The sequence below is a fragment of the Ranitomeya imitator genome, chromosome 1 (assembly GCF_032444005.1).
Source record: "Ranitomeya imitator isolate aRanImi1 chromosome 1, aRanImi1.pri, whole genome shotgun sequence".
In the NCBI taxonomy this organism is placed as follows: Eukaryota; Metazoa; Chordata; class Amphibia; order Anura; family Dendrobatidae; genus Ranitomeya; species Ranitomeya imitator.
In genome coordinates this window covers 162254559-162326647 of record NC_091282.1, presented here as the reverse complement: position 1 = coordinate 162326647, position 72089 = coordinate 162254559, and the positions used below count along the sequence as shown (strand labels likewise).

The 72089-nt window shown below is 45.4% G+C and overlaps 1 long non-coding RNA gene across 1 annotated transcript; it reads right to left on the bottom strand.

The window, feature by feature from the left end:
- Nucleotides 1-39660: 39660 nt before the first annotated feature.
- Nucleotides 39661-50071, bottom strand: LOC138657662 (uncharacterized). The gene is made up of 3 exons (XR_011317118.1): nucleotides 49689-50071; nucleotides 44395-44480; nucleotides 39661-39837 (listed from the first exon to the last, which is right to left on the bottom strand). It is a non-coding gene; the product is annotated as an uncharacterized lncRNA (long non-coding RNA).
- Nucleotides 50072-72089: the final 22018 nt, after the last annotated feature.

Here is a 72089-nt window from a genome sequence, read left to right as displayed (position 1 = left end):
TCGCGGCTTCTGATTGGTCGCGTGGCGGTCACATGGGCGGCACGCGACCAATCAGAAGCCGGGACGTCATTCCACAGGTCCTGAAGGCGCGCATTTTGAAGAAAGAAGCCGTGCCGGACGCCGGATCCTCCCGCTGATGTCCAGGGGCCGCCGGAGAGGTGAATATAACAATATTTTTTATTTTAATTCTTTATTTTACACTTTAATATGGATCCCAGGGCCTGAAGGAGAGTTTCCTCTCCTTCAGACCCTGGGATCCATGAGGATACATTCCGATACTTGATGTCCCATTGACTTGTATTGGTATCGGATATCGGTATCGGCGATATCCGATATTTTTCGGGTATCGGCCGATACTATCCGATACCGATACTTTCAAGTATCGGACGGTATCGCTCAACACTAGTCGCGATACGTAGTTGGTGAAGGATTATTTTTCATCTGAGACTCTAAGGCTGACACCCTGCCCTCCAGTTCAGCTATCCTCGCGTTCCTGTCTTTTTTCTTGCGGGAGGCTGTTGTGAATTCTGTGGCTGAATTCACTCCTGTGGTCACAAGTGGTACTGCAGCTTCTGAGCTTCCTCCCTCAGGTGTTCTGGTGAGCTCGTTAACTGCTTCATTACTTAACTCCGCCTGATGCTGCTATCCTTGCTCCTTGTCAATGTTTCAGTGTTGGATCTGAGCTTCTCCTGATTGTTCCTGTGACCTGCTGCTCTGTATAGCTAAGTGCTTTTTGCTTTTTTGTTGCTTTTTTTCTGTCCAGCTTGTCTTTTGTTTTGCTGGAAGCTCTGAGACGCAAAGGGTGTACCGCCGTGCCGTTAGTTCGGCACGGTGGTTTTTTTTTGCCCCTTTGCGTGGTTTTGCTTTAGGGTTTTTTGTAGACTGCAAAGTTCGCTTTACTGTCCTCGCTCTGTCCTAGAATATCGGGCCCCACTTTGCTGAATCTATTTCATCCCTACGTTTTGTCTTTTCATCTTACTCACAGTCATTATATGTGGGGGGCTGCCTTTTCCTTTGGGGAATTTCTCTGGGGCAAGTCAGGCCTATTTTTCTATCTTCAGGCTAGCTAGTTTCTTAGGCTGTGCCGAGTTGCCTAGGTAGTTGTTAGGCGCAATCCACAGCCGCTTTTAGTTGTGTTTAGGATAGGATCAGGTGTGCAGTCTACAGAGTTTCCACGTCTCAGAGCTCGTTCTTGTATTTTTGGGTATTTGTCAGATCACTGTGTGCGCTCTGATCGCTAAGCACACTGTGTTTCTGGATTGCCTTCATAACACCTGTCATTAGCAAACATAACAGTACAAGGAGCCCAACTAATGATTCTCAATAGAGGGAAAGAAAAAGTTCTGACATCATTTTTTTTTTTTTTTTCCCTGCTCTGTGTTCACTTTTTTTTTTTTCCCCTAGACATTTGGGTGATTCTGGAAACAGGTGTGGACATGGATATTCAGGGTCTGTGCTCTTCAATGGATAATCTCGTTATAAATGTACAAAAAATTCAAGATACTATTGATCAGAAATCTATGTTAGAACCAAGAATTCCTATTCCTGATTTGTTTTTTGGAGATAGAACTAAGTTTCTAAGTTTCAAAAATAATTGTAAGCTATTTCTGGCCTTGAAACCTCATTCTTCTGGTAATCCTATTCAACAGGTTTTGATTATTATTTCTTTTTTGCGCGGCGACCCTCAAGACTGGGCATTTTCTCTCGCGCCAGGAGACCCTGCATTGAGTAGTGTCGATGCGTTTTTCCTGGCGCTCGGATTGCTGTACGATGAGCCTAATTCAGTGGATCAGGCTGAGAAAAATTTGCTGGCTTTGTGCCAGGGTCAGGATGATATAGAAGTATATTGTCAGAAATTTAGGAAATGGTCAGTACTCACTCAGTGGAATGAATCTGCGCTGGCAGCTTTGTTCAGAAAGGGTCTCTCTGAGGCTCTTAAGGATGTCATGGTGGGATTTCCTATGCCTGCTGGTTTGAATGAGTCTTTGTCTTTGGCCATTCAGATCGGTCGATGCTTGCGCGAGCGTAAATCTGTGCACCATTTGGCGGTACTGCCTGAGGTTAAACCTGAGCCTATGCAGTGCGATGGGACTATGACTAGAGTTGAACGGCAGGAATACAGACGTCTGAATGGTCTGTGTTTCTACTGTGGTGATTCCACTCATGCTATTTCTGATTGTCCTAAGCGCACTAAGCGGTCCGCTAGGTCTGCCGTCATTGGTACTGTACAGTCCAAATTCCTTCTGTCCATTACCTTGATATGCTCTTTGTTGTCGTTTTCTGTCATGGCGTTTGTGGATTCAGGCGCTGCCCTGAATCTGATGGATTTGGATTATGCTAAACGTTGTGGGTTTTTCTTGGAGCCTTTGCGGTGTCCTATTCCATTGAGAGGAATTGATGCTACACCTTTGGCCAAGAATAAACCTCAATACTGGGCCCAGCTGACCATGTGCATGGCTCCTGCACATCAGGAAGTTATTCGCTTTCTGGTGTTGCATAATCTGCATGATGTGGTCGTGTTGGGGTTGCCATGGCTACAAACCCATAATCCAGTATTGGATTGGAATTCCATGTCGGTATCCAGCTGGGGTTGTCAGGGGGTACATGGTGATGTTCCATTTTTGCCGATTTCGTCATCCACCCCTTCTGAGGTCCCAGAGTTCTTGTCTGATTATCAGGATGTATTTGAAGAGCCCAAGTCCGATGCTCTACCTCCGCATAGGGATTGTGATTGTGCTATCAATTTGATTCCTGGTAGTAAATTCCCTAAAGGTCGATTATTTAATTTATCCGTGCCCGAACACGCCGCTATGCGCAGTTATGTGAAGGAATCCCTGGAGAAGGGACATATTCGCCCATCGTCATCACCACTGGGAGCAGGGTTCTTCTTTGTAGCCAAGAAGGATGGTTCGCTGAGACCGTGTATTGATTACCGCCTTCTTAATAAGATCACTGTTAAATTTCAGTATCCCTTGCCATTGTTATCTGACTTGTTTGCTCGGATTAAGGGGGCTAGTTGGTTCACTAAGATAGATCTTCGTGGTGCGTATAATCTGGTGAGAATCAGGCAAGGAGATGAATGGAAAACTGCATTCAATACGCCCGAGGGTCATTTTGAGTATCCAGTGATGCCGTTCGGACTTGCCAATGCTCCATCTGTGTTTCAGTCTTTTATGCATGACATCTTCCGTGAGTATCTGGATAAATTCCTGATTGTTTACTTGGATGACATTTTGATCTTCTCAGATGATTGGGAGTCTCATGTGAAGCAGGTCAGAATGGTTTTTCAGGTCCTGCGTGCTAACTCTTTGTTTGTGAAGGGATCAAAGTGTCTCTTCGGTGTGCAGAAAGTTTCATTTTTGGGGTTCATCTTTACCCCTTCTACTATCGAGATGGATCCAGTTAAGGTCCAAGCCATCCAGGATTGGATTCAGCCGACATCTCTGAAAAGTCTGCAAAAGGTCCTGGGCTTTGCTAATTTTTATCGTCGCTTCATCTGTAATTTTTCTAGCATTGCCAAACCATTGACCGATTTGACCAAGAAGGGTGCTGATTTGGTTAATTGGTCTTCTGCTGCTGTGGAAGCTTTTCAGGAGTTGAAGCGTCGTTTTTGTTCTGCCCCTGTGTTGTGTCAGCCAGATGTTTCTCTTCCATTCCAGGTCGAGGTTGATGCTTCTGAGATTGGAGCAGGGGCGGTTTTGTCACAGAGAGGTTCTGATTGCTCAGTGATGAAACCATGTGCTTTCTTTTCCAGGAAGTTTTCGCCCGCTGAGCGTAATTATGATGTGGGCAATCGAGAGTTGCTGGCCATGAAGTGGGCATTCGAGGAGTGGCGTCATTGGCTTGAAGGAGCTAAGCATCGCGTGGTGGTATTGACTGATCATAAGAACTTGACTTATCTCGAGTCTGCCAAGCGCTTGAATCCTAGACAGGCCCGTTGGTCGTTATTTTTTGCCCGCTTCGACTTTGTGATTTCGTACCTTCCGGGCTCTAAAAATGTGAAGGCGGATGCTCTATCTAGGAGTTTTGTGCCCGACTCTCCGGGTTTATCTGAGCCAGCGGGTATCCTCAAGGAAGGAGTCATTGTGTCTGCCATCTCCCCTGATTTGCGGCGGGTGCTGCAAAAATTTCAGGCGAATAAACCTGATCGTTGTCCAGCAGAGAAACTGTTCGTCCCTGATAGGTGGACTAATAAACTTATCTCTGAACTTCATTGTTCGGTGTTGGCTGGTCATCCTGGAATCTTTGGTACCAGAGAGTTAGTGGCTAGATCCTTCTGGTGGCCATCTCTGTCACGGGATGTACGTACTTTTGTGCAGTCCTGTGGGATTTGTGCTAGGGCTAAGCCCTGCTGTTCTCGTGCCAGTGGGTTGCTTTTGCCCTTGCCGGTCCCAAAGAGGCCTTGGACACATATTTCGATGGATTTCATTTCTGACCTTCCCGTTTCTCAAAAGATGTCAGTCATTTGGGTGGTCTGTGATCGCTTTTCTAAAATGGTCCATCTGGTGCCCTTGGCTAAATTGCCTTCCTCCTCTGATTTGGTACCTTTGTTCTTTCAGCATGTGGTTCGGTTGCATGGCATTCCTGAGAATATTGTTTCTGACAGAGGTTCCCAGTTTGTTTCAAGGTTTTGGCGAGCCTTTTGTGGTAGGATGGGCATTGACCTATCCTTTTCCTCGGCTTTCCATCCTCAGACTAATGGCCAGACCGAACGAACCAATCAGACCTTGGACCAGGATGATTGGGTGTCCTTTTTGCCGTTGGCTGAGTTCGCCCTTAATAATCGGGCCAGCTCGGCTACCTTGGTTTCTCCATTTTTTTGCAATTCTGGGTTCCATCCTCGTTTCTCTTCAGGACAGGTTGAGTCTACGGACTGTCCTGGTGTGGATTCTGTGGTGGATAGGTTGCAGCAGATCTGGACTCAGGTAGTGGACAATTTGATCTTGTCCCAGGAGAAAGCTCAACTTTTCGCTAATCGCAGACGCCGTGTGGGTCCCCGACTTCGTGTTGGGGATCTGGTTTGGTTATCTTCTCGTCATATTCCTATGAAGGTTTCCTCTCCTAAATTTAAACCTCGTTTTATTGGTCCGTATAGGATTTCTGAGGTTCTCAATCCTGTGTCTTTTCGTTTGACCCTCCCAGACTCCTTTTCCATACATAATGTATTCCATAGGTCGTTGTTGCGGAGATACGTGGCAGTATCTGGTTAAATGGAAGGGTTATGCTCAGGAAGATAATTCCTGGGTTTTTGCCTCTGATGTTCATGCTTCCGATCTTGTTCGTGCCTTTCATGCGGCTCACCCTGGTCGGCCTGGGGGCTCTGGTGAGGGTTCGGTGACCCCTCCTCAAGGGGGGGGGGTACTGTTGTGAATTCTGTGGCTGAATTCACTCCTGTGGTCACAAGTGGTACTGCAGCTTCTGAGCTTCCTCCCTCAGGTGTTCTGGTGAGCTCGTTAACTGCTTCATTACTTAACTCCGCCTGATGCTGCTATCCTTGCTCCTTGTCAATGTTTCAGTGTTGGATCTGAGCTTCTCCTGATTGTTCCTGTGACCTGCTGCTCTGTATAGCTAAGTGCTTTTTGCTTTTTTGTTGCTTTTTTTCTGTCCAGCTTGTCTTTTGTTTTGCTGGAAGCTCTGAGACGCAAAGGGTGTACCGCCGTGCCGTTAGTTCGGCACGGTGGGTTTTTTTGCCCCCTTTGCGTGGTTTTGCTTTAGGGTTTTTTGTAGACTGCAAAGTTCGCTTTACTGTCCTCGCTCTGTCCTAGAATATCGGGCCCCACTTTGCTGAATCTATTTCATCCCTACGTTTTGTCTTTTCATCTTACTCACAGTCATTATATGTGGGGGGCTGCCTTTTCCTTTGGGGAATTTCTCTGGGGCAAGTCAGGCCTATTTTTCTATCTTCAGGCTAGCTAGTTTCTTAGGCTGTGCCGAGTTGCCTAGGTAGTTGTTAGGCGCAATCCACAGCCGCTTTTAGTTGTGTTTAGGATAGGATCAGGTGTGCAGTCTACAGAGTTTCCACGTCTCAGAGCTCGTTCTTGTATTTTTGGGTATTTGTCAGATCACTGTGTGCACTCTGATCGCTAAGCAAACTGTGTTTCTGGATTGCCTTCATAACACCTGTCATTAGCAAACATAACAGGAGGCCTCTTGAATGCAGAGACCTCTTAGCACAGCTTTATGTGCTTCCCAAAGGGAGATTGGCGATGAAGCTGAATGTTGATTCAAGAAGAAATAATCATCAATGTGATTTTTCAGCCTTTGAGAAATATCGGGATAAGAGAGCAGTGAGTCATTCAGAGCCCAGTTGAATGAACGGGGCCGTGGGTGGAGCGTCGAGCATGTGAGGAGATTTGGGGAGTGATCCGACCAGGGTGTAGAAAGAATGGATATGTTAGAGATGTTTGGGAGGAAGGATGGGTTAGCGAATATGTGGTCGATTCTAGTGTACACTAAGTGGCGTGCGGAGAAGTACGTGTAGTCTCTATTGGAGGGGTGGATCTCCCTCCATAAATCCACCCAGTGGTGTTGGGCGAGAAGCTTATTAGGAGCGGTTGAATCCGCAGAAGGGTAAGGCTGCGAGGGATTAGAGGAATGGGGGCTTGAGGATTTATCGAGGCTAGCTTTCATTATGCAATTGGAGTCTCCACATAGTATTGTGGTGCCTTGGGCATGTTCGGAGACTAATTCCAATAACTGTGAAAGGAAGGCAGCTTGGTGGGAGTTGGGAGCATAATAGGAGACAAAAGTGACCAGTTCATCTGATATCGAACCTGTCACCATGATATAGCGTCCTTCCTTGTCAGCCACTGATGACTTAAAAACGAAGGGGACGGATTTTTTAAAACAGACCGCGACTCCTTTGGTTTTATTTGGGGCGTTCGCCATGTAGAAAAGTGGATAACAAGTGGACATAAATTTGGGGCAGGAGTTAGTTGAGAAGTGCGTCTCTTGGAGGCAAACCACATCTGCCTGTTGGGATCTATAATAACGAAAGGCCTTAGTGCGTTTGTGGGGGGAATTTAGGCCCCTCACATTATGTGATAGGATCGTTAATGGCATGATATATGGTTGCTGAACTTGCTTATGTTGGCAGTAAGTTTTGGGTCGTTGGCGGAGTTAGAGGAATTATTGTTAGATGGACCAAATTGGTAGAGTGTACTCGGGCGAGTAGTAGGGATGGAAGGAAGGGTAGGTTGAACAATAACTATGATTAGGAGAGGGTTGAAAGAATTCGTTGGGGAGGGGGGGTGAGACTGTTGTTGACTAAGCACATAGTGCGAAGCATCAGTGTACGAGGACACTGTGGGGTCATGAGGGTCCGCTAGGGGGCGCAATGAAGCGTATTTAAATGTCGTGAAGAACGGGAGTGAGAACTAGATAGTGGGTTAAGTTAAACTGGAAATTCAATTTCACAGGCTAGGATTGGGCTTTTCATAGCGCCGGGGGAATTAGGGATAGAGGGCGTAGTAAGAGACCTGAAAATAATCATTATATTAAATATAGTTAATTAACGCCTTAATATGGTCTAGTGAAATATTTGAGACCTGGCTGCCCCTTTAAAGGCCTGACAAAATTCTATAACTTAACACTCTATAAAGAGGAGAAAAGAGAGAGAAAAAAAAAGAGAAAGAAAAAAAAACACTGTGAAAACTCGTGTAATAAACATAGTCACTTGTCTGAAGTGAAGAGCAAGTCAATTAGCGTTGTTGGTCTGGAAGTTCGGTTGAAGCGAAAGCTGTAACTGCTTTTGTAGGGTAGGAAGTGGAGCTGTACGCTCCAAGAACGCCTGTAACAATAAACTGAAAAAGAACACATATGAACTGTTTGTTCCATTGAACATTATAAGGTATAGGCTAGCGTGTTGTATCTGGAACTACGCTATGAGGTTGTCTTAAAGAGAAGCCTATGGAGTAGTATAGGCACGAACTAAAGTTAGTGGATATCCAGCACGTCATGGGGGAGCCGGAGGATCGCGTGGTCTGGGACGGAGGGTCGCAGGTTGGGGCCTCGAGGAAGAAGGTGGGGGGGATGATGGGAGGTCCATGAGTTGTAGTTTAGACAAGCAGCGGCTCGCTCCTTCAGGGGAGAGAACTGTATGGACCATATCGAGATGGGAGAAGATCAGTTTAAATGGGAAACCCCAGCGGTACTTGATGTTGTTGGAGCGTAGGACCTCCAGGTATGGTTTCATAGCATGCCTTTTGGCGATGGTAGTAGGGGCCAAGTCGGAGAACAGCTCGTATGAGTGGCCTTGGAATATCAGCGGTGACGAATTTCTTGCTGCCTGTAAGAGCTGTTCCTTGGTTTTGTAATAGTGTAATTTAAGGATGATATCCCTTGGCGGACCTCCCGGTTTGCGTTTGCTCAGGGCTCTATGGATTCGGTCCATATCTAGACGCTCTATAGAGATTCTTGGTATTAGTTCCTGAAAGAGAGCCGTCGCCGTGGACTGAAGATCGGTAATTGTTTCGGGAATGCCCCTGATTCTGATTCACGATTTTCGAAATCCTCCAGTCTGTTGTTAAGGGTGTAAATCTCGTCGTGTAGCATCTCGATGTCTTTCTCATGAGTGGCAAGGGTTGTGTGGGTAGCGTCAATTTTGTCCTCCAGGTCGGAGGTACGGGAACCAAGTTCTCTTATCTCCTTAGTTAAATCCTTGGTCAATTTTTCTGACATTTTGAGTAATTCTGAGTGTAAAATTGATTGAAACTGTGATAGTAAGGCAGATTGATCTGAGGTTGAGGTATTAGGGGTTTTGGTTGTTGAAGCTGGAATCATTTCAGAGTCTGCACCCTCAGGTATAGACGAGTTAGAGGATTCTGACTGGGAGAAGGGGCCAGAAGACATATCGCCGTCCAGATCCGTTAAAGCGGCAAATCTGTTGCTGGGTTGTTTTGAGCTAGCTCTGCGTGCTTTAGGCATGAGGGCGAGTTGAGTAGGAAAGGGGCTCCGTGGTGCTTATCCCGTTTAAGGAAAGAGGGTCAGTAGGAGGGCATATTGCAGAGCGACCCCTAGCGGATATAGGGGGGGCACTTTAAGGCATTACAACAGTCTTAAGATATATTATGAGCTGAGCCTATTTGGGGTGGAGACGTGGCGGAGGATTGTCAGAGATAAATACCAACTACGATGGGAGGGTTGGTATGATGGTAAATAGCCAGCCTAAGTCAGGAGAGCCTCAGCAGGGGCCGGTCGACCGCCTCGACCCAGGTCTCAAACAGCTCTGTAGCACCCAGTCAGGGAGAGCAATAGGCCTTAATGTCACTGTCGGGACCCCCTCACAGGTAGCCCAAGTGGTTGGGGGGTCGCTCACTCTTCTCTGTTCAGTTTGAGTCAGTTGTGCGGGGGGCCTCCGGGACCAACGCAAAGAGATCCAGGGGGCACGGGGGCCGCACGGCAGATAGTGCCCCACTTGGCGGCAGGAGCAGAGGACCAGAGTCTAGGGCCGGAATTCCCCCACTACCAGGCGTATCTGAGGCGCCGATCCCCAGTGGGACAGAACCCCTGAGCCTTCACTCACCGCAGCGACGGCAAGAACCTCCGCAGGATCTGGGGGCTCCGGGACTGTAGGCAGTTCGGGCGGGCCGGCCGCGTGACGCCGCTGCAGCGCCGGGGGAATCGGCGCGTGGATGGATGCAGGCCGAAGCTTGCAGCACAGACCAGTGGTCGTGGGGCCGGCGCGCTCCGCCGCCCTGGTGAGGCGAGGAGAGGGTCCGGCGGGAAGCGGCCCCCTGGCGTCCCGGTATGACTCACCGCGCGCCGAACTCTCCTGCTCCGCCCTTGGCGCAGGGACCACAGCGGCCGGGATCACGGCGGATGAACTCCTCAGCACAGGTGCGGCAGGATCGGCGTCCGGTTTGTTGCGGGCTGGCTTAGACACTTCTTGGAGGCGGGGAGGCAGGGGCCCTGCCGAGAATGGTGTTGAGTTGGCGTCCCTCAGGCTTCAGGCCTTGCTGTGGGCCCAGAGCAGGTGCCGCAGATTAGGGCCTAAAATCCCCGTGCTCTGGCCCGATGGCGCTTGTCGGGTGCAGGGGCAAGCTGGTAGTGCCTCTCATGTAAGTGGATGGGGCTAAATTAGGCTTAATTCTGGCCGATTAGCTCTGCGGCCTAGGGAGCCCAGGGAGGACACGTCCTGCTCGTTCGGCTGTCAGCCACGCCCCCATGAAGCCATCTTTTTTTATTTTAGGCCTCTGTCTGTCTGTCTGTCTGCTTGTCTGCGCAACACATTACAACTGTCCCCCGCTAACACAAGCTAGGCCACCTGGTTAGTCCTGCTAGCAGTTTTGAACTGCATGAAGCCACCTTTTTTTATTTTAGGCCTCTGTCTGTCTGTCTGTCTGTCTGCGCCACACATTATAACTGTCCCCCGCTGAAACAAGCTAGGCCGCCTGGTTAGTCCTGCTAGGAGTTTTGAACTGCCTGAAGCCACCTTTTTTTATTTTAGGCCTCTGTCTGTCTGTCTGTCTGCACCACACATTACAACTGTCCCCCGCTGAAACAAGCTAGGCCGCCTGGTTAGTCCTGCTAGCAGTTTTGAACTGCATGAAGCCACCTTTTTTTATTTTAGGCCTCTGTCTGTCTGTCTGTCTGTCTGCGCCACACATTACAACTGTCCCCCGCTGAAACAAGCTAGGCCGCTTGGTTAGTCCTGATAGGAGTTTTGAACTGCCTGAAGCCACCTTTTTTATTTTAGGCCTCTGTCTGTCTGTGCCACACATTACAACTGTCCCCCGCTGAAACAAGCTAGGCCGCCTGGTTAGTCCTGCTAGGAGTTTTGAACTGCCTGAAGCCACCTTTTTTTATATTAGGCCTCTGTCTGTCTGTCTGTCTGTCTGTCTGTGCCACACATTACAACTGTCCCCCGCTGAAACATACTAGGCCGCCTGGTTAGTCCTGCTAGCAGTTTTGAACTGCATTTAGCCACCTTTTTTTATGTTAGGCCTCTGTCTGTCTGTCTGTCTCTCTGTCTGCGCCACACATTATAACTGTCCCCCGCTGAACCAAGCTATGCCGCCTGTGTACTCCTCTTACCAATTTAGAACAGCATTTAGCCTACTAACTTATTTTGGCCTAGTAACTGTTTCAGACTCTCACAACAGTTGTCCTCCACCGCTGAACCCAGCTATGCCGCCTGTGTACTCCTCTTACCAATTGTGAACTGAATATAGCCGTCTTTTTTATTTTAGGTCTAGTCAGTGTGTCAGAGCCACTGATTACACTTGTTGTTCTGCCCATCTTAATGTGCATAGAGTTAATTATCATGTTATTCAAGTTGTGGCCACTGGAGGTCATCAGTTGCCTACTTTTCATGTTGTTTACCAACCTTTCCCTCCTAAGAGCAATGTCTTATGGGTTAGTTCCGCCCACATTCTTCTTGTGAAGACAAGCTTCAGTAGCCATTTTTCCTGAGATCTGCAGAGAGGCACACGTGCTCCTGTCTCGCTTACTTTCTTACCCCTGTCCTAACGGATCTCGGTACGTTTATAAAGGTTTAATGCATCTTATGTTTGTGTTAGTATTTAAGCCTTATGCAGCTCCTATAGTCAGATATAGTTAGGCAGATGTGCTTTGCAGCTTGCAGTTAGGTTCAGGTGTACTCTGCATGTAGATAGATGCATTCTTGTATAGAATAGGGCAGTGCTGTTAGAATTACTGTGTAATGCACTCTGTATAATTCTTGCTGTAATGTCCCAGTTATTTATGTGATTGCACCCTGTATGTGCATATACTGAAATGCTGTTATTCTTTACAGTTTTTCACCAGTCATCCACTATGATCAGTCATCCACTATGATCAGTCATCCACTATGATCAGTCATTCACTATGATTATTCACTGAACATCCACCTTGTACATCAACATCATTCACTATTTGATCATCTACTATGAATACTGTCCACCATTGTTGTTCAACGTTATAGTTTTGGTTATCATCACCCTAATAAATAAGACTTAAGCATCAACACAGTCTGTTTACTGGGATGTGGATGAAGGTTTAGCCGTATGTTGGAATCCACACAGCATCCTACGTGGAGGAAGACAGAACAGTGAAAAAACGAGACCGCCAGTCGCAGGCGGTGATTGTAAAGTAAGATCAGATTAGCTGCCTTCAGTGAAACTGATAGCCGGTCGCAGGCTGTAGTTGTTCAGACTGTACGGAACCGCTAACACCCACACTGCTCCGCATTCGGGTATCACAGCAGCCGCCATACAGCCGCGGGACTATACTGCAGCCCGCCAAGAGGAGCTACATCATTCCCGCCACGCGGAAGCTCACCGCACCTAGACTCAGTTTCCCGCCAAAACACTCAGCAGTACGCAGCTAAGCGCACAATGTCTCGAAACAGCACATCCTCACTCAAGACGAGGTCACGAGCAAGCTCGAGCAGGTCATCATTAGCAGAGCTGGCTGCTGTCGCTCGTGCTGAAGCTGAAGCAGCCAAAGCGAGGTCCTCTTTTGCCGAGAAAGAAATGCATCTAAAGCTGAGACAAGCAGAGCATGAGGCAGAAAAGGTGCGTTTGCAGGCAGAACAAACTGCACGCCTGCAAGCCGAAACCGCACGTTTGCGGGCAGAGCATGAAGCAGAAAATGCACGTTTGCGGGCAGAGCATGAAGCAGAAAATGCACGTTTGCAGGCTGAAACCGCACGTTTGCGGGCAGAGCAAGAAGCAGAAGGTGCGCGCCTGCAAGTGTCTCTAGAAAGACTTATGGTAGACAAAGAGGCAGCAGCTGCAATAGCTAAGGCAGAGTACTTGGAAGCCATGAAGGATCCTGATTATGAGAGACGCAGCAACGTTCTTGGAACAGATCTAGAGCAGCAAGATCCAGCTCAGCACGTCGCAGAGTACGTTCATCGACACTCCAGCATGGACAACACCCTCGACAGACTACAACGATCAGCCTACGCCGATTATCATCGATCCAACCCCGAACTTCACTACTACAAACAAGAAGACGTCCAAGACAGAGGAGTCGACCACAGCTACCGTTCCACTGAGAAGAAGGTACAGCTCCCACCTCACCTTAAAGAGACATCTTCTTCACCAGAAAGGTACTATGCAGACTGTCCGAAGCCAAGAGCGTCTCACAGGTATGGTGATGCACCACACACTAGACATGGCTATAACATACCGGCTCGTACCAACACTGATCAAGCCACCATAGACTTAGCAAAGTTCTTTGCCCGCCGAGAACTGGTAACAAAAGGACTTGTAAAGTTCACTGACAAAGCCGAAAACTACAGGTCGTGGCGAGCTTCGTTCCAGAACGCCATTCAGGGACTGGACCTTTCTAGTAGTGAGGAGTTAGATCTCCTGGTAAAGTGGCTTGGAACTGAATCGGTCGAGCATGCTAAAAGACTAAGAGACATTAACATAGAATACCCACACATAGGTTTACGTAAAGTGTGGGAAAGACTTGACGAATGCTATGGGTCCGTAGAAGTAATAGAGAATGCTTTATTCAAAAGAATTGATGATTTCCCTAAGATAGGGCCCAAGGGTTATCAAAGACTTAGAGAATTGAATGATTTATTGATAGAGTTACAGGTCGCCCAGAAGGAAGGTCACTTGGCTGGATTGGCATTCTTAGACACTGCTAGGGGTGTCAATCCAATAGTACAAAAACTTCCTTACAATCTTCAAGAAAGGTGGATTATACATGGTTCACGGTATAAACAAATTCATAACGTACCATTCCCTCCTTTTGCTGTATTTGTTGAGTTTGTCACCCAGCAAGCCAAGATCAGAAATGACCCTAGTTTTGATTTCACTCTGTCATGCTCCACTACCCCTGGTGTCAAACCCAGTAAGACACCCGTGGCAGTCCATAAAACTGATATTGATTCCACAGATCCTCCACACAAGACAACTAAGCCCCCTACGGAAGAGAGCAAACCTCAGGATGTCAGTAAGCAGTGTCCTCTACACAGGAAACCACATCCTCTACTAAAGTGCAGAGCCTTCAGGGAGAAGACTTTAGAGGATCGCAAAGGTTTCCTCAAGGAAAACAACATCTGCTTCAAATGCTGTTCTACGACCTCTCACTTCGCCAGGAACTGTGGAGCTAGCGTGAAATGTGCAGAATGCAGCAGCAAGGATCACAATACAGCCTTGCATCCTGGACCACCTCCAGGAGTGTTGTCACAAGCAGAGGAGCACGATGAGAAACAGAAGAACACCGATGAAGACACCCCTGCGGTCACCTCTCAATGTACGGAGATCTGTAAGGGACTCAAGGGAGGAAGATCCTGCTCAAAAATCTGCCTTGTCCGAGTCTATCCAACAGGCCACAGAGACAAAGCGCTCAAGATATATGCAATCCTAGATGACCAAAGTAATAGGTCTTTAGCCAGGTCCATCATCTTTGACAACTTCAGCATTGTAGGCCCCAGTTCTCCCTACTCCCTTAGGACATGTTCAGGTACCGTCGAGACGGCGGGGAGGAAAGCAACCGGATACAAAGTGGAGTCCATGGATGGCCAGACCTGTCTGTCACTACCGACCATCCTGGAGTGCAACCAGATTACTGACAACAGGTCTGAGATACCTTCACCAGAGGTGGCAACGTATCACCCCCACCTGAAGCGTATAGCCCACCTGATACCTAAGTTGGAACCAGAAGCGCCAATAGCTTTACTTCTGGGAAGAGATATACTACTAGTCCACAAGACTAGAGAATATATCAACGGCTCACTGAATGCTCCATACGTGCAGAGGCAAGACCTTGGATGGGTCATTGTAGGAGATGTCTGTCTAGGAGGAGCACACAAGCCGGTCTCAGTCAACAGTATGCTTACCAGCACACTAGAAAATGGACGTCCATCTCTCTTCCAGCCGTGTCACAATAGTCTGCTGGTAAAGGAACTACCGAGCAGCACTCCCCTACCTTGTCCTTTCTCAGTTCCTATCAACGAAGACCACGCCTGTGAAGGTGAACAAGACCACATAGGATGTACAGTCTTCCACAGGACGAAGGAAGACAACAAGGTAGCGATGTCTATAGAAGACAAGATATTCCTGGACATCATGGAAGAACAAATAGTCAAGGATTCGGCGAATAGTTGGGTCGCACCTCTACCATTTCGACCTCAGAGGAGACGCCTACCCAACAACAAGGAATTGGTCTACAGCAGATTCATCTCCCTAAGACACAAGCTTCAGAAGTCACCTGAGACGAAGGAACATTTCTTTACCTTCATGGGAAAGATATTCCAGAACAACCACGCAGAGATTGCACCTGCACTTCGACACGGAGAGGAGTGTTGGTACCTGCCCATCTTCGGAGTGTACCATCCTAAGAAGCCAGGTCAAATTAGAGTGGTATTCGACTCAAGTGCCAAATGCGAAGACGTGTCATTGAATGATGTCTTACTGTCGGGCCCAGACCTCAACAACAGACTTCTGGAAGTATTACTCTGTTTCCGTAGAGATTCAGTGGCATTTATGGCCGGCATACAACAGATGCTCCACTGTTTTCTCGTCAAAGAGGAACACAGAAACTACCTGAGATTCTTCTGGTACCGTGACAACAACCCAGACGAAGACATCGCAGAGTACCGGATGCGGGTACACATCTTTGGGAACAGTCCTTCCCCAGCGGTCGCAATCTACGGCCTCCGACATTCTGCCAAAAAGGGTGAAGAAGAGTATGGCTCGGACGTCAGGTCCTTTGTGGAAAAGGATTTTTACGTGGATGACTGTTTGAAGTCCACACCGACAAGTGAGGCCGCAATCAGTCTACTAAAGAGGACTCGTGACATGCTCGCTCAGTCTAACCTAAGGTTACACAAGATTTCTTCCAACAGCCGAGAGTTGATGGAAGCCTTTCCCTCTGAAGACTATTCCAGCGATCTAAAGGATTTAGACCTCAGCATCGACCCCCTTCCTATGCAGCGGAGCCTTGGATTGCTGTGGGACCTGAAGACAGATACCTTCACCTTTCAGATCAGCAAGGATGAGAAACCCTTCACGCGCAGAGGAGTTCTTTCCTTCGTGAATAGTTTATACGACCCCTTGGGGTTCGTAGCTCCAGTAACCATCCAAGGAAAGCTGATGCTCAGGGATTTCACCCAAGACACTACTGATTGGGATGATCCACTTCCAGCGGGAAAGGCTGACCTGTGGGCAGAGTGGAGGAAGTCTCTTGAAGCCCTGACCAACCTTCGTGTGAAACGACCGTATGCTCCTGTGCCATCCACAGAGGTCAAAACGCAAACACTTTGTATTTTCTGTGATGCATCAGTCAAAGCGGTTGCAGCAGTAGCGTACCTCAAATCCACAGACGTAAGCGGACAATGCCATATCGGGTTCGTTATGAGCCGGATGAAATTGGCGCCACTTCGTGAACACATGATACCCAGACTGGAACTCTGTGCTGCTGTCCTCGCAGTTGAGTTGGCCGAGCTGGTCTCGGATGCGATGGGCCTGAAGATCAGGGATGCAGAGTTCTACACCGATAGCAAGGTGGTACTGGGGTACATCTGTAACGAGACACGACGCTTCTACGTCTACGTCAGCAACCGGGTACTTCAGGTAAGAAGATCCACCGACCCTAATCAGTGGCACTACGTACCTACTCACCACAATCCTGCGGACCACGCGACTAGATCCGTTGCACCCAGTCATCTGAAGGACACTTCATGGTTCACAGGTCCTACCTCTTTGTACCGTTCGATGTCCCACATCAGCAGGCCTGAAACTTTTGAACTAGTGGGTCCAGACACAGATGAAGAGATCCGACCTCAAGTGTCTGCTCTACATACAGAGATTTCAAGCTGCCACCTCAAATCTCACCGGTTCAGCAGGTTCTCCACATGGAAGTCACTTGTTCGAGCTATAGCTTGTCCATTTCATGTAACCCAGTCCTACAAGACAGCACTTTCTAGTGATTCTGGAGATCCATCCATCCTTACTCCTGCAATGTTACTCACACAGAAAACCTGTGTCCCGAAAGCTCCACTCGGAGAATTCAATGACAAAGACCTCTACAGACGACAATGGAGGCGTGTCCAACGTCTTCTGGAATAGATGGAGGAAACAGTATCTCTCCACTCTGCAAACCAGGACAAAGTGGCAGAAAGACCGCCCAAACATTCAATCTGGCGATGTTGTACTCGTCAAAGACAGTCAGTCACATCGGAACGAGTGGCCACTCGGCCTAGTCATTAAGACCCTTCCCAGTAAAGATGGGAAAGTGCGGAAAGTAGAGGTCAGAGTGTGCAAGCTTGGAGAAAACAAACTGTTCCTCAGACCCGTTACTGAGCTTGTATTATTATTTTCCCCAAAAGAACCTAATTGTGGCATCTGTTGACGCCAAGCGGGGAGTGTTCTGCCCATCTTAATGTGCAGAGAGTTAATTATCATGTTATTCAAGTTGTGGCCACTGGAGGTCATCAGTTGCCTACTTTTCATGTTGTTTACCAACCTTTCCCTCCTAAGAGCAATGTCTTATGGGTTAGTTCCGCCCACATTCTTCTTGTGAAGACAAGCTTCAGTAGCCATTTTTCCTGAGATCTGCAGAGAGGCACACGTGCTCCTGTCTCGCTTACTTTCTTACTCCTGTCCTAACGGATCTCGGTACGTTTATAAAGGTTTAATGCATCTTATGTTTGTGTTAGTATTTAAGCCTTATGCAGCTCCTATAGTCAGATATAGTTAGGCAGATGTGCTTTGCAGCTTGCAGTTAGGTTCAGGTGTACTCTGCATGTAGATAGATGCATTCTTGTATAGAATAGGGCAGTGCTGTTAGAATTACTGTGTAATGCACTCTGTATAATTCTTGCTGTAATGTCCCAGTTATTTATGTGATTGCACCCTGTATGTGCATATACTGAAATGCTGTTATTCTTTACAGTTTTTCACCAGTCATCCACTATGATCAGTCATCCACTATGATCAGTCATCCACTATGATCAGTCATTCACTATGATTATTCACTGAACATCCACCTTGTACATCAACATCATTCACTATTTGATCATCTACTATGAATACTGTCCACCATTGTTGTTCAACGTTATAGTTTTGGTTATCATCACCCTAATAAATAAGACTTAAGCATCAACACAGTCTGTTTACTGGGATGTAGATGAAGGTTTAGCCGTATGTTGGAATCCACACAGCATCCTACGTGGAGGAAGACAGAACACTTGTCCTTCCCCGCTGAACCACACTATGCCATCTGTGTACTCCTCTTATAAATTTTGAACTGCAATTAGCCACCTTTTTATATTTTAGGCCTACTACCTGTGTCTGTCTGCGCCACTCAATACAGCTGTCCTCCACTGCACAAACCTGAGCTTTCAGCCTATATGAAATATTAAATTGCATTTGGCCTACTTGTTTGGTTGGGCCTACTAACGGTGTCTGCCACTCCCTGCTTGGTGTTCCCCTCCACTGCACAAAGCTGAGCTTCAATTTTCAGGATATATCAGATATTAAACTGCATTTGGCCTACTTGTTTGGTTGGGCCTACTATTGGTGTCTGCCGCTGCTTGGTGTTCTCCACTGCACAAAGCTGAGCTTCAATTTTCAGGATATATAAGATATTAAACTGCATTTGGCCTACTTGTTTGGTTGGGCCTACTAAGGGTGTCTGCCGCTGCTTGGTGTTCTCCTCCACTGCACAAAGCTAAGCTTCAATTTTCAGGCTTTCAGCCTATATGAAATATTAAACTGCATTTGGTCTACTTGTTTGGTTGGGCCTACTAACGGTGTCTGCCGCAACCTGCTTGGTGTTCTCCACTGCACAAAGCTTAGCTTCAATGTTCAGGCTTTCAGCCTATATGAAATATTAAACTGCATTTGGCCTACTTGTTTGTTTGGGCCTACTAACGGTGTCTGCCGCAACCTGCTTGGTGTTCTCCTCCACTGCACAAAGCTGAACTTCAATTTTAAGGATATATCAGATATTACAGTGCATTTGGCCTACTTGTTTGGTTGGGCCTACTAACGTTGTCTGCCGCTGCTTGGTGTTCTCCTCCACTGCACAAAGCTGAGCCTCAATTTCCAGGATATATCAGATGTTAAACTGCATTTGGCCTACTTGTTTGGTTGGGCTGACTAATGATGTCTGCCGCTGCTTCGTGTTCTCCTCCACTGCACAAAGCTGAGCTTCAATTTTCAGGCTTCCAGCCTATATGAAATATTAAATTGCATTTGGCCTACTTGTTTGGTTGGGCATACTAATGGTGTCTGCCGCTGCTGGGTGTTCTCCTCCACTGCACAATGCTGAGCTTCAATTTTCAGGCTTTCAGCCTTTATGAAATTTTAAACTGCATTTGGCCTACTTGTTTGGTTGGGCCTACTAACGGTGTCTGCTGCTCCTTGCTTGGTGTTCTCCTCCACTGAACTAAACAGTGCCACCTGTTTACTCCTGTTACCAATTTTGAACTTCATTTGGCCCACTTTTTTACTTGGGCCTACTAACTGTGTCTGCCACTCATTACAGTTTTCCTCCACTGAACAAAGCAATGCAGCCTGTTTAGTCCTGTTACCAATTCTGAAATGCATTTAGCCAATTTTATTCTTTGGGCCTATATCTGTGCTTCCTCCTCATCCTGCCCATTGCCCAGCCACTGCTAGATGAGTCTGCTGGTACATTGACCCAGACCACTACATTTCCCTTGCACTGTACACAGCCAGTATCTGACCCTGCTGAGTCTGGTTCCCTTTCCCGCATACTATACCACCTTACACGGGGACAAAGAGGAAGGTGCAGGTGAAAGTGCAGGTTCCTTCATCAGGTGGGGTGGGGCATACTCGTTGGCAACATCACTGGCACAGGGCCCCTCATAGTACGCAAAAGTGTCTGTCGGTGGGAGGCGCCCCCGCCTTCAAACCCAGCGCCATACTTTGAGAGGCCCTGTGCCAGTGCCAATGCGAATGAGTGGGCTCCCCCTACTTGCTGAGGATCACAGCACTTGCAAAGTTGAAATACTTACCTCTCCGTGCTCCACCGCCGTGACGTACTCTACGTTTCCTGGGCCCACGAAAAACTTGAGCCAGCCCTACCCCCCACAACTTTAGCCAAATGACCCCCAGTTTTCAATGGCTAACTATTATTATAAGGTATATTAAGATTGACAAGCTTAAGTAACACGAATTGATGTTTTTGGCATTAAAATGGGCACTATAGGTGTTTTCCTGTCCTCCACTCACTGCCGACTTTGCTTCCCCATTGACTTATAATGATAACAAAGCAAAATCTGTGTAATAAATACAATAAATAATCCTATAAATAATCCCAATACAGCAAAAAGGACTAATAAAACATAACTTTTAATACTCAAAAAGTAACCTAAAAAAAAACCACACAAATCACCCAAGTGAAAAATAAACCATAACAGGGGCTATGTCTCTACCATATAACGTGATGGTGCATAGAGACTAGTGAGCCCTCTATAGGATAAAACAGAACTCGACTGCAATAACAACAGCCAGAATCCTGATTGCTGAGGCAGTGAATATGACAAAGCTGTGCCACCAATGTTTATATGTGGACCCAGCAAATCTACTGCACTCACATAAGACCAGAAAAAACAGTCCTAGCATATATTGTACATAATACTTGCTGGTGTTTAATAAATATACAAATAAATAAGGAACGGTCTCACCAATTCCAAAGCGAGGGCAACGGAGCACCAGATAATCCCCTGTTAGGTAGACAGCATAGAGGGCGGCAGGACTTTATGTCCCTCTACTTTAATATTTAGGCACTCCTTCTCTACAAGCAAGCATGTCCCCTGAAGAGTTGTCTTGGACGAAACGCGTAGGGACGAATTTATAAGGCAGAGTGCAGGGCTTCCTATGTATAGGGGTAGTTGTGGACTGCCCTTGTAAGGGCAGGAGCTTTGGGGGATAGACTATTTATAGCCCCATATGGATTGATATAGGGACTGTCATCCCTTTGTATCCTGGATGTCTACCTAACAGGGGATTATCTGAACTTAAAAAATGTTTGCTTTGTGGTGCTATTTGCTGGACCTCATCTAATATATAATTGCCTAGAATATTACTTCCTGCAATTTGTGCCAACTTCCTGTCCGGAGCTAATGTCCGGAGCTAATGTCCGGAGCTAATGTCCGGAGATAAGTGACGTCAACAGTGTCCAGTGTCTGATTGGTTGCCGCCTGCTGCGAGCGACCAATCAGAAACGTGCCGTACTGTGACACACTCCGCCCGCCATTTTGGTGTGATTTTTGAATTTTTACCTCACAGCAAGTTTCTACTGCGTGGAGGCGGGCCCAGTGACGTTGCTCTTCAAGCTCCTGCCGAATTTCAAGTATATATGGATTCTAGACTCCCGATTCTTTAGAATCGGGCTGCCATCTAGTTTTTTAAATATATTTCTGCAGATAGACTTACAGTTGTGCTCAAAAGTTTACAGACCCCAGTAGAATTTTTGCTTTCTTGGCCTTTTTTTTTTAGAGAGAGAATATGAATGATAAGCTTCTAGTTCCTGTAAATTCCTAGGCTGTCTAGTATGAACTGTGCGCTTGAGATCTCCCCAGAGTGACTCAATGATATTGATGCCCGGAGACTGAGATGGCCACTCCAAAACCTTCACTGTGTTCTGTTGTAGCTAATGACAGGTTGACTTGGCCTTGTGTTTTGGATCATTGTCATGTTGGAACATCCAAGTACATCCCATGTGCAGCTTCCAAGCAGATGATTGCAAATTTGCCTCCAGTGTTTGCTGATTAAATGCTGCATTCATCTTCCCTTCAACTTTGACCAAGGTAATGACTATATTTATTATTATTATTATTATTATTTATTTATATAGCACCATTAATTCCATGGTGCCATATAAGTATAACTATACAAAGTAGTCAAGTGCTATGTATATTCTGCTGTATTGTAAAGATCCATAAAAAAGCTCAGATACAAATGATATACGCTGACTTCATTAATAACTTTATTGAAGTTGGATAATGTGGAAGTTTTCATTAAAAGTCAGGACAGTAGTCTTAAATGTGGCCCTGATGATGATGGGCCCTTGACTCAGAACGAGTCGACCTTTAACACTTAGGAGAGGAAAAACCCCCAATGGTGGAAACCTCTAAGGAACCATGGTTAAAGGAGTGCCCTTCCCTTGGGCTGTGAATAAGTGAGAGCAGAGACCGAGCCCGGAATCTGCCTCTTCTTACAGCCGGTACCTCACCTCTGTCGTGAGTACACTTGGCTGCTGAAAGTCTAGCAAATGCCATATGAATGGATGAGAGCAGTCCAAGCCTGGAATCTGCCTTTTAATGCAGCAGGTAAGTCACTTTATGTGAACATATCTGACTGCGGAAAGTCCAGTAAGTGTCATATCCATGGGTGAGAGCAGTCCAAGCCTGGAATCTGCCTCTTCATGCAGCAGGTAAGTCACTTGTCCGTGAAAACATCTGCCTGTGGAAAGTCCAGTAAGTGTCAAGTCTATAGATGAGAGCAGTCCAAGCCTGGATTCTGATTCTTCATGTAGCAGGTAAGTCACTTTTATGTGAACACGTCTGCCTGTGGAAAGTCCGGTAAGTGTCAAGTCTATAGATGAGAGCAGTCCAAGCCTGGATTCTGATTCTTCATGTAGCAGGTAAGTCACTTTTATGTGAACACGTCTGCCTGTGGAAAGTCCGGTAAGTGTCAATTCTATAGATGAGAGCAGTCCAAGCCTGGATTCTGCTTCTTCATGTAGCAGGTAAGTCACTTTTATGTGAACACGTCTGCCTGTGGAAAGTCCGGTAAGTGTCAAGTCTATAGATGAGAGCAGTCCAAGCCTGGATTCCGCTTCTTCATGTAGCAGGTAAGTCACTTTTATGTGAACACGTCTGCCTGTGGAAAGTCCGGTAAGTGTTAAGTCTATAGATGAGAGCAGTCCAAGCCTGGAATCTGCTTCTTCATGTAGCAGGTAAGTCACTTTTATGTGAATACGTCTGCCTGTGGAAAGTCCGGTAAGTGTCATATCCATAGGTGAGAGCAGAGACCTAGCCTGGAGTCTGTCTCTTTTTGCTTAATCACAGGTTGCCTAAACCTGTGTTAAGTTGGCACCCCATGTTCTCAAAAGATGAATAAAAATACACCATTCGTTTGTGCTGCGTTTGTGCTGGTTTGTGCCGCAAAAATGAACGTTTGTGCCGCTTTGGTTCCAGAGATATTGCGCGTTATATTTTTATGAAGCTCCACCCACTTTCCACCCCATGTTCTTAAATTTTAAAAATGAATACACCATTCGTTTGTGCTGCGTTTGTGCTGGTTTGTGCTGCAAAAATAAACGTTTGCACCGCTTTGGTTTCCGAGATATTGTGCGCTCAATTTGCTGAAACTCCGCCCACTTTCCACCCCATGTTCTTAAATTTTAAAAATGAATACACCATTCGTTTGTGCTGCGTTTGTGCTGGTTTGTGCTGCAAAAATAAACATTTGCACCGCTTTGGTTTCCGAGATATTGTGCGCTCAATTTGCTGAAACTCCGCCCACTTTCCACCCCATGTTCTTAAATTTTAAAAATGAATACACCATTCGTTTGTGCTGCGTTTGTGCTGGTTTGTGCTGCAAAAATAAACGTTTGCACCGCTTTGGTTTCCGAGATATTGTGCGCTCAATTTGCTGAAACTCCGCCCACTTTCCACCCCATGTTCTTAAATTTTAAAAATGAATACACCATTCGTTTGTGCTGCGTTTGTGCTGGTTTGTGCTGCAAAAATAAACGTTTGCACCGCTTTGGTGTCCGAGATATTGTGCGCTCAATTTGCTGAAACTCCACCCACTTTCCACCCCATGTTCTTAAATTTTAAAAATGAATACACCATTCGTTTGTGCTGTTTTGTGCCGCAAAAATCAATGTTTGTGTTGCTTTGGTTCCTGAGACATTGAGTGCTAGCTTTGCTAATGCCCCATTTTAGTTGCATCAAAAAACATAGTGGTCATCAGAGAAGTTAATTTAGCATTAAGGGATTACAGTAGCATACATGGTTTATTATGACATACACAGGGTTAATACTTCATACACCGTGACTGGTCAGTGATGGGAAGAGGTTATACCTGGCAGAGGAGGTAATGTCTGTATGTACATCTCTGCTACCCGAGTTGTAACTCCGCCTCCAGCGATGTCATAGTGATGTCATAAGCCAGGGGTCGGCATTCTGTGGGGGCTAATGTCTGTATATACATCTCTGCTACCTCCAGCGATGTCATAGTGATGTCATAAGCCAGGGGTCGGCATTCTGTGGGGGCTAATGTCTGTATATACATCTCTGCTACCTCCAGCGATGTCATAGTGATGTCATAAGCCAGGGGTCGGCATTCTGTGGGGGCTAATGTCTGTATATACATCTCTGCTATCTCCAGCGATGTCATAGTGATGTCATAAGCCAGGGGTCGGCATTCTGTGGGGGCTAATGTCTGTATATACATCTCTGCTACCTCCAGCGATGTCATAGTGATGTCATAAGCCAGGGGTCGGCATTCTGTGGGGGCTAATGTCTGTATATACATCTCTGCTACCTCCAGCGATGTCATAGTGATGTCATAAGCCAGGGGTCGGCATTCTGTGGGGGCTAATGTCTGTATATACATCTCTGCTACCTCCAGCGATGTCATAGTGATGTCATAAGCCAGGGGTCGGCATTCTGTGGGGGCTAATGTCTGTATATACATCTCTGCTACCTCCAGCGATGTCATAGTGATGTCATAAGCCAGGGGTCGGCATTCTGTGGGGGCTAATGTCTGTATATACATCTCTGCTACCTCCAGTGATGTCATAGTGATGCCATAAGCCAGGGGTCGGCATTCTGTGGGGGCTAATGTCTGTATATACATCTCTGCTATCTCCAGCGATGTCATAGTGATGTCATAAGCCAGGGGTCGGCATTCTGTGGGGGCTAATGTCTGTATATACATCTCTGCTACCTCCAGTGATGTCATAGTGATGCCATAAGCCAGGGGTCGGCATTCTGTGGGGGCTAATGTCTGTATATACATCTCTGCTATCTCCAGCGATGTCATAGTGATGTCATAAGCCAGGGGTCGGCATTCTGTGGGGGCTAATGTCTGTATATACATCTCTGCTACCTCCAGCGATGTCATAGTGATGTCATAAGCCAGGGGTCGGCATTCTGTGGGGGCTAATGTCTGTATATACATCTCTGCTGCCTCCAGCGATGTCATAGTGATGTCATAAGCCAGGGGTCGGCATTCTGTGGGGGCTAATGTCTGTATATACATCTCTGCTACACCCAGCGATGTCATAGTGATGTCATAAGCCAGGGGTCGGCATTCTGTGGGGACTAATGTCTGTATATACATCTCTGCTATCTCCAGCGATGTCATAGTGATGTCATAAGCCAGGGGTCGGCATTCTGTGGGGGCTAATGTCTGTATATACATCTCTGCTACCTCCAGCGATGTCATAGTGATGTCATAAGCCAGGGGTCGGCATTCTGTGGGGGCTAATGTCTGTATATACATCTCTGCTATCTCCAGCGATGTCATAGTGATGTCATAAGCCAGGGGTCGGCATTCTGTGGGGGCTAATGTCTGTATATACATCTCTGCTACCTCCAGCGATGTCATAGTGATGACATAAGCCAGGGGTCGGCATTCTGTGGGGGCTAATGTCTGTATATACATCTCTGCTACCTCCAGCGATGTCATAGTGATGTCATAAGCCAGGGGTCGGCATTCTGTGGGGGCTAATGTCTGTATATACATCTCTGCTATCTCCAGCGATGTCATAGTGATGTCATAAGCCAGGGGTCGGCATTCTGTGGGGGCTAATGTCTGTATATACATCTCTGCTACCTCCAGCGATGTCATAGTGATGTCATAAGCCAGGGGTCGGCATTCTGTGGGGGCTAATGTCTGTATATACATCTCTGCTATCTCCAGCGATGTCGTAGTGATGTCATAAGCCAGGGGTCGGCATTCTGTGGGGGCTAATGTCTGTATATACATCTCTGCTACCTCCAGCGATGTCATAGTGATGTCATAAGCCAGGGGTCGGCATTCTGTGGGGGCTAATGTCTGTATATACATCTCTGCTACCTCCAGTGATGTCATAGTGATGTCATAAGCCAGGGGTCGGCATTCTGTGGGGGCTAATGTCTGTATATACATCTCTGCTATCTCCAGCGATGTCATAGTGATGTCATAAGCCAGGGGTCGGCATTCTGTGGGGGCTAATGTCTGTATATACATCTCTGCTACCTCCAGCGATGTCATAGTGATGTCATAAGCCAGGGGTCGGCATTCTGTGGGGGCTAATGTCTGTATATACATCTCTGCTACCTCCAGTGATGTCATAGTGATGTCATAAGCCAGGGGTCGGCATTCTGTGGGGGCTAATGTCTGTATATACATCTCTGCTACCTCCAGCGATGTCATAGTGATGTCATAAGCCAGGGGTCGGCATTCTGTGGGGGCTAATGTCTGTATATACATCTCTGCTATCTCCAGCGATGTCATAGTGATGTCATAAGCCAGGGGTCGGCATTCTGTGGGGGCTAATGTCTGTATATACATCTCTGCTACCTCCAGCGATGTCATAGTGATGTCATAAGCCAGGGGTCGGCATTCTGTGGGGGCTAATGTCTGTATATACATCTCTGCTATCTCCAGCGATGTCATAGTGATGTCATAAGCCAGGGGTCGGCATTCTGTGGGGGCTAATGTCTGTATATACATCTCTGCTACCTCCAGCGATGTCATAGTGATGTCATAAGCCAGGGGTCGGCATTCTGTGGGGGCTAATGTCTGTATATACATCTCTGCTACCTCCAGTGATGTCATAGTGATGTCATAAGCCAGGGGTCGGCATTCTGTGGGGGCTAATGTCTGTATATACATCTCTGCTACCTCCAGTGATGTCATAGTGATGTCATAAGCCAGGGGTCGGCATTCTGTGGGGGCTAATGTCTGTATATACATCTCTGCTACCTCCAGCGATGTCATAGTGATGTCATAAGCCAGGGGTCGGCATTCTGTGGGGGCTAATGTCTGTTTACATTTCATTATGCAGAGTCGAGGTTACTGCCTGAGCAGCATTAGTTGACACTCTCACCTATTGAGTGGGGATAGTTTCGGCTTCCACTATATTCGTGACACCAGACCATTCACCCTGGAGGGAACTGCAGACTAGTAAAGAGTTTGCACCATCACTGAGGAACAAGGTCAGGTTACTCCTGGATTTATAACCTCTACAGCTAAGCACGAGTGCCATTGGTTGTAGTCATTCATTTATTTTCACCCCAGTAGTAAGGCAGGGCGTGTTAATGGGTGGAGCCAATGGGCGGGGTCAAGGGGGCAGCAAAATTAGCTTTCACCTAGGGTGGCAAAAACCCTTGCACCAGCCCTGAAGCCCATTATACCTAGCATAAAGTCAAAGTAATCACTGCACTCGTATATTATCGAATTAGCAAAAAGTTTATTAAATATAAATTCGTGAAAAAGAGGTATTTGGCGAATTGACGTTTCGGCCAAACCTTGGCCTTGTTCACAAAATCGCTGTAACAAGCAAAAGACAAAACAATATTATAAACAGACAAATATCTACAAATATACATATTTACATTACATAAAAGAATACATGTCAAAAGAGTTTAGCTGCCATGGTCAGACATACTCAAGAAGAAAAGACTATCTACTGCATCCTGAGGATAACGTAGCGGAGAGACGTTCAAAGGACAAGGTCATGTTGAATGCTAGAAATGGACATGGAAAGAAGACATACCCCGTTATAACTCTGTTGTTTTGTACAGAAAGGACCCTATTTGACCGGTGAGTCAGGTAAAGGAATAAAGTTGCATAACCTGGAAAAAGTAATACAGCGTGAGGATGTAATTTTGAGACTGAATATCTACACGCACCCGTACATATACACACTCCCCCATATACATATATATATATATATACCCCCTATGGGTAATCTAGACTGTATTACTAAGATTCTATAGCCACGCCATTCAGGGTGGACTGTAGGGTAGAGGGTAATCCAGATCTACTGGAATGGAAGCACCACATACATGATGTCAGATAAATCGACTGGTGATCCCCCTATATGTGTCCCATTGTGTGAGCATATGTCTCGATAATATACGAGTGCAGTGATTACTTTGACTTTATGATTTGTGGGATCGAGTATCCCGTTCACTGGCACCGTGAACTTTAGTTGATTGAGTGCTAGCTTTCAATTTTTTCTACAGTTATTAGCTTCGTAAGTTATAAGCACCAATCGAATCCATGTCAGCCGAGACATACGTCTATGATGAAACCACAGGTTCCACCATCTTGTCCAAGATAAAGACTAGAACTGACTTTCTCCATCTACCAAGCAAGGATGTAAAATTGAGGGATTGGGAGAAGGAGAAGAAGAAGCTCATCAGCTACGATCTACATTGTGCAACTTTGGGAGAGTACCATCGACAGGCCAGAATACCTCGAGGTTTACGCTGCAATTTACGTCCAACACTATTCTCGGACGATGCGAAGTACTGTGCAACATTTCAAAAAATTCTGAACAAGTGCTCTTTTGACATAATACTATTGACTATTGAACACCTACAAGAAGCTATAAAAAGTACCGAAGAAAAAATAGAGAGTATTGAGACTCAATTGACAGCCACTCTGAATACTACTGAACTCTCTACGCTCAAGAGTAAAATAGACTCAAACCTTGCCACTTACCAACGGTCCCTTGAAGAAAGGAAACAAACTAAATTCCAAAGGGACGCCGAGGACTATTTATCTAACAAAGTATACCGATGGGAGGATTCAGCCCCCCGCCGAACAAGACCAAGATATCGACGCACACCAGGAGGGAATTACCCCTCAGGGGGCTCCTCGCCGGCCGGGGGCTCATCTGCAGGATCTGGCAGCGAGACTGGTGGAGCAACAGGACCGCGTTTTTTAGGACAAGCCGCGCGCCCACAAGGAGGGGAAGGAAGAAGAAACATGGACCGCCACATGACATTGCGATCACAGGTAGGAGTCCAAACTCTGTAGTAAATATCTCTGACTACACCCTTTCTCCTCTAGAGCTTAAAGTCTTGAACATGGGCCTATCTTTTTGCCCCACTCCCAAATGGGACTCGTTCCAATTGGAAAGAGATCTCCAACGCTTTTATAGGAACATCAGGCTAAAGGTACACTTTGAAGAACCTCCCATTTCAGCAGTCAATAGATTAGGCACAACATCTAGTCAGAGAGAAGAGGCTAAAATCACCCTAGGATCACTAGGTCTGAGAAACCCGAGTACTTTTGTCCCGCCCAAGTCCAACCACGCGGTAGAAACTTTCATCAAGCTCCTTGATAGAGACATTAAGGGGACTATACACGAACAGCGCCTTGGTCTCCTCCCAGTCCGCCATAACCTCAACCCTCTAGAGAAACAAGCATTAGACACGTTGAGTGAGAATAGGAACATCGTAATCAAACCAGCGGATAAGGGGGGAGCCATCGTTATTATGAACAAACATCATTACGTTACCGAGGTGAGGAGACAATTATCTGATACTGGTACCTACAAAAAACTTCAAGGGGACCCCACATATTCCATACAGCGGAAAATTAATACTGTGATAGACAAATACATGAGCTTAGGAACCATAGACAGCAAAACTAAAACCTTCCTCATTAACCATCATCCGGTTACTCCAGTATTGTATATTCTCCCTAAAATACATAAAAATGTCCAGAATCCCCCCGGTCGTCCCATTGTAGCCTCAACTGACTCGGTACTTAACCCCCTCTCAAGATTTTTGGAGAAAATACTCACACCCTATACACGGATGACCAAGTCATTCATATTGGATACCAGTGACTTTTTAACTAAAATCCGAAACATTTCAAGCGTTCCTCCTGATAGTCTACTATGCACATTAGACGTCAACAGTCTGTATACCTCCATCGTTCACGACAGGGGGATTGCAGCTGTTTCACTCACGTTACAAGAAGCAGGAATCGACAACAATACACATGACCTATGTATAGATCTCTTGAATCTGGTGCTTAGAGAAAACTTCTTCCTCTTTGAGGATGACTTCTTTGTGCAGATATGTGGCACTGCTATGGGGTCCAATGTGGCCCCAGCATACGCTAACCTGTACATGGATCATTTCGAGAGAGAGCATGTATATGCCAACCCCATTTTTCAACAGCATGCACGAATTTGGTATAGATATATCGATGATATATTTTGCATATGGCAGGGGAACCACACCAGTCTTCAGGAATTCTATAATGACATCAATACCACCAGACCAGAACTCACCTTCACACTTGTACACCATCACAGTGAAGTCACCTTCCTGGACACTAAAGTCCTCAAAGACTCCGTGGGTATTTTGAGCACAGACTTATATTCTAAACCAACGGATTGTAACAGCCTTCTGCTTTACAACAGCTGTCACCCTAAGTCTACCAAAGACAGCCTTCCAAGATCCCAGTTCAAGAGAGTCTCTAGGATTGTTTCCGACCCTGAAGTGAAAGTGACCAGGGTACAAGAAATGTCGGAAAAATTTAGGGCCCGTAACTATCCCGCTGACCTCCTTAATACTGAGTCCATCAAGGTTCTTGATGAAACAGAGATCGGAGCAATAAAACCCCAAAAGAACCCTAGACTCCCATTTGTTCATAGTCATCATCCGACAATGCGGAGAATACATAACTTAATTCGGGCACATTGGCCACTTTTGAACAGGGCATACCCAACTATTCCCATATTCAAGGAACCCCCACTGATGTGCACCAGAAGGCCCAGGAACATAAGAGATAAGGTCGTCAAAGCAGATTTAGGCACACAGAAAACATTAACTATGAGAACACTCTCAGGGCACAAACGAACAGGGACCTTTCCATGTTTGGGCTGTATGAGCTGCTCGAACGTGATTAAGGGAAGCGAAATAGTGCACCCACGAACTGGCAAGTCATACAAAATCAAGGACTACTACACTTGTGAAACAAATTTCGTTGTCTACATTATAAAATGCCCATGTGGGCTATTATATGTAGGGGAGACAACTCAAGCGGTTAGGGATCGGATATCTAACCATAAGTCCACAATCCGTTGTGGGAAGCTATGGCTTCCTCTCCCCCTACACTTTAAAGAAGCCAACCACAATGTAGCACAACTAAGGTTCCAGATTATAGAAAAGGTCTCCCGCCCCAGGAGAGGAGGTGATCATGTGAAACTTCTGAAACAGCGAGAGACCTTCTGGATATATACGCTTGATACACTGCATCCACGTGGCTTGAACCGTGAGATAGACTGGCTAACTTAATTTTATTTTCCATATAGAACCAGTGACCACTTGCACTAACAACCTCTGTGAGATACGCGCTCGACTTGGTAAGACACATACCCCACTAGTCTTTTTTATAAGTTTCATTTTTTAGTCTTTCCCCTTTTTATTTTTTATTTTTTACTTTTTACATTTTTTTCTTCATTTATATTACTATATTTTTTCATTTTTTCATTATTTTCACTTTTTTCATGATTTTGTCATTCTTTTGTTTCATTCAATTTTGCTTATTTATTTCTTTCATTTTTTTCATTTTTTTCAGTTTTTTCAGTTTTTTCATTTTTTTCATTTTTTTCATTTTTTTCCTTTTTTTCATTTTTTTCATTTTTTTTCATTTTTTTTCTTTTTTTTTTTTTCATTTTTTTCATTTTTTTCATTTTTCTCATTTTTTTCATCCTGTTTCTTTACATTTATTTCATTCGTTTCAGTATTCTTTTTCTTTTAGTTTGGACTCCTACCATTTAATATGTTCTTGTGATATGATGTGATTTGGTTTATTTACAGTGATCTGTCTTGTATGTCACCCCATAGACAGTCTACATCTAGGTTCAGTGCCTGCATCATTGTACACATACAGCTTGCCTGCAGACAGCCAGGCCTTTCCCTCTTTTTTCCCCCCTCCCCCTCGGCTATGACCCGGCCAGGACTACATAGTGGGAGGCTCTTTTGGAGCCCGAACACAGAGCGCAGGCGCTGGCAACGTCTCTATAGGCTAGCTAAGACGCACGCGCAGGTGTCATCACATTGGCGCTCAGGGCGGCCCCTAGTGCGCAGGTGCGGGGACTTTGGCACACTAGTACCAGGGATACACTTGTGCGCAGGCGCTAGCGTTCCCCTGCACTTCCGGTCACATGATCGGCCGGGGATCTTCTTATACACCAGACGCCATGGCTCACATTAAGCTGATTCACCGCCGTGACACAGGATTGTGTCGGCTTCCTCCACTACGCCACCAACGCTTGCCCCCTGCTGCCAAGGGATACAGAGACGTGAGACTCCGGCACAACATTAAGATAAGTGTATCACCACCCAGGATAGCTATCGTTTAGCCTGTACCTTCCTCCTTTTACAGGGATATCATCCCCAGTTCTGCCTTTAATAGACCACACTATACAGGGAGTCCACTTCCGCTATTACACCCCTGAATACATCTATGCTTCTGCATGCATAAGCGATACAGGTACCCATATGATCCAGTAAATATGAATGCATTGTCCTTTTCCCCTATGAGTCCTAGCCATAATACTCTTTTTGCCCGCAGCATTATATGGTCTCATTCTCTCTGGGGCTTTCCAATTAACGCAGGAGGAACACAGCCCAAGCTGTATCCCTGATATTACACACAGGGCAGGTATTCCATTGACTATATATATATATACTTTTTTCAGTCTGGCTAGTCTATATATTCCCCCCTTGATCTTTACATATATGTCAACATGTATTTCAGCTATAGGTGTCTTTCCAGCCGGAATTGCGGCTACAGTGCACTGGCAAGCGCTCTTTATGATTTCAGTATGGTTAGTACGTTTATGGCATGCTTTCATCTTTGTGGTAATAGAGACATATGCTCACACAATGGGACACATATAGGGGGATCATCAGTCGATTTATCTGACATCATGTATGTGGTGCTTCCATTCCAGTAGATCTGGATTACCCTCTACCCTACAGTCCACCCTGAATGGCGTGGCTATAGAATCTTAGTAATACAGTCTAGATTACCCATAGGGGGTATATATATATATATATATGTATATGGGGGAGTGTGTATATGTACGGGTGCGTGTAGATATTCAGTCTCAAAATTACATCCTCACGCTGTATTACTTTTTCCAGGTTATGCAACTTTATTCCTTTACCTGACTCACCGGTCAAATAGGGTCCTTTCTGTACAAAACAACAGAGTTATAACGGGGTATGTCTTCTTTCCATGTCCATTTCTAGCATTCAACATGACCTTGTCCTTTGAACGTCTCTCCGCTACGTTATCCTCAGGATGCAGTAGATAGTCTTTTCTTCTTGAGTATGTCTGACCATGGCAGCTAAACTCTTTTGACATGTATTCTTTTATGTAATGTAAATATGTATATTTGTAGATATTTGTCTGTTTATAATATTGTTTTGTCTTTTGCTTGTTACAGCGATTTTGTGAACAAGGCCAAGGTTTGGCCGAAACGTCAATTCGCCAAATACCTCTTTTTCACGAATTTATATTTAATAAACTTTTTGCTAATTCGATAATATACGAGTGCAGTGATTACTTTGACTTTATGACTTGTGGGATCGAGTATCCCGTTCACTGGCACCGTGAACTTTAGTTGATTGAGTGCTAGCTTTCAATTTTTTCTACATTATACCTAGCAAACATTGTTTAGCCAAATTACGTTGCACTATAAAAAGAATTCCAGGGAAAAAAAAAGATTGTGATTACTTTTGACGTTGGCCAGTTTATGTAAAGTGACTGTCATCTTCTATGAAAATCTTTGCATAAATATGCAATGACCGTAGACATCACCACTTTGTGTGTGATGGCTTTGGATTGCAGTGTGAATATGGCTGGGTTAACATTACATTTGGGCATACTGGGCATACGCTCCATTCATTTCTATGATCTGGCGGGGGTCCGCAAGTGACTCTAGTTGGCTCATTTTTGCTCCATATGCGGTTTTCTTGCTGGACTCAAAACCGTGGTAGACCATGATTTTGTGTCTGGCTCAAAACAAAAGTATTGTTATTTTAATATAGCTGTCCAACTAAACAGGACCTTCAGAGCTTAATAAATCTTTGCAAATCAAACAGATAAAAATGGAATTACCAATAACAGATGAAACTTTGTAGACAGCAGAACTGTTTAAAGAACCATGAAACGGTTTAATCATAATGGGAAATCCACATTAACAAAATGTTAACAGAATAAAAAAATATTGGTAAGGCATATTTTAGGTTATTTTAAACATACACTTTAAGCACCAAAACAACCTTAGAGGAAAGCACTACTAACACTTTGGTGCCAGGATACTTTTAAACTTTCCACAACAATCTTGCAGCCTGTGACTTGCCACGGGACTCATGATGAGACAGATTCTCCACATATTCACTCCTCCTTTGTAAATATCACAACATGGGGTTGTATCTTGGTCTTTGCAGAGGCTGTTGTAATAAAGTCACACAGGTCATCATATTTCTCCCAGCCATTAAATTTTCTTCTACAATAGGCAACATAATGACCAAGAGACATATTGCCAGTTCCTGGAATGAAGGCAACAACCCCTCGTAGCACAAATGAATGACTGTCCAGATGTATGTTCACAGGTATTTCGGACAGTGTATACTGTGTTTCTGCACTTATTTCAATACAAAGTACTGGTCCAGTGGTGCAGCTGTGCGTGACCGAACCACTGCAAAGGAATTTCAATGAAGATGCATCCTGAATTTTCAAGCCATCTGGACACTCTTGAGGTGACTTTAATGGCTTTAGACATTTTGAAACATTTAGGTGTAGCCCATCTTCCAATGCTAGCTGAAGTTTACTAAGTCCATTAGTTTCTAAAATATGATATTGATTGGCAGAAGAGGGATTGCTCTTGAATTAGCTATATTTCTATTGCAGTACACAGAAGAACACTGTGTTTTAATTATTACGCTTGGTACCTGTCTCATTGTCATTGAGATTATGTGTGCAACATTACATTCAGCATTGACCTGCCTCACACCTGACTTCAGCTGAACATATTCAAATATTCCAGACAGTATTTTAGCCCTCATTGTATAAACTTCCTTTCCAACTCCCTTTGTCACAATTGTCTGCACCAATTCAAAAATTTCAATGGTGTTCTCTTTGTTGACATAATTGCAAAATAATCCACTGTCCCAGAATGCACAACAAAGACACTGGCAAAATGAATCAAATGCACAGGTATTAATGATACTTATAAGCTTTTTGTTTACTTGTATTGGTTTTTTAGCTAGATGGTTACCATTTTTCAAAATGCTCACCTTTTTTTTTCGGTTAAATTTTGTGTCCATGTGCAGCAACTCGGAACATGGGGTTAGGTAGGACAATCTCTTTTTTGGAGGACTACTGAGACCTTTCCAATTTTCAACAGGCTGCTCCTGCAAGCTACTTTCATCACCCAATTTTATGTGAACTTGTGAATCCTCCTCACAGTTGCTGTTTTTTTGCCCATTGTCTTGGCTCATATTTTCACTGCTTTCGGTTTTCTTTATGGGAACTGAGGAAAGTCTCATTTTGCCTTCCATAAATTCAAGGTGACGAATTACAAATCGGTCGGTTCTAATAGGGAGACATTCATGTTTAAAGAGTCCATTTTTTTATGTTCTTAAATTCAGCCTCAACATTTGCAGAACTTGCTGTCATGTTCACACTTTTAAAGTGTGGAACCATTATGGCTGTCCAAAGTGGAAGGTAACATGCCATTCTTAAAAGATTTGGAACAAGTTCTGGAAGGAAATGTAAATTGTCTCGGTCACCATGATTTGCTGCAAGCATCTTACTCCTTTCACAAATTTCTGTTGCCCATATTTTCAGGTCTGTTTGGCATGGTTGAATTGGCTCATCCTCTTGTTCTTTCATCTCTACTCCATAGTCATCTTCAATGACAGTGGGTAAAACACGTCCCTCTGCAATCCGTCTCTTCAGTTGAACTTTGCTAGTCTCTGATAAAACTGGTGTGCCTCTGTCATCATTCCCTTCTGATTCACTAAAAGCAACAACTGAAATTGAATGAATGAGTTCTCTCGTATCATCAAGTGATGTAGACTGTAGAAGTTGTGCCATTGCTCTGAGATAGAATTCCCTTACTCTGTTTCCAGCTTGCCTCAGACATTCCCATCGGCTAATAAGCTTGATACAGTGCGCAACATCAATTCTAATAAAGCATGGTGGTAGTTTTGATGCAACATTCCTGGTCAACACTCCAAAGCACTGATTTATATATGTCTTCAAGTCGGGGTAAGGAGTGAAAGCCTTAACTAGAGCTCCAAGCAAAGCGAGGGAGAAATCACAAACTGCTTCCTTTGGAACAGTAGCACCTGCTTGTTTCCATTCTGTCAGCCATTGCGCTATAGAATTAATAGTATGGCTCTCAGAAAGCATCTGCACTACTGGGATATGATCTCCACTCGAACACAAAACCCCTTGGCACAAAAAGATGTGTCCAGAAATGCCAACAGGTCTTTTTAGTTTTCTCACTACTGAACCTGTTGCATCAAAACTTACATAGGAACCCAAGTTCTTTGACTTTATTTGGTACACTTGCATCTGAGACGGGGTCCAGTAATGGCAAAAAAATGTATCTAGACCAATGTTGTGTATGCTTCCAGTCTGAGGAACACTGTATTTCAGGAGATGTAATGAAAGAATTGGGTCCTTGTGCATTAACTCTCTTTCGCCAATCTCTTGCTTGGCTTTTCTTAACGTTGCTAGATTTGGTAGATGGCTAGGCTCAGGGTCACCAACATCCATAACTTTATAAGCCTCAGCTGCTCGCCATACATGTGCTTGTTTTCGTCCTTCCCAGAGTTCTTTTGACAACCTTTTTCTTAAATCTCCTGATAATTTACGTTTTGATTTTCCTGTGTGGAGACTGTCATCAATATTGCAGATCATACACTTAAGCACTACTGGCTTAGCAATCTCTGGTATTTCTTCAACTTTTATGGATAGTTGTGCATCACACTCTGTGCAGCACCCTGTTATATCTATGTAGTTAGATACAACATTTGGATAAACCTTTGCCCTCCTGAATTTAAGTGTGCACGATGACTTGATATTTTTCCAGATCTCCTCATTCAATATGTGAGTCCATGTACCAGGTTTTAAGATTGTGTATTCTCTTTTATCAGCATACATAGATTTGTCATTGTAAATTACTTTTTCAGGCCAAATTTTGATCCAGCTCTGAAAAGAAAGACTGAACTCAAACTGAATGTCATAGCACTGAACTGATGAATGACTCTCTGTTCCTTCTGAGCTCTCACTGTTGGAAGGTTGTTTTGGGATATTTGTAACATCTTTGTACAGACCAAGGGCTTCCCATACATTGTGCCGATTTGTCTTTACAAACGTGTAAAGGTTTTTTGGTGAAATTTTGTTATTTAATTTTTGACACAAGTCTACCCATACTTTTTCTGAGGGGAATGCTATTGCCTGTCCTGTAATAATTTTTTCATGTGAAGAACAGATGACATTTATAATGTCATCATAGTCACAGGCTGGCTTCCTGGGCATCTGATCAAAACAAAAAATGTTTTTTTTAGTTTTACATGCAGTGTATTATATGGAAAATAATTGATTACATAATTTTTAATAGTTGAGATACAGTGGTCCCTCAACATACAATGGTAATTAGTTCCAGGTGAATCATCGTATGTTAAAACCATACTGGAGCAGCAGGTGATGCTGCATTCAACAGAGTCCTTCATATGTTGAAATGATCGTATGTTGGGGCCATTGTATGTGTTGAGGGATCACTGTACTGAGATTAAATAATCCTATTCTTAGCACGCTCACTTCTCTCTACTTTTACAGATGAAAAGTGTATTGTGTATCTCTGCCTCTCCCATAGTAATAAATGGTGGGGGCGCGCCTGCCACAGCAAAGCCCTGTGGTTGGCAGTCACTCTGCACAGGGCGGTGATTGCTCCATGCAGGGGAGCACTGAGATTGCAGGGAGCAGGAGATTGCAGGGGGCCCAGTGGTCAGTACCAAACCCAACCCCTCCCCCCCCCGGGGGTGGGATAGGGGATAAGTTTTGCAGCAGAGTACTCTTTTAATGGGCTAAAGCATTAGGGTACCGTCACACAGTGCAATTTTGATCGCTACGACGGCACGATTCGTGACGTTCGAGCGATATAGGTACGATATCGCAGTGTCTGACACGCTCCTGCGATCAGGGACCCTGCTGAGAATCGTACGTCGTAGCAGATCGTTTGAAACTTTCTTTCGTCGTCTAGTGTCCCGCTGTGGCGGCATGATCGCATGGTGTAACATATATCGTATACGATGTGCGCATAGTAACCAACGGCTTCTACATCGCACATACGTCATGAAATTATCGCTCCAGCGTCGTACATTGCAAAGTGTGACAGCAGTCTACGACGCTGGAGCGATATTGTTACGATGCTGGAGCGTCACGAATCGTGCCGTCGTAGCGATCAAAATTGCACTGTGTGACGGTACCCTTACTGTAATTACAAACAACTTGATGTGTTGGAGAACTACAACCCCCAGCATACCCGGACAGCCTTTGACTGTCCGGTCATGCTGGGAGTTGTAGTTTTGCAACACCTGCAGGCACCCTGCTTGGGAAATACTGTTGTAGACAGATAAAAGTACAACTCCATGATTGAACTAAAGTTTCTTTGCTCAGGTAATAGCTTTGCAGAAATCTACCAAGACAGTTTAGCACATTTTCAGTTCAAATAAGTAAGATTTACCCTGGGAGTCTCTCAGCTAGTAGTCAAATTGTTAGGCATACATTTGCTTAGGCCTTTCCCCAAGTTACAGTGTGTGGGGGAGGGGCATCACAAGCAGGAAATCAAAATGAAGTATGGGGTCTAGTAAGGAACAATTTATACATTTTTTTTTATTATAAAATTGCTATGGCTAGCCGGTGTTTTTCATTTCTTTTTATCTCCCTTTATCCATATATCAGTTACAGTGATTTGAGGCACAAACTCAGTGCGAGATTTCAAAAACCAAAGCAGCACAAACCAGCACAAACGCAGCACAAACGAATGGTGTATTCATTTTTAAAATTTAAGAACATGGGGTGGAAAGTGGGCGGAGTTTCAGCAAATTGAGCGCACAATATCTCGGAAACCAAAGCGGTGCAAACGTTTATTTTTGCAGCACAAACCAGCACAAACGCAGCACAAACGAATGGTGTATTCATTTTTAAAATTTAAGAACATGGGGTGGAAAGTGGGCGGAGTTTCAGCAAATTGAGCGCACAATATCTCGGAAACCAAAGCGGTGCAAACGTTTATTTTTGCAGCACAAACCAGCACAAACGCAGCACAAACGAATGGTGTATTCATTTTTAAAATTTAAGAACATGGGGTGGAAAGTGGGCGGAGTTTCAGCAAATTGAGCGCACAATATCTCGGAAACCAAAGCGGTGCAAACGTTAATTTTTGCAGCACAAACCAGCACAAACGCAGCACAAACGAATGGTGTATTCATTTTTAAAATTTAAGAACATGGGGTGGAAAGTGGGTGGAGCTTCATAAAAATATAACGCGCAATATCTCTGGAACCAAAGCGGCACAAACGTTCATTTTTGCGGCACAAACCAGCACAAACGCAGCACAAACAAATGGTGTATTTTTATTCATCTTTTGAGAACATGGGGTGCCAACTTCACACAGGTGTTGCCTAATCGTCAGGGGAGGAGACCTCATCCTCATCTGACCTGATGATTATTACTTTAGGGTATCCAGGCACTGAGATCTTGTAGCCTGTGACGTCGCTCTGTTCATTCCCGGGTCCATGAGGAGAATCATCAATTCTGATTGCTATGTCATCCTCATGTTTTCCTGTAACACAAAACATTGAAATTAATATATCTAAAATAAAAGCTTCCATCATGATTCTGTCGTATGTTTAGGAATCTTATTCTAACAAGATCCTTTAAGAGACAATTTTTTTCTTTATTGTTGTTTTTCTATTAACTTCTATTAACCCCTTAGTAATGGAGCCAATTTGCAGCTTAATGACCAAGCCAATTTTTAAAGTTCTGACCACTGTCACTTTATGAGGTTATAACTCTGAAATGCTTTAATGGATCCCACTGATTCTGAGACTGTTTTTTCGTGAAATATTGTACTTCATACTAGTGGTAACATTACTTGCGTTTATTTATGAACAAAATGGAAATATGGCGAAAAGTTTTAAAATTTTGCAATTTTCAAATTTTGAATTTTTATGCCCTTAAATCAGAGAGATATGTCAGACAAAATAGTTAATAAATAACATTTCCTACATGTCTACTTTACATCAGCACAGTTTTGGAACCACATTTTTTTTTGTTAGAAAGTTATATGGGTTAAAAGTTGACCAGCGATTTCTCATTTTTACAACAAAATTTACAAAACCTTTTTTTTAGGGACATCTCACATTTAAAATCACTTTGAGGAGTGTACATGACAGAAAATACCCAAAAGTGACACCATTCTAAAAACTACACCCCTCAAGGTTCTCAAAACCACATTCAAGAAGTGTATTAACCCTTTAAGTGCTTCACAGGAACTGAACCAATGTGGAAGGAAAAATTTTTACTTCAGAAACAATTTTTTTAATTTTCACAAGTGTAAGAAGAGAAAATGAACCAGAAGTTTTGTTGTACAATTTCTCCTGAATACGCCGATACTGATACCCCATATGTGGGGGTAAACCACTGTTGGGGCGCATGGCAGAGCTTGGAAGAGAAGGAGTGCCATTTGACTTTTTCAATGCAGAATTGACTGGAATTGAGATCTGAACCCATGTCGCGTTTGGAGAGCCCCTGATGTGCCTAAATAGTAGAAACCCCCACAAGTGACACCATTTTGGAAACTAGACCTCTTAAGGAACTTATGTAGATGTGTGGTGAGCACTTTGAACCCCCAAGTGATTCACAGTAGTTTATATTGTAGAGCCGTGAAAATAAAAAATCATATTTTTTCCACAGAAATGATCTTTTCGCCCCCAAATTTTTATTTTCACAAGGGTAACAGGAGAAATTAGACCACGAAAGTTGTCCAGTTTATCCTGAGTACGCCGATACCCCATATGTGTCGGTGGACCACTGTTTGGGTGCACATCGCAGCTCAGAGGGAAAGTAGTGACGTTTCAAAATGCAGACTTTGATGGAATGGTCTGCGGTCGTCATGTTGCATTTGCAGAGCCCCTGGTGTACCTAAACAGTAGAAACCCCGCACAAGTGACACCATTTTGGAAACTAGACCCCTTAAGGAACTTCATTATCATAGTCCTAATTAGTATTTGTGGCTCGAAAGTCACTCCAAAGTATGCATAACAACCATAATCCTCTATGAGGTATACCAAGCAGAGGATAAGAAGTGAAGAGAACAAGAATAAACGTAAAATAACTATTTATTGATACAAAAATTAAAAGCAAGGGGGACACAAAAATACATATAAAAAAGAAAACAAATGGGACCTCCAAGTGGTATCGGGAGAGAAGAGCCGATCAAAATTATAAAATGTTATATATGCCGCATGAAAAATGTCTCCCTCTCAAATGCGGGTTAATTAATGTTCTGTCAAATACACGTGTTACTGTACAAATATGGCTAACTGACGTAACAGGAAAAACATAAACAGCCTTATAGAGCCATCATATACATAGTGTATACAGTGACACACCCCGAGAGCTGAGTGATAGTAAGGGCCGCCCCCGGAAGAAGCATCTTTGCGAAACGGCGCTCGTCGGGCGTCGGGAGAGCGCAGCCACATACTGCTATATGCCCGCTTGATTCCAGGACACTGTTCCCTATCTCCCCCGCGGCTCTGCACAGGGCACTTGCCCCTATTTTCTCTGCGGCTCTGCACAGGTAACAATATCCACTTTATTCATTGCCATCTATTGTTTACAACCACCGATGCTGTTATTATATAGGGATTTTTGTATTAGCCTCTTGAGTAGCTTGTCAAGCACCAGCGGTTCTTTGTACTTTGAAAATACCCCTTACTATCACTCAGCTCTCGGGGTGTGTCACTGTATACACTATGTATATGATGGCTCTATAAGGCTGTTTATGTTTTTCCTGTTACGTCAGTTAGCCATATTTGTACAGTAACACGTGTATTTGACAGAACATTAATTAACCCGCATTTGAGAGGGAGACATTTTTCATGCGGCATATATAACATTTTATAATTTTGATCGGCTCTTCTCTCCCGATACCACTTGGAGGTCCCATTTGTTTTCTTTTTTATATGTATTTTTGTGTCCCCCTTGCTTTTAATTTTTGTATCAATAAATAGTTATTTTACGTTTATTCTTGTTCTCTTCACTTCTTATCCTCTGCTTGGTATACCTCATAGAGGATTATGGTTGTTATATTACCCTTAAGGAACTTATCTAGATATGTGGTGAGCACTTTGAACCCTCAAATGCTTTACAGAAGTTTATAATGTAGAGCCGTGAAAATAAAAAATATTTTTTTCCATAAAAATGATCTTTTCAACAACAAATTTTTACTTTCACAAGGGTATCAGGAGAAATTGGACCCCAAAAGTTATTGTGCAATTTGTCCTGAGTACGCTGATACCCCATATGTGGGGAGGGGACCACTGTTTGGGGCATGGCAGAGCTCGGAAAGGAAGGAGCTCCTTTTTGGAATGCAGACTTTGATAGAATGGACTGCGGGCATCATGTTGCGTTTGCAGAGCCCCTGATATGCGTAAACAGAAGAAACCCCCCACAAGTGACCCCATTTTGGAAACTAGATCCCCACGGAGCTTATCTAGATCTGTTTCCACGAAAATGATTTTTTAGCCCCCAATTTTTTTATTTTCCCAAGGGTAACAGGAGCAACTGGACCCTAAATGTTGTTGTCCAATTTGTCCTGAGTATGCCGATACCCCATATGTGGGGGGGAAACACTGTTTAGGAGCTCGGCAGAGCTCAGAAGGGATTGAGCACCATTTGACTTTTTGAATGCAAAATTGGCTGGAATGGTGGAGCCATTTCGCATTTGGAGACCCCCTGATGTACCTAAACAGTGGAAACCCCCAATTCCAGCCCTAATCCCAACACACCCCTAACCCTAATCCCAACCCTATCCATAATCCAAATCACAGCCCTAACCCCAACACCCTAACCCTAATCCCAACCCTAACCGTAACCCTAATCACAACCCTAACCCCAACACACCCCTAACCCCAACCCTAACCATAACCCTAATCCCAAAACCTAACCCTAATCCCAAACCTAACCCTAAACCTAACCCCAACCCAAATCCTAATCTCAACCCTAACCCTAATCCAAACCCTAATCCAACCCTAACCCTATTCTCAACTCTAACCCTAGCCATAACTTTTGCCCAACTCACTTTAGCCCAACTGTAACCCTAATTGAAAAATGGAAATACATTTTATTTTTTTCCTAACTAAGGGGGTGATGAAGGGTGGTTTATTTACTTTTTTTTAATTTATCACTGTGATAGGGTCTATCACAGTGACCAAAATGAACCAATGGGAAAAATCTTTCTCTTGTTGCCAGGTGCCAGCTGGCAGATCTCGGCGGGCGCACTGCGCATGCTCCCGCCATTTTCTCCCAGAAGAAGCCGCCGGAGGCCGGGTGACTTCAGGGGGCCATGGAGGGACAATGGAGGTACCGGGGGATCGGGGACTCTATTTCTCTTTCCTCTGATGTGCGATCACATCAGAGGAGAGAGAAATTAAATGGCACATCGGACTTTTATTTTGCGGCTGCCGTTACACAGTTAGTAACGGCAATCACAATACAGGGGTTGGTAAAAACCGACCCGAATCATGTTCTTTGGGGTCTCGGCTAGCCCTGGCAGCTGAGACCCCGAGACCTGCTGGGTGCTGGCCGGCAGATTCGGCGGGTGCACAGCGCATGTGCCCACCATTTTCTTCCCGGGAGAAGATGGCGGCACCCATGGGGGAAGCACGAGGGCCGAAGAGCACCGGGTGGGATCGGAGACCCCATTATTTGGTCCTCTGATGTGCGATCATATCGGTGGACAGAGAAATTAAATGGCAAATCGCATTTTGCACCCTTCTTAATTTTAACTTTACTTTGTTTTATCATGTCATTAATACAATAAATTTATTTTTAATATCCCTGAACTCTAATTTAGCTACTGCATTTTCCTACAGTTAAATTTGCGCCTAGATTATTATTAATTACCACACATAAGACGTTGTGTGAGCCGACAAAGCTGAATCGTGGTCATATGGTTCAGGAGACAACCAGAATGGCGCTGGAAACCAAAGAAGGCGGCTAACGGTAAGTATTTTATCACATGTACACTACACTACTGATATACCTAGAAGGGATTAGGCAATACATATGTAAATGGAATGCTTCTGTAATGTCAGATTTATCAGGCTGTATTTACCATTTAGTTTGGTGTTGCTCTCTGTAAAGTCATCGGCACAATCTTTGCTTTCTGCATCTCTCGTTGGCTTTTTCTTTTTCAGGCAACTATAAAATTGCAAAAATAAAAGTCACATTGTGAATCATAAAGTAAAACATGTCTGTATTCTGCAGAATGTAAGAATGAAACATTGTATCTAGTCCTATCTGTAGAGAGATCCCCAGTCAGTCATTTTGGTGTCTGACAATCAGCAATTTATTTTAATAAAGTACTAGGTGAAGAGCCCGGCGTTGCCTGGGTATAGTAAATATCTGTGGTTAGTTATAGCACCTCACGTCTCTTATTTTCCCATCATGCCTCTCATTTTCTACCATACACCTCTCATTTTCTCCCTTACACCTCTCATTTTCCCCCTCACTCCTCTTATTTTCCCCCTCACTCCTCTCATTCCCCCCTAACACTTGTCATTTCGACCTCACATCTGTCATTTTCCGATCACTCCACTATTTTCCCTCACTCCTCTCATTTTGCACTCACACTTTTTCATTTTCACCTCACACCCCTCATTTTCACCTCAGTATATACATGTTTGTCATCTCCCTTATATATAGTATACACCTGTATGTCTTCTCTTGTATATAGTATATACCTGTATGCCATCTCCCCTGTAAATAGTATATACCTGCTGTATGTCATCTCCTCCTGTATATTGTATATACCCATGTGTTATCTCCTACTGTATATATTATATACCTGTATGTCATCTCTTCTGTATATACTATATACCTGTATGTCATCTCCTCCTATATATAGTATATACCTGTATGCCATCTCCTGTATATAGTATATACCTGTATGTCATTTCCCCTGTATATAGTATATACCTGCTGTATGTCCTCTCCTCCTCTATACCTATGTGTCATCTCCTCTTTTACATAATATACAGTATACCTGTATGTCATCTCCTCCTGTATATAGTATGTACCTGTAAGTCATCTCCTCCTGTATATAGTATATACCTGTGTATCATCTGCTCCTGTATATAGAATATACCTGTGTGTCATCTCCACTGTATATAGTATATACCTGTGTGTCATTGCCCCTGTATATAGTATGTACCTGTATGTCATCTCCCCTGTATATAGTATTTACCAGGATGTCATCTCCTCCTGTAAATAGTATATACCTGTATGTCATCTCCTCCTGTATATAGTATATACCTGTGTGTCATCTCCCCTGTATATAGTATATATGTGTGTGTCATCTCCTCCTGTATATAGTATATACCTGTGTGTCATCTCCTCCTGTATATAGTATATACCTGTGTGTCATCTCCTCCTGTATATAGTATATACGTGTCGTCATCTCCTGTATATAGTATATACCTGTAAGTCATCTCCTCCTGTATATAGTATATACCTGTGTGTCATCTCCCCTGTATATAGTATATATGTGTGTGTCATCTCCTCCTGTATATAGTATATACCTGTGTGTCATCTGCTCCTGTATATAGTATATACCTGTGTGTCATCTGCTCCTGTATATAGTATATACCTGTGTGTCATCTCCTCCTGTATATAGTATATACCTGTGTGTCATCCTCCTGTATATAGTATATACCTGCGTGTCATCTCTCCTGTATATAGTACTAAATTGGCAGCCTGATAAATCCCCAGCCAACAGGAAGCCCTCCCCCTTGGCAGTATATATTAGCTCACACATACACATAATAGACAGGTCATGTGACTAACAGCTGCCCTATTTCCTATATGGTACATTTGTTGCTCTTGTAGTTTGCTTATTAATCAGATTTTTATTTTTGAAGGATAATACCAGACTTGTGTGTGTTTTAGGGCGAGTTTCATGTGTCAAGTTGTGTATGTTGAGATGCATGTGGCGACATGCATGTAGCGACTTTTGTGAGATGAGTTTTGTGTGGCGACATGCGTGTAGCAACTTTTTGTGTGTCGAGTTGCATGTGACAGGTTAGTGTATCAAGTGTGTGCAGCAAGTTTTGCGCATGGCGAGTTTTGCGCGTGGCGAGTTTTATGTGTGGTGCGTTTTGAGTATATGCACGTTTTGAGTGAGGCAACTTTTGCATATGTTGCAACTTTTGTGCATGTAGCAATTTTTCCGCGTGTGCAAGTTTTGCGTGTGGCGAGTTTTCCATGAGGTGAGTTTTGCACGTGTGGCGAGTTTTGCGTGAGCCTAGTTTTGCATGTGGCGAGTTTTGAGCGGCGACTTTTGTGTTTCGACTTTTATGTGGCGAGGTTGGTGTATGTGTGGTGAAATGTGTGCTCAGGGTGGTATATGCGTTCAAGCACGTGGTAGTTTGTGGCGCCTTTTGTGTGTGTGTTCATATCCCCGTGTGTGGTGAGTATCCCATGTCGGGGCCCCACCTTAGCATCTGTACGGTATATACTCTTTGGTGCCATCACTCTCACTCTTTAAGTCCCCCTTGTTCACATCTGGCAGCTGTCAATTTGCCTCCAACACTTTTCCTTTCACTTTCTCCCCATTATGTAGATAGGGGCAAAATTGTTTGGTGAATTGGAAAGCGCGGGGTTAAAATTTCACCTCACAACATAGCCTATGACGCTCTCGGGGTCCAGACGTGTGACTGTGCAAAATTTTGTGGCTGTAGCTGCGGCAGTGCAGATGCCAATCCCGGACATACACACATACATACATACATACATACATACATACATACACACATACACACATTCAGCTTTATATATTTGATATACAAGTTGTAGCAGAGCCAGGTAGCACAGGGATAAGTCTTAGCTTTTCAGGATTTGATAAGGAGCCCCATATAGCTTTTTTGCTAAAACCAGGGTCTGTGTTCACCAGATGTTACAGTCTGCAGGATGGAGCTTGTGACTTGGAGTTTTATGAAAGCAATAAAACTGCACCGGTTTGAACCAAACCACATTGACTGTGAATGCTACCTAATACCTACATTAGAGTGTGAATCAGTAGTGTAGCTATAGGGGGGGCAGAGGGGGCTATAGCCCAGGGCCCCACGCTCTCAGGGGGCCCACCCGGAGCTGCGCTACTGTAACTTTATTGGCGTGTGCAGCACGTCATAACAGTTACATACTGCGGCAGAGCTGGGAGAATCGATCTCCCTGCACTGCCGCCCGGCCAGCTTGGAGCCCCTGAGCAGGTGGTGGGGTGCCCTGTGCCAGCAGTGGGCCCCCCGCCCGTCATCGCAGGGTCATTTGTATCGGCTGAATGCCAATACAGCTGACCGCAGTGATGAGAGAGGGAGCTTTACGCTCCCTCTCCCATCATCCCCCTGTCAGCGTCTGATGTCACCGACGCTGACTCTGACAGAGGGCGCAATGACATCACCACTCGGTGCCTGCAGTCGGAGATGAGCGGGAGCAGGGCAGGAACCACGAAAAAGAGCGGTGAGTATTTAGTTTATGGGGCTACATTATACTACAGAGGGTGGCTATAGGGGTGCATTACACTACAGAGGCTGCATATGGGGGTGCATTACATTATAGAGGATGCCTATGGGAGTGGATTACACTACAGAGGCTGCCTATGGGGGGTGCATTACATTATAGTGGCCGCCTATGGGGGTGCATTACACTACAGAGGCTGCCTATGGGGGAGCATTACATGATAGAGGCTACCTATAGGGGAGCATTACAATACAGAGGCTGCCTATGGGGGTGCATTACACTACAGAGGCTGCCTATGAGGGAGCATTACATTATAGAGGCTGCCTATAGGGGAGCATTACATTACAGAGCCTGCCTATAGAGGTGCATTACACTACAGAGGCTGCCTATGGGGGAGCATTACATTATGGAGGCCACCTATGCGGGTGCATTACACTACAGAGGCTGCCTATGGGGGTGCATTACATTATAGAGGCTGCCTATGAGGGAGCATTACATTATAGAGGCTGCCTATGGAGGTGCATTACATTATAGAAAGCGCCTGTGGGGGTGCATTGCGATACAGAGGCTGTCTTTGGGGGTGCATTACATTATAGAGGCTGCATATGGGGGTGCATAACATTATAGAGGCTGCCTATGGGGGAGCATTACATTATACAGGATGCCTATGGGGGTGCATTACATTATAGAGTCTGCCTATTGGGAGTGCATTATGCTATATGGAATCCTATGGAATATACTATGTGGAGACCCATGGGGAGTGCATCATACTATGTGGAGACCAATGAGGAGTGCATTATACTATATTGAGGACTATCTGGTGTATTATGCTATATGGAGGTTTTCTAGGGGCCATCATACAGTGTGAAGATTACAGTGAGGGGACCAACATACAGTGTTGGAGCTATTAAACAGTTTAGGGGCTACTAAGGGGTCAGTATACTATGTGGGTGGTAGTATACAGTGAGGGGCATTGTACTGTGTATAAGAGAGCATCATACTGTGTATGAGGGAGCTGTACGGGGGGAGACTCGGGGCATTATTAAATGTAAAGTGGGCACTTATTGTTATAGGGGAACCTTCAGGTTAATGTGACTGTCAAAGGAGCACACACAAGGCAATATTACATTTTAGGGAACATAATGTGATCGCTGTTTTCTAGGGCACTTGCACCTGGCATTACTATATTCTAGAGGGTTGCTTTAGAATTTAGAGGGTACAGAGAACCAAACAGAAGGCGCAGTAATAGGGACACATACGGCAGCAGCATTGGGGTATCAGAAGGATGAGGAGTTTGTGCAGGTTGGGAATAGATGGTGACATACTGAAAATGTGAGATGTGAAGTGTGTCTTTGTTGTATTCTCTGTATCCGAGTCCTGGGTGGAGGAATTGTCATGTCGGTCTGGGCCAGATGGAAAGGTGTGAAAAGTGCCAATTCCATCAGAAAGAAAGTCAGCGGTAAGTCACCATCTATAACTGTGCTGTGATTGCTTATATGTTCTGTAGGACTGGTGTCTACCACTGACCATATGGCGGTAATATCAATATTGGTCTTTATATAGATATTATTTTCAGCAACAGCATGGTTATCTGCTGAGGTTCTCCTCCACTGTTAGTGTGCGTCATCCAGTTATAATCAAGGTTACCTGGTTAAGGGCCCACTCAGAAGTTCCCCCTCCCCCCGAACCAAAACCCAAGTTACGCCTCTGGTTTGAATCCCTGCAAAGTCTAATATATACCCATCAGTTACCCGCAGGGCACAACTCCAGGGTGACATGTGAGTGAGCCACAAGAGGTCTACACTAACATATTCCCATTACTAGAGTAACCTGGAGATGTGACATTTCTTCTACAAACTCCTGTGTGGCCCATAAATCATTACTTACTATACTTACCAACAGATGATCGCAATGGCACCAATGATTACTGCCAGGACGAAGAGAACGGCAGCCGGTATAACAATCCTATAGACTGTATCCTCAGATGTTTTTGGAGGCACGGTGATATTCTCTAAAAAGACAAAGAACGTAAGTGATCAATCAGGTAACCAGAGCTGGAATGTGCTCAGAAGTGGAAACCAAATACATGGACTGGGCGGACTGAGGAACCAAGTAGGCTTATTAAAAATTGGGGGATTTAGTTTGGAAAAATGATGGATTATTTTTGACGTCATATCAATATATAATGGACAATACAGAGATCTGTCCTTTTATATTCCTGGATTAGGGAACAAACACAGGATGGGAGATGACACCTGAAATTACAAGTAACACATGAACATTCCTCCATTCCATGTATTATGTGACGTCATACAAATATCCAGTCACAGAAGAAAAGTTACAGAAGCCCTAATGACACGGAGCCTGACGCTCATGAACTGCGCCCTAATAATGGACCCTAATAGTTTCTGGGGCTGGATGTGAAATGCTACATGTGAAGGACATATCTGATAACTGTGCTGCTTATCACAGTTAACAAGAGAACAGTATTAATGCTCTGTGTCTCATCCAGGTGTTATTAGACTGGACTGAGGAGCCCAAACTGCATTTTGTCACCAATTTCACATTGAATGGTAAAATGAATGGTGTCATTCCAAACTCCAACTTGTCCCCCAAAAGAAAGACAAGCCCTCATATGGCCATATGAATGGAAAAAAGTTATGGCTCTTGGAAGAAGTGGAGAAGGAAAAAAAAGAGGGAAGGGTTAACCCTCATACTCAGTGTATCTGGGAATGCACTTACCTTCATTAATGGTGATCTGCTCGTGTGATGGAGGGTTGACAATAAAGATGGGAGCACCTTCCGCAGATGCTAATAGCACGCTGAGAACTAGAAGTACTCTAAACAGCATTGTAGCCGGCACAATCAGCTTCTCCAGACAGAGGATCTCACTGCAAAATCGCTGGTTATAACCAAGGATTCCGTGACATCACAAGTGGAACCCAATTGTGACATCATGGGGGCGGGGCTACAGATGAGTGATGTCACAATTGGGGCTCATCCACTAAACGTTCCCACTTTCTATCAGACCTCTTATTACGGCTAAATGTAGCAAGACTTTTACGTGACATGTTGGTACACGGTCTTCATATCCCTCCGACTACAATATTTTATTTGGCTCAAAAGCCCCCAAGTGGGGCACATGGAACTGTGGAAACTGACGTAAATATGCTGCACGAGTGGTTTTAATTCTTTGTGTTGTTGCTGGATGCTCTTTACCAGCTTAGTGTATTTAGTTTTATTGTTTACGAACTCCCTATGCACACATGTTATTACTTATTAGGGGCATCGGTATTATTATATGCATGTCTGTAGCCTCCTACCTGTGGCCCCAGTGTAGTTGTCATTCATTAGAGTATCTCATAGATTGTTAGGTATTAAATTTATATGTGGTTTGTCCAATAAAATTATTTTGTTTGATTTTGATCCCGTTCATACAATTTTTTCTATGTAGGGTTTGTCAGCTACAGTGTACAGCCAACAGCTGCTGGTTTGTGTCCTGTATGGGGATGCTATTCTTTTATATCTCAGGTCAGTTAAAAGACGTATTGGCGGTCATTAAGGGGTTAAAATGCATGAAGCCAAGGGGTTAAATCAACAACGGGGCTTTGGGAGTTTCCTATAAAATACTGATCTCTTGTCTGTTACTATGTACATGTCAGATATTTGTCCCTGGCTCTTATGTCTTTTCTTTCCCAATTTTCCATATAAATACTTTTTCTAGCAGTGAATACTTACCTTTTGCCGTTTTTTCAGTTGTCTGGATGAAGTGTTATCTAGGGTTGAGCGAAACGAATCGGACAATTTCAAAAATCGCCGACTTTTGTCAAAGTCGGGTTTCGTGAAACCTGACCCGATCCCACTGTGGGATCTGCCATGAGGTCGGCGATCTGGGCGCCAAAGTCGCGTTTCGTATGACGCTTTAAGTGCCATTTCTCAGCCAATGAAGGAGCACGCAGAGTGTGGGCAGCGTGATGACATAGGTCTCGGTCCCCACCATCTTAGAGAAGGGCATTACAGTGATTGGCTTGCTTTCTGCTGCGTCACAGGGGCTATAAAGGGGCGTGCACGCCGACCACCATCTTACTGCTGCCAAGCTTCGCATAGGGAGAGGTTGCTGCAGCTTCGTCAGAAGCAGGGATATCATTAGGGAAGGAAGATTAAACCCCAAACCGCTTGTGCTGTAGCGATTTCTACTGTCCAACACCACCTTTTGTTTGCAGGGACAGTGGAGACTAGATTTTTGTGCATCAGCGCTGTAGCTTATTAGGCTGCATTCTAAGGCTCCCTGATAGCTGCATTGCTGTTTGTACGCCGCTGTGCAAACCAACTGCATTTTTAAAAGCAAAATTCCCGTTGCTCCTTTCTGCACAGTTTCTTTGTCGATACTCTTTTGTGTGCAGCAGTCCTTTTTATTGCTGCCATACTTGTCCTTTGATCATTGTAGGGAGATTGAAATTGTACTACAGTCCTTGTATTTTTTGATATATCTGCCAGCCACGTTGTGCCACTTACATTGTGTAGTGTAATACACAGGGCCTGTTTTTTGCTACATTCTCACCCCGAAAAAAGGGAGATTTAAATTGCCCACAAGTTTCTATACATCAGTTCTGTTTGTCGTATATCTGCCAGCCACATTGTGCCACTTACATTGTGTAGTGTAATACACAGTGCCTGTTTTTTGCTGCATTCTCACCCCCCAAAAAGTGAGATTTAATTTGCCCACAAGTTTCAATATGTCAGTTCTGTTTGTCGTATATATGCCAGCCACGTTGTGCCACTTACATTGTGTAGTGTAATACACAGGGCCTGTTTTTGGCTACAGTCTTCCCGCCAAAAAAAGGGGGAGATATAAATTCTCCAAAAGTTAATATACACCTTCTACGTTGTTTAACAGAAACATATAACGCTTGTTATTTTGGTAACATTTCCCCAATACTGAGGAAGTCTGGTGGAAGAGGCCGTGGGCAGTGGTTGGCAGGTGGTACTGATGGTGGTGGTGGTAGTGGAGCATCTGGTGGTACTGGGAAAAGCAAGATAGCCCCAAAAGCTCGAGGTGTTGAGCCAGCGTCATCGTCTGGCTACACAAGGCCTCCAAGGCTCCCTTATCTTGGAGTTGGAAAACAGCTTTTAAAGCCGGAGCAGCAGGAACAAGTTTTGGCTTTCCTTGCTGACTCAGCCTCTAGCTCTTTTGCCTCCTCTTCAAAAGGCTCGAAATCTAAAAGCAGCAAGTCGTCAGTGGCTGCTCCTGGTCCGGAAAAAGTAGCTTCCTTGTGTCCTTCACCCAAAACAAAAGTGAAGGATGCGGCAGGCAACACTACACTTTACTCCAGGGAGCTCTTTACACATACCGTGCCTGGGTTAGAGAGGGAAATTTTTAAAAGCCCATTACAAGATGAATCGGACATGGAGTGCACAGATGCACAACCACAGCTAGATTATTATGCTGTTCCATTGACTCAGATCACTACATTGCCCTCGCAGTGTACTGAGCTAGAATCTGACCCTGATGAGACTATGGTGCCCAGTCCCGAACGCTATACCACCTTACACGGTGAGACAGAGGACGGTGCACATGACATTAAAGAGGAGGTGATAGATGACCCAGCTGGCAGCCATTGGGGGAAGAGGGTGCCGCTGCCAGTAGCTCAGAAGCATGATCTGCAGCAGTCATCTACATCGCAAAAGCTGTCGTCTGGCAGGCGTGTATCAGGCCAAAAACGTGTGTCAAAAAACACAACAGGTGTAGGACAGCGTGGCCATCCGGTGACAGTAGCACAGCGTGCTAAGCCTGAAAAGGTATTCCATAGTAGGACGAGTGCAGTGTGGCTATTTTTTAACCAAGATCCGAATGATCAGTCCAAAGTTATATGTAATAAATGCTCCAAGACCTTTAGCAGAGGGAAGAATGTTCAAAATTTAAATACAACGTGCATGCGTAGACATTTAACCAGCAGGCACTTGGAAGCATGCACTAACTACCAAACGTCCCGTACCGTCGGTGCACCTGCTCATATTGAAGCTAGTCAGCAATGCAACATTGCTTCCCTCACTGGAAGCCCACCGGTTCTGACACCACCAGTAGCAAATGTGGAGGTATCGTCGCAAGGCCAAATCAGTCTGGGAATCACAAGGTTCTTGGTTGGAAACACTGTAGGTAGGCCCACATCAAGAATACCATCACCAAGCCTCTCTCAATCTGCCATGTCCACCACCACCCCCGCTAGTTCCACCATATGCAGCTCTCCAGTCCAGCTCAGCCTACAAGAGACTCTCGATAGGAAAAGAATGTACTCTTCCTCTCATCCGCGTACACAGGGTTTGAACGGCTACATTGCTCGACTAATCTCGTTAGAGATGATGCCCTACCGGTTGGTTGAAAGCGAAGCTTTCAAAGCCCTGATGGCCTACGCAGTACCACGCTATTACCTACCCAGTCGATACTTCGTTGCGAGAAAAGCCATCCCAGCACTCCACCAACATGTCAAAGAGCGCATTGTCCATGCACTGAGGCAATCGGTCAGTAGAAAGGTGCACCTCACAACAGATGCATGGACCAGTAGACATGGACAGGGACGTTATGTGTCCATCACGGCACATTGGGTTAATGTGGTGGATGCAGGGTCCACAGGGGACAGCCATAGTGGCACAGTTATGCCTAGCCCACGGTCTAGGAAACAGTTGGCTGCAGGTGTTCGCCCTCCTCCTCCTCCTCCTCCAGAAGCAAATGCTCATCCACAGAGCGCAGTCGCACGACCACTCCATCCGCAGCTGCCAGTGTTGCACCCGAGGTGTCCCCTTATCGAACAGCTTGTGGTAAGTGTCAGCAGGCTGTGCTGCAAATGAAGTGTTTGGGCGACAACAGACACACCGCTGAAGTACTGGCCGAGTACTTGCAGCAAGAAACTCAGTCATGGCTGGGCAGTGTACATCTTGAGGCAGGCAAGATAGTCAGTGATAACGGAAGGAATTTTATGGCTGCCATAGCCCTTTCAGAACTGAAACACATACCTTGCCTGGCTCACACCTTGAACCTGGTGGTGCAGTGCTTACTCAAAAATTACCCTGATTTACCAGCCCTGCTCCTGAAGGTGCGCAAACTTTCATCGCACATCCGCCGGTCACCTGTAAACTCCAGCCGTATGCTGAACCATCAGCAATCGCTGAATCTTCCCCAGCACTGCCTAATAATCGACGTTGCAACAAGGTGGAACTCCACACTGCACATGCTTCAGAGGCTGTGCGAACAGAGGCGTGCTGTCATGTATTTGTGGAAGGATGCACATACACGGGCAGGCAGTTGGATGGCAGACATGGAGTTGTCTGGTGTGCAGTGGTCGAAGCTCCAAGACCTGTGTCAAGTCCTTCAGTGTTTTGAGGAATGCACACACCTGGTCAGTGCAGACGACGCCATCATAAGCATGAGCATCCAACTAATGCGTCTGCTGATGCAAAGTTTGACGCACATCAAGGAGCAGGCGTCTGCGGGCGAGGAGGAGGGAAGCCTTGATGACAGTCAGCCATTGTCTGCTCAGGGAAGTCTCCGGGACGAGGTGGCGGATGAAGAGGATGAGGAAGAGGATGATGGGGATGAATATTTATGTGAGAAGGATGCTTCTCAGGGGGCAATAGAAACTGGTTGCACTGCAACGTCAGGTACAGGGTTTTTGCGGGCCACAAGTGAAGTAGATTTTCAAGAAAGTGCTCCTCAACCCAGCACAAGCAGTGAATTGACACCTGGAACTTTGACCCACATGACAGAGTATGCCTTGCGTATCCTAAAACGGGACCCCCGCATTATCAAAATGATGACCGATGAAGATTACTGGTTGGCCTGCCTCCTGGATCCACGATACAAAGGAAAATTACACACTATCATGCCACATGAAAACCTTGAGCAAATATTGGCTACCAAACAAGCAACTCTTGTAGACCGTTTGGTTCAGGCATTCCCAGCACACAGCGGCGGTGAGGCTTCTCACACGAGCTGTAGGGGCAATATGGCAGAGGTGTTAGAGGTGCACAAAGCCGAAGTGGCGTTGGACAGAGGGGATTTATCACCAGGTTGTGGGGTGATTTCACAATGACCGCAGACACGACAGGTACTGCTGCATCGATTCAAAGTGACAGGAGACAGCATTTGTCCAGTATGGTTACCAACTATTTTTCCGCCATTATCGATGTTCTCCCTCACAGGTCATTCCCCTTTGATTACTGGGCATCTAAACTAGACACCTGGCCGAATTGGCAGAATATGCATTACAGGAGCTCGCTTGCCCAGCTGCTAGTGTGCTCTCAGAAAGAGTCTTCAGTGCTGCTGGTTCAATACTGATGGAAAAAAGGACACGTCTGGCTCCCCGAAATGTTGATGATCTAACCTTCATTAAAATTAACCAATCATGGATTTCTAATTATTTTGCCCCACCTTCCCCTGCTGACACGTAGCTTGCCCGAAAATTGTCTTGTTTTTGGCCTCCTGTTACTGACTGCTCCAATTCCGCCATTTGCAGGTGCCGAATGTCCACCATAGGCCATTTGTATACCTCCCTAAATGGGCTTACTCCCCCCTCAGGGCCGTGGTCACAACTTGGCGCACGCACCCGTGCGAGTGCCATTTGCCTGGACAGGTGGGTGTGCCCACTCTTGGGCCATGGCACTGGCACAGTACAATGAAGTGTCTCTGACGGTGATGGTGTACAACCAACATCAGACACACTGTCGTAATATGAGGGGCCCTGTGCCAGTACCTCCACCCACGAGAGAGTGTTCCCCCCAAGCTCGAACTGTGCCCTACCACTTGCAAAACTTACCTCTCCATGCCCCACCACTGTGTAGTCTGTGCTGTTAAATCCTTAAATGGCACTGTCATTACAAATTGGTTGCAATGATAGATGATAGTAAAAATATACAGGGGCCTCCAATTAGACCCCTTAATACTTTGCGCCAACTACCACTTTCTGCAACTCTGCAGAGGAGCCCACCCCTGTACCTTGCTATGCCACTACTTTATTTATGAACAAGTCCTTTGCAGACATTTAGGCCACTTTTGTATTTTGGCCTGCTAACTGTGTCAGCCAATTATAACAGTTGTCCTCCGCTGATGAAAGCTATGTCACCTGTGTACTCCTGTTACCAATTGTGAACTGCATGTAGCCGACTTACTTATTTGTGCCTAGTAACTGTGTCAGCCTCTCATAACAGTTGTCCTCCCACGCTGAAACAAGCTAGGCCTCCTGATTAGTCCTGCTAGCAGTTTTGAACTGCATGAAGCCATCTTTTTTTATTTTAGGCCTCTGTCTGTCTGTCTATCTGTCTGTCTGTGCCACACATTACAACTGTCCCCCGCTGAAACAAGTTAGGCCGCCTGGTTAGTCCTGCTAGCAGTTTTGAACTGCATGAAGCCATCTTTTTTTTTTTTTTAAACAATAAATTTTATTGAAAGTTTTCGATTTACATATAAGAGATAATCAAGATAATCAAAAAAAAAATCAGAATAAGTCTTTACATACAATCTGAACAATAGTGCATGTGGTTAACTGACATGCAATCATACAACCTAACCAAAGTAAGGGAAAGGGGGAGTAGGGGAGGTGAGCCCGAGTGAAGAGGTGTATAATGTCTGAAGGGTATGGTAGGTTATTCTGAATCCGACTGAATGTAGTTAGTTGGGTATAGTACCAGTGTGGCAAAAGGGGTATGGTTGGTGTATTCCGCCCAGGGGAGCCATATTTTCTCGAATTTGCCAACTTTGTCCATTAGTATAGCCGACAATTTCTCGCTGATCATGTACCAGGTGAGGCGTGTTTTGACCGCGGAAAAGTCTAAGTTTGGTTTTTTCCATGCCAAATCAATGATTTGTTTTGCTGCCAAAAATATAAATGAGATAAGGGTATCGGGTATGATTAGGGATGTTGGGGATGCGTTTGTTAAGTAGCGCCTCCCATGGGATTTTTTTTAAGGTTAATGTTCGCTATGGAAAAAACCAAATGGTATATCCTTATCCAGAACCTTCTGACAGTCGGGCAAAGCCACCATATATGAAACATGTCTCCTGTTGAATTGCAACCTCTGAAGCAATTTGGGGAGTGGTTAGCCACAGCTTTAGCTACTCTAGCGGGGGTCAGATACCATCGGGTTAACACTTTGTAGTTGGTTTCCAACATGAGTGTATTTAACATTCCTCCTGTAGAAGAGGACCAAATTTGAGACCATTCCGAATCTGTCAGGGTAGATCCGATGTCCGACTCCCAACGTACGGTATATTTCAAACAATGCCTATGGGAAGGGGCATTAATGTATGAGTAGAGGAGAGAAATAATCCCCGAGGCATGTGGGTTTTGATGACACTTTTGTTCAAAAGGGGTCATGGAGTAAGGAGGGGTAGAATTTTTTAATGAGGAGTTGATAAAGTTTTTTAATTGTAAGTATCGAAAGATTTCTCCGGGGGGGGGGGGGGAGTGGTATTTTTCCTGTAGGGCCGAGAATGGGATTATCCCATCAATATTGAACAGCTGGTGAACCCTGGTTATGCCGGCTTCGACCCATCTATAAAAACTTTTGATAGATCCCACGCCTGGGGGGAATAGGGTATTACCTCAAATGGGAGCGAGGGGTAAAAAGGGTGAGATCAGTTGTGAGGAATATTTTAAAGTGTCCCAGATTGTAAGAGAATGCTTTATAATGGGGTTCGAGATGTGTTTGCGTTGAATTAGGAGGATCCATAGTACTGTGTCAAGAGTACTGGGTTGCATTTCGAATGCTTCCAGGGATAGCCATAATGGGGGTTCGTTATAAGCATGGTATAAAGTCAGTTGGCCTAATTGGGCTGCGCGGTAATATTTCAAAAGGTTGGGGACTCCCAAACCCCCCTTCAGGCGATGGCGGTATAAAGTAGCCTTGTTAACCCTCGGGATGCCTCCCCTCCATACGAAGGTGTCTATAGATCTTTGGGCCGTTTTAAGAAAGTGTGAGGGGATAGGTACAGGCAGAACGCGAAATAGCGCAGTTTGGGGTGGATTGTCATTTTTAGCGCACGTACACGGCCCAACCAAGAGAGATGCAGTTTCTCCCATGATTGGAGCAGAAGGCGAAGTTTCCGAAGCATAGGAGGATAATTAGCCGCATAAAGGGAGTCTAGGTTAGCTGTTAGTTTAATCCCCAAATAGTCCAAGTGGTCAGTGGCCAATTGGAACGGAAAGTTGTGCTGAAGTAGTGATACAGTAGGTCGCGAAAGAGATATGTTCATAGCGTAGGATTTGCTGGTGTTTAAGTGGAGGCCGGATATAGTTTTGAAGCTTTCTAGGGTAAGTAAGAGGGCCGGCAAAGATGTCTTAGGGGACGACAAAAGTAATAGCATGTCGTCAGCAAATAAAAGAAGTTTGTGAGAAACTGACGCCACCTCCACTCCCTGAATTTCAGAATTAAGGCGCATATGAATAGCTAAAGGTTCAAGCGCCAAAAGAAACAACAGGGGTGAAAGGGGACATCCCTGCCTGGTCCCCCTACTAATAGGGAAGTATGTGGAGGAAAAGCCATTGTAACGTACGTAGGCCGAAGGGGAGCTATAGAGGGCGTGAATCCAAGAGAGAAAGTGGTCGGGAAACTTCCATCTCCGCAGCACCGCAAACAAATATGGCCAGGAGATAGAGTCAAAGGCTTTCTTGAAGTCTAATGACAGTAGCATACTTGGTATGTCACGGTGTTTGCAGAGGTGCAACAGATGGGAGACCCTCCGTATATTGTCTGAAGCTTGTCTCCGAGGAACAAAGCCCACTTGATCTTTATGGATTAGGGTACCTAGGCCAGAGTTCAGTCTTTGGGATAGTATTTTGGTCTATGTTGATAAGGGATATTGGTCTATAATTAGACCAGAGTAGGTGGTCTGTGTTGGGTTTAGGTATCATAGATATTGCAGCAATTAGAGAAGCTGCACCTGGCTTATTGCCTTCTCTCAAAGAGTTGAAGTAATTAGTGAGGTGGGGGATCAGAATTGGAGCTTATTTCTTGTAGTAGAGGGCCGTAAAACCAACGGGGCCAGGTTTTTTATTGGTTTTCAAGTGTTGAATGGCTAGTTCGATTTCACTTGACGTTACGGCTTGGTTGAGGAGATCAATCAAATCGGAGCCAAGAGCTGGAAGGGGAATAGAGTCTAAAAATTTCTCTATCGTTTCTGAGTTCGAGGTAATTGGGGCCTTGTACAGCTGTTTGAGTTTTTGTTGGAAAAAGTGGGAAATTTGTTGTGGATTAGATGTGATACCAACAGGTGTGCGTATTCGAATAGGGGGCCTGGGTAAGGGTAGGCATTTTAAGCGTCGGGCTAAATTAGAGTTATCTTTGTTATTGAGAGCGTAGAAGTGTTGCTGTGACCATCGTATGGCCCGGTCTGCTATCTCAGTGAGACTAAAATCTAATTCAGTACGAGCATGGAGAAGGTCGCGATACGTAGTTGGTGAAGGATTATTTTTCATCTGAGACTCTAAGGCTGACACCCTGCCCTCCAGTTCAGCTATCCTCGCGTTCCTGTCTTTTTTCTTGCGGGAGGCTGTTGTGAATTCTGTGGCTGAATTCACTCCTGTGGTCACAAGTGGTACTGCAGCTTCTGAGCTTCCTCCCTCAGGTGTTCTGGTGAGCTCGTTAACTGCTTCATTACTTAACTCCGCCTGATGCTGCTATCCTTGCTCCTTGTCAATGTTTCAGTGTTGGATCTGAGCTTCTCCTGATTGTTCCTGTGACCTGCTGCTCTGTATAGCTAAGTGCTTTTTGCTTTTTTGTTGCTTTTTTTCTGTCCAGCTTGTCTTTTGTTTTGCTGGAAGCTCTGAGACGCAAAGGGTGTACCGCCGTGCCGTTAGTTCGGCACGGTGGTTTTTTTTTGCCCCTTTGCGTGGTTTTGCTTTAGGGTTTTTTGTAGACTGCAAAGTTCGCTTTACTGTCCTCGCTCTGTCCTAGAATATCGGGCCCCACTTTGCTGAATCTATTTCATCCCTACGTTTTGTCTTTTCATCTTACTCACAGTCATTATATGTGGGGGGCTGCCTTTTCCTTTGGGGAATTTCTCTGGGGCAAGTCAGGCCTATTTTTCTATCTTCAGGCTAGCTAGTTTCTTAGGCTGTGCCGAGTTGCCTAGGTAGTTGTTAGGCGCAATCCACAGCCGCTTTTAGTTGTGTTTAGGATAGGATCAGGTGTGCAGTCTACAGAGTTTCCACGTCTCAGAGCTCGTTCTTGTATTTTTGGGTATTTGTCAGATCACTGTGTGCGCTCTGATCGCTAAGCACACTGTGTTTCTGGATTGCCTTCATAACACCTGTCATTAGCAAACATAACAGTACAAGGAGCCCAACTAATGATTCTCAATAGAGGGAAAGAAAAAGTTCTGACATCATTTTTTTTTTTTTTCCCCTGCTCTGTGTTCACTTTTTTTTTTTTCCCTAGACATTTGGGTGATTCTGGAAACAGGTGTGGACATGGATATTCAGGGTCTGTGCTCTTCAATGGATAATCTCGTTATAAATGTACAAAAAATTCAAGATACTATTGATCAGAAATCTATGTTAGAACCAAGAATTCCTATTCCTGATTTGTTTTTTGGAGATAGAACTAAGTTTCTAAGTTTCAAAAATAATTGTAAGCTATTTCTGGCCTTGAAACCTCATTCTTCTGGTAATCCTATTCAACAGGTTTTGATTATTATTTCTTTTTTGCGCGGCGACCCTCAAGACTGGGCATTTTCTCTCGCGCCAGGAGACCCTGCATTGAGTAGTGTCGATGCGTTTTTCCTGGCGCTCGGATTGCTGTACGATGAGCCTAATTCAGTGGATCAGGCTGAGAAAAATTTGCTGGCTTTGTGCCAGGGTCAGGATGATATAGAAGTATATTGTCAGAAATTTAGGAAATGGTCAGTACTCACTCAGTGGAATGAATCTGCGCTGGCAGCTTTGTTCAGAAAGGGTCTCTCTGAGGCTCTTAAGGATGTCATGGTGGGATTTCCTATGCCTGCTGGTTTGAATGAGTCTTTGTCTTTGGCCATTCAGATCGGTCGACGCTTGCGCGAGCGTAAATCTGTGCACCATTTGGCGGTACTGCCTGAGGTTAAACCTGAGCCTATGCAGTGCGATAGGACTATGACTAGAGTTGAACGGCAGGAATACAGACGTCTGAATGGTCTGTGTTTCTACTGTGGTGATTCCACTCATGCTATTTCTGATTGTCCTAAGCGCACTAAGCGGTCCGCTAGGTCTGCCGTCATTGGTACTGTACAGTCCAAATTCCTTCTGTCCATTACCTTGATATGCTCTTTGTCGTCGTTTTCTGTCATGGCGTTTGTGGATTCAGGCGCTGCCCTGAATCTGATGGATTTGGATTATGCTAAACGTTGTGGGTTTTTCTTGGAGCCTTTGCGGTGTCCTATTCCATTGAGAGGAATTGATGCTACACCTTTGGCCAAGAATAAACCTCAATACTGGGCCCAGCTGACCATGTGCATGGCTCCTGCACATCAGGAAGTTATTCGCTTTCTGGTGTTGCATAATCTGCATGATGTGGTCGTGTTGGGGTTGCCATGGCTACAAACCCATAATCCAGTATTGGATTTGAATTCCATGTCGGTATCCAGCTGGGGTTGTCAGGGGGTACATGGTGATGTTCCATTTTTGCCGATTTCGTCATCCACCCCTTCTGAGGTCCCAGAGTTCTTGTCTGATTATCAGGATGTATTTGAAGAGCCCAAGTCCGATGCTCTACCTCCGCATAGGGATTGTGATTGTGCTATCAATTTGATTCCTGGTAGTAAATTCCCTAAAGGTCGATTATTTAATTTATCCGTGCCCGAACACGCCGCTATGCGCAGTTATGTGAAGGAATCCCTGGAGAAGGGACATATTCGCCCATCGTCATCACCACTGGGAGCAGGGTTCTTCTTTGTAGCCAAGAAGGATGGTTCGCTGAGACCGTGTATTGATTACCGCCTTCTTAATAAGATCACTGTTAAATTTCAGTATCCCTTGCCATTGTTATCTGACTTGTTTGCTCGGATTAAGGGGGCTAGTTGGTTCACTAAGATAGATCTTCGTGGTGCGTATAATCTGGTGAGAATCAGGCAAGGAAATGAATGGAAAACTGCATTCAATACGCCCGAGGGTCATTTTGAGTATCTAGTGATGCCGTTCGGACTTGCCAATGCTCCATCTGTGTTTCAGTCTTTTATGCATGACATCTTCCGTGAGTATCTGGATAAATTCCTGATTGTTTACTTGGATGATATTTTGATCTTCTCAGATGATTGGGAGTCTCATGTGAAGCAGGTCAGAATGGTTTTTCAGGTCCTGCGTGCTAACTCTTTGTTTGTGAAGGGATCAAAGTGTCTCTTCGGTGTGCAGAAAGTTTCATTTTTGGGGTTCATCTTTACCCCTTCTACTATCGAGATGGATCCAGTTAAGGTCCAAGCCATCCAGGATTGGATTCAGCCGACATCTCTGAAAAGTCTGCAAAAGTTCCTGGGCTTTGCTAATTTTTATCGTCGCTTCATCTGTAATTTTTCTAGCATTGCCAAACCATTGACCGATTTGACCAAGAAGGGTGCTGATTTGGTTAATTGGTCTTCTGCTGCTGTGGAAGCTTTTCAGGAGTTGAAGCGTCGTTTTTGTTCTGCCCCTGTGTTGTGTCAGCCAGATGTTTCTCTTCCGTTCCAGGTCGAGGTTGATGCTTCTGAGATTGGAGCAGGGGCGGTTTTGTCACAGAGAGGTTCTGATTGCTCAGTGATGAAACCATGTGCTTTCTTTTCCAGGAAGTTTTCGCCCGCTGAGCGTAATTATGATGTGGGCAATCGAGAGTTGCTGGCCATGAAGTGGGCATTCGAGGAGTGGCGTCATTGGCTTGAAGGAGCTAAGCATCGCGTGGTGGTATTGACTGATCATAAGAACTTGACTTATCTCGAGTCTGCCAAGCGCTTGAATCCTAGACAGGCCCGTTGGTCGTTATTTTTTGCCCGCTTCGACTTTGTGATTTCGTACCATCCGGGCTCTAAAAATGTGAAGGCGGATGCTCTATCTAGGAGTTTTGTGCCCGACTCTCCGGGTTTATCTGAGCCAGCGGGTATCCTCAAGGAAGGAGTCATTGTGTCTGCCATCTCCCCTGATTTGCGGCGGGTGCTGCAAAAATTTCAGGCGAATAAACCTGATCGTTGTCCAGCAGAGAAACTGTTCGTCCCTGATAGGTGGACTAATAAACTTATCTCTGAACTTCATTGTTCGGTGTTGGCTGGTCATCCTGGAATCTTTGGTACCAGAGAGTTAGTGGCTAGATCCTTCTGGTGGCCATCTCTGTCACGGGATGTACGTACTTTTGTGCAGTCCTGTGGGATTTGTGCTAGGGCTAAGCCCTGCTGTTCTCGTGCCAGTGGGTTGCTTTTGCCCTTGCCGGTCCCAAAGAGGCCTTGGACACATATTTCGATGGATTTCATTTCTGACCTTCCCGTTTCTCAAAAGATGTCAGTCATTTGGGTGGTCTGTGATCGCTTTTCTAAAATGGTCCATCTGGTGCCCTTGGCTAAATTGCCTTCCTCCTCTGATTTGGTACCTTTGTTCTTTCAGCATGTGGTTCGGTTGCATGGCATTCCTGAGAATATTGTTTCTGACAGAGGTTCCCAGTTTGTTTCAAGGTTTTGGCGAGCCTTTTGTGGTAGGATGGGCATTGACCTATCCTTTTCCTCGGCTTTCCATCCTCAGACTAATGGCCAGACCGAACGAACCAATCAGAACTTGGACCAGGATGATTGGGTGTCCTTTTTGCCGTTGGCTGAGTTCGCCCTTAATAATCGGGCCAGCTCGGCTACCTTGGTTTCTCCATTTTTTTGCAATTCTGGGTTCCATCCTCGTTTCTCTTCAGGACAGGTTGAGTCTTTGGACTGTCCTGGTGTGGATTCTGTGGTGGATAGGTTGCAGCAGATCTGGACTCAGGTAGTGGACAATTTGATCTTGTCCCAGGAGAAAGCTCAACTTTTCGCTAATCGCAGACGCCGTGTGGGTCCCCGACTTCGTGTTGGGGATCTGGTTTGGTTATCTTCTCGTCATATTCCTATGAAGGTTTCCTCTCCTAAATTTAAACCTCGTTTTATTGGTCCGTATAGGATTTCTGAGGTTCTCAATCCTGTGTCTTTTCGTTTGACCCTCCCAGACTCCTTTTCCATACATAATGTATTCCATAGGTCGTTGTTGCGGAGATACGTGGCAGTATCTGGTTAAATGGAAGGGTTATGCTCAGGAAGATAATTCCTGGGTTTTTGCCTCTGATGTTCATGCTTCCGATCTTGTTCGTGCCTTTCATGCGGCTCATCCTGGTCGGCCTGGGGGCTCTGGTGAGGGTTCGGTGACCCCTCCTCAAGGGGGGGGGGTACTGTTGTGAATTCTGTGGCTGAATTCACTCCTGTGGTCACAAGTGGTACTGCAGCTTCTGAGCTTCCTCCCTCAGGTGTTCTGGTGAGCTCGTTAACTGCTTCATTACTTAACTCCGCCTGATGCTGCTATCCTTGCTCCTTGTCAATGTTTCAGTGTTGGATCTGAGCTTCTCCTGATTGTTCCTGTGACCTGCTGCTCTGTATAGCTAAGTGCTTTTTGCTTTTTTGTTGCTTTTTTTCTGTCCAGCTTGTCTTTTGTTTTGCTGGAAGCTCTGAGACGCAAAGGGTGTACCGCCGTGCCGTTAGTTCGGCACGGTGGTTTTTTTTTGCCCCTTTGCGTGGTTTTGCTTTAGGGTTTTTTGTAGACTGCAAAGTTCGCTTTACTGTCCTCGCTCTGTCCTAGAATATCGGGCCCCACTTTGCTGAATCTATTTCATCCCTACGTTTTGTCTTTTCATCTTACTCACAGTCAGTATATGTGGGGGGCTGCCTTTTCCTTTGGGGAATTTCTCTGGGGCAAGTCAGGCCTATTTTTCTATCTTCAGGCTAGCTAGTTTCTTAGGCTGTGCCGAGTTGCCTAGGTAGTTGTTAGGCGCAATCCACAGCCGCTTTTAGTTGTGTTTAGGATAGGATCAGGTGTGCAGTCTACAGAGTTTCCACGTCTCAGAGCTCGTTCTTGTATTTTTGGGTATTTGTCAGATCACTGTGTGCACTCTGATCGCTAAGCAAACTGTGTTTCTGGATTGCCTTCATAACACCTGTCATTAGCAAACATAACAGGAGGCCTCTTGAATGCAGAGACCTCTTAGCACAGCTTTATGTGCTTCCCAAAGGGAGATTGGCGATGAAGCTGAATGTTGATTCAAGGAGAAATAATCATCAATGTGATTTTTCAGCCTTTGAGAAATATCGGGATAAGAGAGCAGTGAGTCATTCAGAGCCCAGTTGAATGAACGGGGCCGTGGGTGGAGCGTCGAGCATGTGAGGAGATTTGGGGAGTGATCCGACCAGGGTGTAGAAAGAATGGATATGTTAGAGATGTTTGGGAGGAAGGATGGGTTAGCGAATATGTGGTCGATTCTAGTGTACACTAAGTGGCGTGCGGAGAAGTACGTGTAGTCTCTATTGGAGGGGTGGATCTCCCTCCATAAATCCACCCAGTGGTGTTGGGCGAGAAGCTTATTAGGAGCGGTTGAATCCGCAGAAGGGTAAGGCTGCGAGGGATTAGAGGAATGGGGGCTTGAGGATTTATCGAGGCTAGCTTTCATTATGCAATTGGAGTCTCCACATAGTATTGTGGTGCCTTGGGCATGTTCGGAGACTAATTCCAATAACTGGGAAAGGAAGGCAGCTTGGTGGGAGTTGGGAGCATAATAGGAGACAAAAGTGACCAGTTCATCTGATATCGAACCTGTCACCATGATATAGCGTCCTTCCTTGTCAGCCACTGATGACTTAAAAACGAAGGGGACGGATTTTTTAAAACAGACCGCGACTCCTTTGGTTTTATTTGGGGCGTTCGCCATGTAGAAAAGTGGATAACAAGTGGACATAAATTTGGGGCAGGAGTTAGTTGAGAAGTGCGTCTCTTGGAGGCAAACCACATCTGCCTGTTGGGATCTATAATAACGAAAGGCCTTAGTGCGTTTGTGGGGGGAATTTAGGCCCCTCACATTATGTGATAGGATCGTTAATGGCATGATATATGGTTGCTGAACTTGCTTATGTTGGCAGTAAGTTTTGGGTCGTTGGCGGAGTTAGAGGAATTATTGTTAGATGGACCAAATTGGTAGAGTGTACTCGGGCGAGTAGTAGGGATGGAAGGAAGGGTAGGTTGAACAATAACTATGATTAGGAGAGGGTTGAAAGAATTCGTTGGGGAGGGGGGGTGAGACTGTTGTTGACTAAGCACATAGTGCGAAGCATCAGTGTACGAGGACACTGTGGGGTCATGAGGGTCCGCTAGGGGGCGCAATGAAGCATATTTAAATGTCGTGAAGAACGGGAGTGAGAACTAGATAGTGGGTTAAGTTAAACTGGAAATTCAATTTCACAGGCTAGGATTGGGCTTTTCATAGCGCCGGGGGAATTAGGGATAGAGGGCGTAGTAAGAGACCTGAAAATAATCATTATATTAAATATAGTTAATTAACGCCTTAATATGGTCTAGTGAAATATTTGAGACCTGGCTGCCCCTTTAAAGGCCTGACAAAATTCTATAACTTAACACTCTATAAAGAGGAGAAAAGAGAGAGAAAAAAAAAGAGAAAGAAAAAAAAACACTGTGAAAACTCGTGTAATAAACATAGTCACTTGTCTGAAGTGAAGAGCAAGTCAATTAGCGTTGTTGGTCTGGAAGTTCGGTTGAAGCGAAAGCTGTAACTGCTTTTGTAGGGTAGGAAGTGGAGCTGTACGCTCCAAGAACGCCTGTAACAATAAACTGAAAAAGAACACATATGAACTGTTTGTTCCATTGAACATTATAAGGTATAGGCTAGCGTGTTGTATCTGGAACTACGCTATGAGGTTGTCTTAAAGAGAAGCCTATGGAGTAGTATAGGCACGAACTAAAGTTAGTGGATATCCAGCACGTCATGGGGGAGCCGGAGGATCGCGTGGTCTGGGACGGAGGGTCGCAGGTTGGGGCCTCGAGGAAGAAGGTGGGGGGGATGATGGGAGGTCCATGAGTTGTAGTTTAGACAAGCAGCGGCTCGCTCCTTCAGGGGAGAGAACTGTATGGACCATATCGAGATGGGAGAAGATCAGTTTAAATGGGAAACCCCAGCGGTACTTGATGTTGTTGGAGCGTAGGACCTCCAGGTATGGTTTCATAGCATGCCTTTTGGCGATGGTAGTAGGGGCCAAGTCGGAGAACAGCTCGTATGAGTGGCCTTGGAATATCAGCGGTGACGAATTTCTTGCTGCCTGTAAGAGCTGTTCCTTGGTTTTGTAATAGTGTAATTTAAGGATGATATCCCTTGGCGGACCTCCCGGTTTGCGTTTGCTCAGGGCTCTATGGATTCGGTCCATATCTAGACGCTCTATAGAGATTCTTGGTATTAGTTCCTGAAAGAGAGCCGTCGCCGTGGACTGAAGATCGGTAATTGTTTCGGGAATGCCCCTGATTCTGATTCACGATTTTCGAAATCCTCCAGTCTGTTGTTAAGGGTGTAAATCTCGTCGTGTAGCATCTCGATGTCTTTCTCATGAGTGGCAAGGGTTGTGTGGGTAGCGTCAATTTTGTCCTCCAGGTCGGAGGTACGGGAACCAAGTTCTCTTATCTCCTTAGTTAAATCCTTGGTCAATTTTTCTGACATTTTGAGTAATTCTGAGTGTAAAATTGATTGAAACTGTGATAGTAAGGCAGATTGATCTGAGGTTGAGGTATTAGGGGTTTTGGTTGTTGAAGCTGGAATCATTTCAGAGTCTGCACCCTCAGGTATAGACGAGTTAGAGGATTCTGACTGGGAGAAGGGGCCAGAAGACATATCGCCGTCCAGATCCGTTAAAGCGGCAAATCTGTTGCTGGGTTGTTTTGAGCTAGCTCTGCGTGCTTTAGGCATGAGGGCGAGTTGAGTAGGAAAGGGGCTCCGTGGTGCTTATCCCGTTTAAGGAAAGAGGGTCAGTAGGAGGGCATATTGCAGAGCGACCCCTAGCGGATATAGGGGGGGCACTTTAAGGCATTACAACAGTCTTAAGATATATTATGAGCTGAGCCTATTTGGGGTGGAGACGTGGCGGAGGATTGTCAGAGATAAATACCAACTACGATGGGAGGGTTGGTATGATGGTAAATAGCCAGCCTAAGTCAGGAGAGCCTCAGCAGGGGCCGGTCGACCGCCTCGACCCAGGTCTCAAACAGCTCTGTAGCACCCAGTCAGGGAGAGCAATAGGCCTTAATGTCACTGTCGGGACCCCCTCACAGGTAGCCCAAGTGGTTGGGGGGTCGCTCACTCTTCTCTGTTCAGTTTGAGTCAGTTGTGCGGGGGGCCTCCGGGACCACCGCAAAGAGATCCAGGGGGCACGGGGGCCGCACGGCAGATAGTGCCCCACTTGGCGGCAGGAGCAGAGGACCAGAGTCTAGGGCCGGAATTCCCCCACTACCAGGCGTATCTGAGGCGCCGATCCCCAGTGGGACAGAACCCCTGAGCCTTCACTCACCGCAGCGACGGCAAGAACCTCCGCAGGATCTGGGGGCTCCGGGACTGTAGGCAGTTCGGGCGGGCCGGCCGCGTGACGCCGCTGCAGTGCCGGGGGAATCGGCGCGTGGATGGATGCAGGCCGAAGCTTGCAGCACAGACCAGCGGTCGTGGGGCCGGCGCGCTCCGCCGCCCTGGTGAGGCGAGGAGAGGGTCCGGCGGGAAGCGGCCCCCTGGCGTCCCGGTATGACTCACCGCGCGCCGAACTCTCCTGCTCCGCCCCCGGCGCAGGGACCACAGCGGCCGGGATCACGGCGGATGAACTCCTCAGCACAGGTGCGGCAGGATCGGCGTCCGGTTTGTTGCGGGCTGGCTTAGACACTTCTTGGAGGCGGGGAGGCAGGGGCCCTGCCGAGAATGGTGTTGAGTTGGCGTCCCTCAGGCTTCAGGCCTTGCTGTGGGCCCAGAGCAGGTGCCGCAGATTAGGGCCTAAAATCCCCGTGCTCTGGCCCGATGGCGCTTGTCGGGTGCAGGGGCAAGCTGGTAGTGCCTCTCATGTAAGTGGATGGGGCTAAATTAGGCTTAATTCTGGCCGATTAGCTCTGCGGCCTAGGGAGCCCAGGGAGGACACGTCCTGCTCGTTCGGCTGTCAGCCACGCCCCCATGAAGCCATCTTTTTTTATTTTAGGCCTCTGTCTGTCTGTCTGTCTGCTTGTCTGCGCAACACATTACAACTGTCCCCCGCTAACACAAGCTAGGCCACCTGGTTAGTCCTGCTAGCAGTTTTGAACTGCATGAAGCCACCTTTTTTTATTTTAGGCCTCTGTCTGTCTGTCTGTCTGTCTGTCTGCGCCACACATTATAACTGTCCCCCGCTGAAACAAGCTAGGCCGCCTGGTTAGTCCTGCTAGGAGTTTTGAACTGCCTGAAGCCACCTTTTTTTATTTTAGGCCTCTGTCTGTCTGTCTGTCTGCACCACACATTACAACTGTCCCCCGCTGAAACAAGCTAGGCCGCCTGGTTAGTCCTGCTAGCAGTTTTGAACTGCATGAAGCCACCTTTTTTTATTTTAGGCCTCTGTCTGTCTGTCTGTCTGCGCCACACATTACAACTGTCCCCCGCTGAAACAAGCTAGGCCGCTTGGTTAGTCCTGATAGGAGTTTTGAACTGCCTGAAGCCACCTTTTTTATTTTAGGCCTCTGTCTGTCTGTGCCACACATTACAAATGTCCCCCGCTGAAACAAGCTAGGCCGCCTGGTTAGTCCTGCTAGGAGTTTTGAACTGCCTGAAGCCACCTTTTTTTATATTAGGCCTCTGTCTGTCTGTCTGTCTGTCTGTGCCACACATTACAACTGTCCCCCGCTGAAACATACTAGGCCGCCTGGTTAGTCCTGCTAGCAGTTTTGAACTGCATTTAGCCACCTTTTTTTATGTTAGGCCTCTGTCTGTCTGTCTGTCTCTCTGTCTGCGCCACACATTATAACTGTCCCCCGCTGAACCCAGCTATGCCGCCTGTGTACTCCTCTTACCAATTGTGAACTGAATATAGCCGTCTTTTTTATTTTAGGTCTAGTCAGTGTGTCAGAGCCACTGATTACACTTGTTGTTCTGCCCATCTTAATGTGCATAGAGTTAATTATCATGTTATTCAAGTTGTGGCCACTGGAGGTCATCAGTTGCCTACTTTTCATGTTGTTTACCAACCTTTCCCTCCTAAGAGCAATGTCTTATGGGTTAGTTCCGCCCACATTCTTCTTGTGAAGACAAGCTTCAGTAGCCATTTTTCCTGAGATCTGCAGAGAGGCACACGTGCTCCTGTCTCGCTTACTTTCTTACCCCTGTCCTAACGGATCTCGGTATGTTTATAAAGGTTTAATGCATCTTATGTTTGTGTTAGTATTTAAGCCTTATGCAGCTCCTATAGTCAGATATAGTTAGGCAGATGTGCTTTGCAGCTTGCAGTTAGGTTCAGGTGTACTCTGCATGTAGATAGATGCATTCTTGTATAGAATAGGGCAGTGCTGTTAGAATTACTGTGTAATGCACTCTGTATAATTCTTGCTGTAATGTCCCAGTTATTTATGTGATTGCACCCTGTATGTGCATATACTGAAATGCTGTTATTCTTTACAGTTTTTCACCAGTCATCCACTATGATCAGTCATCCACTATGATCAGTCATCCACTATGATCAGTCATTCACTATGATTATTCACTGAACATCCACCTTGTACATCAACATCATTCACTATTTGATCATCTACTATGAATACTGTCCACCATTGTTGTTCAACGTTATAGTTTTGGTTATCATCACCCTAATAAATAAGACTTAAGCATCAACACAGTCTGTTTACTGGGATGTGGATGAAGGTTTAGCCGTATGTTGGAATCCACACAGCATCCTACGTGGAGGAAGACAGAACAGTGAAAAAACGAGACCGCCAGTCGCAGGCGGTGATTGTAAAGTAAGATCAGATTAGCTGCCTTCAGTGAAACTGATAGCCGGTCGCAGGCTGTAGTTGTTCAGACTGTACGGAACCGCTAACACCCACACTGCTCCGCATTCGGGTATCACAGCAGCCGCCATACAGCCGCGGGACTATACTGCAGCCCGCCAAGAGGAGCTACATCATTCCCGCCACGCGGAAGCTCACCGCACCTAGACTCAGTTTCCCGCCAAAACACTCAGCAGTACGCAGCTAAGCGCACAATGTCTCGAAACAGCACATCCTCACTCAAGACGAGGTCACGAGCAAGCTCGAGCAGGTC